General features: G+C 38.1%; 1 protein-coding gene across 5 annotated transcripts; it reads left to right on the forward strand.

Annotated features, from left to right (window-relative positions):
- The first annotated feature begins 10,567 nt into the window (after window positions 1–10,567).
- MBTPS2 (membrane bound transcription factor peptidase, site 2) lies at window positions 10,568–47,181 on the forward strand. Of its 5 annotated transcripts, none has more exons than XM_061999494.1 (12): window positions 10,568–10,778; window positions 16,044–16,192; window positions 17,891–18,029; window positions 21,756–21,859; window positions 22,656–22,783; window positions 26,726–26,844; window positions 27,795–27,975; window positions 30,383–30,477; window positions 32,412–32,607; window positions 32,744–32,804; window positions 39,502–39,573; window positions 40,878–47,181. In XM_061999494.1, the coding sequence occupies exons 1-12, from the start codon at window positions 10,704–10,706 to the stop codon at window positions 41,098–41,100; spliced, it is 1,542 nt and encodes a 513-aa protein (XP_061855478.1). In that variant the 5' UTR covers window positions 10,568–10,703; the 3' UTR covers window positions 41,101–47,181. The 5 variants fall into 5 exon arrangements, with proteins under 5 accessions (XP_061855478.1, XP_061855497.1, XP_061855488.1 ...); XM_061999513.1 differs by having other exon boundaries at window positions 39,498–39,573; window positions 40,878–40,963; XM_061999504.1 differs by lacking the exon at window positions 32,744–32,804 and having other exon boundaries at window positions 39,498–39,573.
- The last annotated feature ends 6,629 nt before the right edge of the window (window positions 47,182–53,810 follow it).

Below are 53,810 nucleotides of genomic sequence, written 5' to 3' on the forward strand. Positions count from 1 at the left end.
GCAATCCTTTTAATGTGTCTGAAATAGCTCCGATGCTTTCAGCCTGGACGGCACTGAGAGCTGCTCCAGGCTGGAGTGGGGCTCAGCTGAGAAGCAAAGTGTAAAAGGGAATTCCTGTCATAGCTTCCAGTTGTTCTTCCTAAATATAGAGTTTGATTCACCCTGTAACTTGGTCCCCTGTGACACTTGACCATCGTAAAACCAGGGCTCGAGTGTCAAGCAGGAGGTGTTGAAGGAACACACCTTTGGGTCCTTTTCCTGCCCTCCCTTCCCCTGTCATCCCGGGCTTTTCACAAATGCCAGGCGTGTCTCCTCCCATGATGTTTGGGGCAGCACGCGCCTCCCTATTGCCACACCGGAGAAGGAAGAAATAATTATGGAGACATAATTATGAAGAACTCACCTCGGAGGAACTAACTAGGGGAGGTGAATCACTGTGTCTCTGCCAGGTTGGGAGTGAACTTGCACAGCATCTGCCTTGAGGTCTCAGTATCTCCCCATGCAGAACAGCCATGCTCACAGGGAGGAGGGCTCCTGGCTGTGAGAAGCCACAGTGGCCAGCTGCTGACACCTAGGGCAACTGAGTGAGGAGAAGCTAAAGGAAGAGCATTGCAGGGAGTTGCTACAGCTCAAGAGGGAAGTGAAACATTATGACAGTCATGCTCGTGCTGCCTGGAGTGCTGCCTTCAATGAAGGCTACTGATGGGGATCTGCCACAACAAGTTGTGTGTGGGACACACACAACTCCCAGCAGCAGTGTGGGACACTTCCATTCCCAGCAGCGACACCTGTGTTCACTGCATCTTCATCACTCCCATGCCATTCCTATTCTACACCTAACACACAACACAAATGGTAACAACAGCAGTTGGGCAACATTGTATTGGCTACTTGCTGCTACCGCTTGCAACTTTCAGAAAATTGACAATTTTCAAAATAGTGCCAAAGGCATTTATAAAAAGTAATGGTTGGGACAGTGATTTCAGAGAGGACTTCCCTTGACTTTAACTTATTTGATCAGTCACTCTTTTCATTTAAAACATCTCAAAGAGAAAGATGACCATCCAGAGCACTTTCCTAAGCCTGTGACTCACTCTCTGCTGCCCTCCTTGCCAAAACTGTTGTGATCTGGAAGCCACTGACAAAGCCGAGAACTTGCTCCAGCGGCTTACAGACTACTCATAGGCACCTCTTTCCCAAGGAGCCATGACGGACACACAGCTAGGCATGCAATGGGCACCTGAACTTGTGTTAGGTCAAGGCTGACTGAGGGATGTCTAGCAAACAGTTTGTTCCAAGGAGACCCATTAAGCCTATTCCCTGAAAGGCTGAGCATGGCTGTTGGCAAATATTTTGGACACAAAAGGACTATTGTACTTGAAAAATGGCAGAGCTTAAAACAGGGCTCACAGATCTGTCTTTTGACTAGGAACAAGGAATTTGCCCTGTTACAGTCTATGGTCCCATCTTCCAGGCAGGTGAGACCACATTAAAGTAAAGCTGGAGTCATATAAGTGGCTATACATACCTCCTTCTGAAGGTTCATATTTGCAACAAAAATGTGAGAACACAATGCAAGTGACAATATATTTTTGGAACATGGCTTTGTACATTCATTTCAGTTTATGTTACAATAGTTACATTACAAACCGGCTCTGCCATACATGGTTCTTTCCTCCATATATCATTAATTTAGCAAAAGTAGACTATTTCTTGCATTTTATAATCCCATCATCTTGCAAATATGCCTAAGAAATACCAGCTCAACACTGCTTCCTTCAACAAATTTTCATAGGAGTGACAAGTAATTTAACAGTCTTAGTGGTCTGTAAACAGGAACAGATTCTACCTCAGTCACATACCTAACACCCATAAACTACCACATAAACTATCACATCTAAACGCAACTGTGTGTGGGGATAAAAGGAGTAAACCCAAGTTTTATCACTAATACCAGAAAATGTAGAACTGAGTAGATTTTAAAGGGAAAATTAAACACTTTTACCATTATTTTGCAGAGTACCATAACCTTTGAATAACCACTGGGAAGCACAGTCCCATGACTTGCAGATTCATCTGTTAAATATGTGCAGTGGATGATTTAGGAAGTAAATAATGAGGCATATGTGCATTTCAGATAATGTATTCAATGCCTGGCAAATTCAGGCGAGGCATATTGACACACAACATAAAATTATGATGTCTCATGTTCAGAGATACAAAAGACACAGTAACAACGTATTTATTTGACGTACAAAAAGTCCCAATATAGTTCAAAATATACTTCTGTCACATTCTTAGAAGGTTGTCTAATCTACGTGCTTCCTGGAACAGCTTATTAGTATTGAAAGCAAAGTTGATGGTTACCAGAAATGTGTGTGTATCTTACTTCTTGACTGAGAAATTTCACTGTATAATGTCAGAACTGTTTCTTTAAGCTGTCACTATTTAATATACTTACTTGAATGTTTTGCTCTTTGAGAAAGCTCACAAGCACAGGCAGAACTTCCGTGAGGCTTCCAAAAGAAAAACTTTTTTTCTATGATAGTTCAAAATGCTTTAGTGTGATGCAAACAATGTAATACAGTTGAAAATATAAGTCAACAAAGGAGCAGCCACAACTTCAGCTCACTTGAAATAAGACTTCTTTAAAAAAAAAAGTTTAAAAATTCATTCCTGGAGTTTTGCTTCAAATTATCCAGTAGTAGCAACATACTATAGATCTTTGACACTGCAAAAGTTCGCTGCCCTATCTTAATTTTAGCTCTATAAAATACAGCTTATTATCAGGGAAGAGTAGTGTGCCACGACCTTCTTCTAAATTGTTTGGTGAAGAACATGAAAATTAAAGTTGCAGTGCAAACAGTGCAACTATCCTCTTCTTTCAACACATCAAAGTTATTGACTAAGATTTAAAATAAGAAACCTGCTACTGGACAGATTTATCACAGGACTAACATAGAGGCTCCCATCAAAAAACCCCACAAAATGTCATCCATTTTCTAACTCACATATTTTATTTGTATTTTTGCGCTCTTTTACTTTAGTAGAGATGTATCTACTCCATGTAACAGTGATTTGGCACATAGGTTTGATGAAGGACAGAGACTTTTAGCAACAGTGCCCAGTCATACGAGGTTGGACAGAACCACAAAAATTTTAAATACAGCGAAGCCGGCGATTACCAGGCCTCGGTGCCCTTTCTTAGTCTTGCTTTAAACTTAAACTGATTTTGAATCCCAGATTGCAGAAAGAATGTCAGACCTCAGCTTCGTTGTCAAAAGAAAAAATCTTGGAGGAAGTATATTCAACTGTTCAGTTGTTTTTCCCAGTTTCCCCAAATCTATATGTTTCTTAACATCAAGAAAAATATCAACCACTTTCTCTTGAGTTTCTACTTGTACAGCTATGCCAACAAGAATAATATCAGGCTATTTAAATAATGAATGACACAAAATAGCATGCAAAAATGTTTGCTATTATCTAGTGGACCAGAAATCAACAAACATTTAAATTAGCTGATTTTGTTTCTGTGACAATTCTGAGCTGCTAAATATGAATTCAACTCCCGCGTGCTTTCTTTCTTTTCCATATAAAAACATGGTGATTATTATCACAGACCGTTCCATCAAGAAATAATTAGCTTTGTACTAAGATGATGGTCTCATTAGAGGCCGTCAGTGACCTTGTTCTAAATTTCAGAGTTCCAGCACCTTTTAATAGCGTTGTCAGCATAATCTGAGAATCGGTATTAAATTCTAAAAACTGTATTATGACTATAACCCACACAAATGCTAGAACATCAGAGCTTTGACGAATGAATTACACAAAAGCCATATTCTCTATTGGTTTGTATTCTGCAAAAGTCTTACTGAACAAAACGTTTTGAGTAACTGAAATGTGACGATGACATACAAGAACAAATCTGTTTCCACTTTTCTCCGGGCAAATTTTATCCACGATACTTGATACCACGCAAGTGAGCAAGGATACTGACACATTTTGAAGGGAATATGAATTTTAAATTATATAATGACTTTGTAAACATCCTATCTGCTATAATGATTCAGCATCATTTGGAAAAGCAACAAAACCTATGACATTGCACCATCAGATATTGTTCTGGACAAAACAGGAACTGACTGAATCATTGGTGAAATTTTGAACAGAAAGACTACTCATGGTTTTCACAAATCAGGATAATTTGAATAGGTTTCTATTATTGTTTTCAGTCCTATTAACAGGCTTCTTTTGATGAAGACCACTACCATCAGATGATTACATCTGATGAACATTATTAGTTCTTGTCTTTAATGGTCAGATCCAGACCACACCTGATGTATAGTTAGGAATTCTGCTATTGTACCCATCTCACCTAGAGACATGGATATATCAGGGGACTTGGGGACCCAGTACCACACAAAGCATCATATTTATCTCTTGTAATAAAGCATGAAACAAAACTGAAGCTGAGTAGATAATCAGCTCACACACAGTATGATCCTGCTGTGAGAGCAATCATCTGAAGTCTAACAAAGGGAACATAGACTAATTTATGATGATTCCTCACCTAAATGGCATATTAACTGGAATGAAGACATGTTTGAGACATGAAAAATCTGCCTGGTAGAAAGATGCATCCAGAATAGGTAGATGAGGCAATGGTTTGGGGAAAGCAAAATATCAAGGACATTATAAGGAAATTAATGCCTTCAGATAACAAAAAGAAAACAAATTCAAGGACAACTGCAGCAACGTGCTGAATCATACATGATTGATCAGTTGCTATCTTTGGTTTGTATCTGCTGAGCAGAAAATAAAAGATGAAGATTGATAAACTGTGGGTGTGAAAATTTCTAAAGTTTGAATCAATATCAGGACACTTATCTTAGTTCCCATGAGTCATAAGAAAAAATCCTTAGCTTCTCAAGTCTCCAACCTTCTGAAAAATAAGACAATTAAGAATGAATGCTCTCCATGGTGAAGACATGAATAAATCTACTCTTCATACCTATCTATCAAGTAGTCAAATGTGATCTATATCAAACCTTATTTTTATTTAATCAGATATACTACAGGAACATTTTTCAGTCATCTGTGGCCTCTTGCCATACAAATATTGTACCATTCAGAGAGAAATTGCCAGAAGAAGTAAGTGTTGGCACAGAAAGACCAGTAATGTCCTCCAGCTGCTAATTTCTAAATGATATTTCTTAATACAATATCAAATCTTAAGTGTTAAAAGTAGTATAATCAGTTTCTCTTAGGAACTTATACAGAGTAGTTTAAAAAATCTTTTCATCTTACTTTACACTCACATGAAGCAGGGTTGTGGACTGGTTATCCAAGGATAACAACAAACCTGAAAGAAATGACAAATATTAAGCTGTTTTGTTCAGTCACACCAGGCTGCGCAACACAGGGGGTAGCCCTTTGAAGTATAGTTCAGTTCTCAAGATCTGAAGCTAAAAGTGGTGCTTAAAAATCATCTGTCCTGGGAAATACTTTTGAGAACTGCAGGCTGCCCTGGGTTTCCTGTGCTCATCAACTATCAGAGAGGTGCTAGGACATAATTTTTATATTCTGACTAGAGTATCCACAAAGATGTTCAAGCTTTATTGCAGTCAGCTTTCAAGGTGATTATTTTTATAAGGAAGAAGGGAAAAATTATTAGCTCAGGTTCTCAACATAAACCGACCTTATGTAAGGCAAAACTGCTGCTTTGTCATGGATAGTTCACAGGTTCTCTAGCTGACAAGCAGCAGAAGGGATTTGTACTGCTGGGACACCAGCCAAGATTACAATTTGTTCACTGCATGGAGGGCTGTCTGACCATGAAGCAACTCCTTACAGCCTGGTTCTTGAGGCAGAACAAAATCTGTGTTGGTTTAACCAAGTGCTATGCTGCATGATGAAGCAACTCGGGAGCTACTTCAACCACCTGTACAGTCCAAGCAGATAGTTATGGTGATATCCTCACCGGTTCATCCTGTTTAAGACATTTGTATTGTTCAAAACAGCTAAAATGCCATATGTATGCACAGGTAAAAATAAATGCTACAGCCTTTAACAGTCTGGTAAATGATAAACTACAAAAACACTTTGTCTTCTCCAAAGTGTTACTTCACTTTGACTTACCCGAGCTAAATGCATTTCCTCCCTTAGGGTTCAAGACTGCCCTATGAGATTTGAGGTTCAAACTTGATAGATCTAATGCTATCATGTGCATTTACTTCAGGTAACAGTAAGCATGAAACAACACTTGTCAGACTGGAATCACTCTATATTTATTTTACATTCTGCAGTAGAATAAGGATCACATACATCAAGACTTCATAGGTAAAGCAAAAAAAAAAAACCACCCCAAAACAAGTGTTGGGCATTAGCTTCCCTTGTGTGCTCTCCTCCTTCACCGACTGAGACTTTTTTATCCTGCAGTTTAGATAAGCCCATTTTCAAGGATACACTTAATGTTGTAAAGAAATCTTAACACAGGAGCTAATGCTAAAAAGCTACTCTGCAGTAGGTACTCCATGCTTTTTCTCACATATAATTTCCAAATGACTGCAGAGAATGCAAAGCCCAACAGGTGAGCAAGCAAAGACTATCAGCTAAAACAAGTGGCTAAAGCCTCAAATGATACTCCTAACAGGACTTTATTCTAGAATAATATTCACGACGCATCTCTCAAGTTTCTCCTTTTCCTTTGTTTTTCTTTACAGTCTGACACTCATTTCTCCTTGGTGTACAACAGCTTTTGGAGGACCTCCTTTTAGATGTAATTCCAGCTGTGATGTGCCTAACAGAATTAGGATAGATGGGTAAATGCTGCGAATGAATAGCAATTACAAAAAAACCTTGTAATTTGTTTTGTTATAGATCAGCATTAGTAATTAACAGCTGGTGAAAAGGCATGTACAACTATTCTTTGTTGCAGGCTAACCTAGTAAAGGCATGTTTCTATGAATGTTTGTGTTTTTCCTTTAGTTACATCATTCATATGACTTAAGAACAAATTTCATTTGTTTTCAGAGTCAAAATCCCACCTTTCCAGAATATATTTTTGGTAACCAGGTTAAATACTGAAAACAAATTCTGAACCTTAACAGAATATTTTGACCTCGTTTCTATTTAAATAAAGCAAGACTGGTTTGTACTGTAATTGGAAGATAAAAAAAAAAAAGCCAAAACACCAAACCAATCTATCAAGAAAACTGTGTAACATTCTGCTCTTTTCTAGGCACAGCATGGATGTAAGGGTTTTTTTCATTTCTTGTTTGGGTTTCAGTTTGATGACACATAGTACATGTCTCCATAATGCCTATTACCTGAATTTCTCCCATACACTGAGATTTTTACATGATAATAGTAGTCCAGTAAACGAAAACATATTTGTCCTTCAAACGTTTACAATCAGTGCTATATAGATCTCTGTAGTGTGCCAGTCTCTGTATCTCTCCTCTTCTGTCTCAGATTTATTTCTTTACTCTGATCTTTTTATTCCCCCCAGAAGCAATCTCCCAACTTGCCTAAGTGCTTAATGGACCGTCTATTTCATCTCTACCCATCTATTTCTTCCTTCATGCATCCTCACCTGTACTTTAAATTCTCAGCTAGACTTAGGCATTCATTCTGAAGACATTCACGTACTCCATGAAAGTATCCTTTCATTTTAAGTTACACTGGCACATAAACCTTTGCAGAATCATGTTTTATTCCAGCCTTCCTTTCCTCTGTTTAACCCAATGCCCAACAATCTAGTGACAAATCCTATTCAGAACATATATACTCTTCACAAGGCTCAAACACTCATCCAACCAAGTCATGCTCTGATTATATTGTCTTCAAATTGCCAAAATTTACAACTTCTCCTTGCCAAAATCCACATCTTAAGATGATTTTAGACCTGAGACAGCAATAAACTGTGATTATGTAGAATTTCCCTGAAGCCTTGCAAACATGAACTTTTGAAAGTGTCGATAAGACAGGCTTTACCATGGCTTTGTAGTGTGTCTTCTATGGCAGTATCTGAATAACCATAACTCTACTTCAATAATAGATCAAAGTTGAAGAGATTAATTATTATATATGTTGATAATTAAAGATAAATGTATTTACTATATCTAGAAAAAATATGCCTACGACAATAAGCTGTTAACTGAATTTGATATTATCTTAATGTATTATTAAGACTTGCTAAATACATTAAATCGGTATTATTATGCTGATGAAATTATTCTTTTTCTCTCTAGAATTTTTGCTGCGACTTAAGACACTCTTCCATGAGTATTGTGTCCAGTTTTGGGCTCCCCAGCTCAAGAGGGACAGGGAACTTCTAAAGAGAGTCCAGTGCAGGGCCACCAAGATGATCACGGGACTGAAGCACCTTCCTTATGAGGAAAGACTGTGGGAACTGGGGCTGTTTAGCTTGGAGAAGAGACTGTGAGGGATCTCACTTTCCTATATAACTGTTAAATATATATATACATAAATATATATATATATAAATACAACTGTTTATAATTTCTTTTAAATGCTGGAGACATCTCAAAGTTGTCTATGTCTTTGCACAAACACAATTTGATTGCATACAGGGTAATTATAGGCACTCCCTATAACTCTTCAGCTTTTTTGTTGGAATTCTTTCCAAAGTTCTCATAAGGCATCAGTTAAAATGAACAGCTCCCACCAAATGGTAAGGGTTTGAGAATGACAGAAAAAGCATCCCTGTCTTAAGATGAAAGATAAAGAAATTCAAACAGAGAACAAGTGAAAGCAGGCATCTATTACCAGTTCTCACTTCTCCCTCTTCCTCCACAATGGCCAATAATGAGAGATTGGCTAGGGCCGTCTCCCCTTACTTGCTTGCTGATCTAACAGTCTCCTGGGGTACATACTTATTGCTCCTCAGTGATACAATGTCTTCAGTGAAAAGAAAGGGAGCTGAAAAGAGCCAATTTGTTCGGAGATAAGTTCTTCCTTCTGGTAGCATAAGGAAAGCTTTCAGCATCAAATTTCAGATGGATGGGATGAAGAAGCGTATATGGAACAATGAAAGAGATGAAAAATCTTAAAATGTGACTGAAAAATAGCATTAAATACTCGCAAAGGGCAGACCTGATGCATTTTTGGATTCAAAGAACAGGCACTAGTATATGTGTTTCTAAAATACTTCTCCAGAGCTTTCTGTGTGGGAAAGGCAGGCTGTGGTTGGTTTCACGAATCTTTTTCCTAATGCTAGTCCCAGCTCTTCTACAGAATGGTCCACAAACCCACTAATTCATCAGAGATGAAAGATGGATGGAATCAACATTTTGAGGAAAGAGATGCCCTTCTGAGCCATTTCTCCCAAACCAAGGCTAACAGAAGTTTACTGGAAAAGGGGGACTGAATGCCACAAACTGCAGAAGGCTCTCCCACTGCTGCTGTCATGGTTCCAAAAAAATCTTTAGGAATAATGAAAAAACGAAGGACATGATAGTGCAACTTCTTCAGAGGGATGACGGGAGGGGTAGGGCAGTTCATTTGCATAGTGTGTGTAGACAAATATTTTCCCTTAACTGTTGCCAAATCTTACACTTGTTTGCTTTAGCATTCAAGCTCCAAAAGTTTTTAAACTAAGAAAGGCTCTGATTAGCAACTTCATGGTATTTCCCACTTCTAGTAACATATTTGCCACTTACAGCAAAAAAACATTCCTGAGTAGGGTGGGAGAGACCAAGAGAAGTACACGATTAAAGAATTAGTGTGACAGTGGGCTGGGAAAGAAACACTTTGGAGAACACCTGCCTGAAAGTAACTCTTACAACAACATGAAATAATTTTGTTGTGTCATAAAACCAGTGCTAAATTTCTAGAAGGATGGAAGGGGCTGCCCAGTGAGGGTGTGGAGTCTCCTCTGGAGGCTTTCAAAAATCCACCCGGATGTATTCCTGTATGACCTGATTGAAATGGATCTGCTTTAGCAGTGTGTTGGACTGGATGATCTTTAGAAGTCCCCCTTCCAATACCCACCATTTTGATTCTGTGTCAGTAGAACCATAGAATGCTAGGGTTGGAAGAGACCTTTAGAGATTATCCATTACTCCCTAATCACTGAAGTGATTCCACAGTTCATCTAATCTCTATTTCCTCCTGTGTTTTCCTGATTATTTCCAGCACAGCCTCAGCAGGTATCCAGCTCTTCCTCCTGCTGCACCACGGCTGCTGCTGGGGCCTAACTGGGAGCAGCTGAGGAGCTCTGCTAAGCAGGGCGTGAGAGAGGGTGGCCTCGCCTGCGACTGCCTTTGTCATTCAACAAGTAGCACAAAAATACTAAGCGTGTACACCGCTACACTTCTTCACGGACACATAACCAGCCCAAGTCAATCTAGTAGCAGGAAGAACAACGGACGCCTCTCAGCAGCCAGCCCCTGCCCTCAGTGCCGAGCCCTGCCCCGTCAGAGCCTGGCTCCGCCTCCTCAGGGACTGGCCCCGCCCCGCGGTACCATGAGGGAGGGAGACAGGGAAAGTTGGGCTGGTGGCGGCGGCGACATCCGTTCCCCTCGCGCTACGCCGTGACGTCACTCCGGCACCTGCCCTAGCTCGACGCGGTTGCCCGGAAGCGTCCGACCGGGGCAATATATCTGATGGAGAAAGGTTCCGGAGCAGATTTAGTTCCGGGGGTTCCCTCCGCCTAAGCCGCGGCCGCCTCGGCTGCAACAATGATCCCGATCTCGGTGGTGGTGTGCGTGCTGGGGGGCTGGTGCGCCATCTACCTGGCGGATACACTGCTCAAGGTGAGGGCTGTGGACGCAGAGCCGGACGGGAGCCTTTGGCCCCCGCGCAGGCCGGGGCAGGAGCGCCGCTCCAACCCTCGCGCCCTGCCGGGTCCGGGAGGAGGGCACTGGCAGCCTTGTCTCCCCCGGGAGGGGTCTAGAGTCGCTACTGAGGAGGGGTCTCCACGCCTCGTCCACCCTCTGAAACACCCGGGTTGGCCACGACCTCCCCCTTCCTTTCCCCCTTCACACTGAGGAGGCGGCGCTGCCGCCCCGCCTGAGACCGCAGGCCCGAGCTGGCACCGCACGGCCTCTCCGCGATCCTCAGGCGACGGCCATCGCGAGCCCCGGGCCGTTGGGGATGCGCGGCCGTAATCCCCACTGCCCAGGTTCGGCAGGTGCCTGGCTCCGCACCTTGGGCGACCTGAACGGCTCAGAAGGGGCTCGGAACGCTGGAGGCAGCCGCCGACCTGCCCTCACTGATGGCTCCGCCGAGCTTGGGGCGGGCGCCTGGCAGCTCCCCGCTCCGCAGATTTGGCAGGGAGCGGTTGTCAGGGGGACAGTGCTTGCCCCTAAACGCCGCGCTGCCTTCCCCCGGGCTGCTGAAGTCATCCTCTCCTCCTCGTCCTGAAAACGGGTCCTTTCAGCCCTGCCAGAAATCTCGGCGGCGGCGCCTGGGAAGGAGGTGTTTTGCTTCCGCCCGTCGCTGAGGTTGAAAACGCCTCCCAGCCGGCTGCAGGGATTTAGGGGCTGTGTTAAAGGACCAAAGCTGTGGAACGTTAGGGAAGGGAGCTTTTAGTCCCTTGTTTAAATAGTTCTGTGTCGCTTTAACGTGTCATCTGCAGTTAAATTATTCTTAGGTTATAAACTTAATTTAGAAGTTTTTAGTATACACTGTGTGTTTCGTAGTGATTACTTTCCCGAAATTACTATATGTAAAAACATAACTAATGCTTTTTTTTTTCTTTTGAACGTCCTTTCTTCTACTGAAAAAAAGGCCCAGAGCTCAATACAAATTATTTTTAAAGAAATAAACTTTAATCCTCAGAGAATAAGACTCATCTTTTTCGTCCTGGTAGAGTGGAGAAGGTTGGAAAAGCTAACGCACCAACCAGACGTCATTCACTGTATCTCTATAGGAATGCATTTGTGTGTGGAACAAGTTTTATTAAGTGGGGTGTTTTTTTTTTTTTAAAGCGCAAGAGGTACGATTTCTAAGAGCTGACTGAAAGTATGTACGCTAGTTAAATGGGGGGGGAATGAAATTAAGCTTGATCTGTAATTCGTTTTTTTCATTAACATTGCAGTCGAGGAACTGTATCTGTTTGTGCAAAGTGCAGATACAGCCTAATGATTTCAAAGTGAAAAAACATTAACTTTGCCACTCAGAAGCAAAGTTAAGGAAGGAAGAAACAGAAGGAAGAAACAGAAGAAATTTTAGGTGATGAGAAAACTTGGAAAAATAAGTAGCTCCCCCTGCTGCTCATTGTTCAAGAGCAAATGTAGCTCAGTAAGTTAGAAGAACTATTAATTACCAAATATTAGTCTGTACATAATGGCAATTAAAGATATAAAAAAGTATAGCAATATAGCATTAAAATGTGCTTCTGAAGGTAGTGAGACCCATTGGAAACCACCAGAAAGGTCAGCCAACAGGCTGGCTTTCTTTTAACTGGAACTTTGTGTCTGATGAAGCCTCTTAAGAATATAAAGCAAGAGCTGAATTCAGGTAGTGGACCTTTTGTGTCATGATGCTGAGATCCAGTGGTATCTCTGAGATTCTGAAGATCTCTTTCAGCATGCAGCCTTAAAATCATTATCTTTTGTAACAAAGAATAGTCACTGCTTTTCTTATCAAAACCTCTGGTAGTACTTAGCAGCTGCCAGGGAGAAAAAAAAAACGAAAACAAACCCACACTGTTTGGGGCCAACTTGGTGCGTGAATTATGTTGAGAAAGAAGGGAGAATGCCTGGAATGCTATAGGAAGCGAGAGTGTCCAGGACTTAAAATTTAATTTTGATCTTTTATCTGAAAGTTGACAAAGGTTATTAATAGTCAGGAAAGATTTGGGAGCTGTTTTGTTTTCGTTAACTTTACTGCTAGACTTCATGTGTGTATATCTCAATTATAAGTTTCACTGTAAGCACCACAGCCAAAATAGAATTTGCATTAAGCAAACAGTTTTATGTAATTGGGAAACTCGGGGTTGGTTATTTTATTGCTGGTACTGTGAATCTCCCACCACATTCATAACCTGAGGCTGCTAGCAATCGTAGCAAAAGGCAATCCCTGCTTAAACCTCAAATTACTTACAGTTTAATTACACCAAAAGAACATACAGAGCATGAATGAGAAATAATACAGGAGTACTTTTCCATCTGTGATCCTGTTTATATTTTTGGCAAGAGAAGGATGTGTGCTGTAACTTGCAGTTGATGTTTATTCTGTGAACTTCTTCAGTGTGCAACATCTCTTGCTCAGTTTGTTCCCTTACTGGTTTTGCTCAGATTTCAAACATTTTATTAGGCAGTTGGATTCTTAGGAAGTCTTCAATGTAGAAAGCAATTTGTGTTTATAAATGCATTCTTGCACAAATAAATTCATATAATATTGCTAGCATTATGTTACAAGGTACATTTGTTTAGCAAACTGAAAAAAATATGCTGAATCAATCTGGGACTTGGAATTTTAAGTCCCTCTTGTTGCCTGCATTGAACCAGTGGCATGAAAGTTTCGATTGAAGCTTGGATCCTACAAAAGGGAATCACTCAGGCAGACTCTTAAATTCCTGCTCCAAAGCATCCCATATTGTCCTATTTCGTTCTGCCTGAAGGATCAGGAATGAACAAAGGACAGGAGGTTGTCTCCTTCAGCTGTAAGAAATAAAGGATGCATTAGATGCATTTAGTCAAGGTTAGCCTCTGGCTTTTAAGGTCAGCAAGCTGAAATGACTCTGAGCACATTTTGTCAGCAAAGAGGAATGTTAAGGACTCCTGCTTGCTGGCAGATATTTATGGAGCTGCTAGAATATTTAGCAGACACTCATTATTTTGAAGATTTGCATAATTAGAAAAGGTTCAGCTTTTACAGCAAACTTAATTAACAAAAATAACTTGCAACTCAAAAGAACCAGAGCCAACGCCTGTATGAAGGAAATTTGAAAGGAAACTTAGGATACCAACATACCTCATACCAGGGCGTGAGGATGCATGTGATGATGTGATGATCCTACTGGGCTCAGGACAGAAGGAACAAAAGTTTTCATAGAGCCTTTTCATATATTTTCAAAAAGATGAAATCATTTACAAGCTGGTGAGGTAAATGCAAAAGGAAAATTAATTTTGATATCTTTTTATTTTTTTCTCCATTTGACAAATCTATGGCCAGTAATCCCATATTTCTCACGGAAAACCTGATATTTATGTATGTTTTGCTAGTACAGTGGGGCTGGGATGTGGTTGGAATTAATTCAAATTGATTTGTGGCATTTCTAGGAAAAAAATGGCTTTTGCATGTGATAAAAGGAAGACCTTTTTAAGTGCCAAATCAATATATCCAGTGAGCATTATTATAGTAATATATAGTCTGCTGGATTTTTTTTTTTTGGTTCCATGTGAATAAATAGGAGATGTATACTTAATTCCCAAAAGACAGTTTCTCATATGAGATGTACTTCACGTCATATGTATCTTTGTTTTAATTATTTGGTAGATTATTTGAGGATGTGTTTTCATTTGGTTCTTTGGCTTATGTATTATTAATTGTACAAATGTAATCATCTTTGTGATCTCTTCTGTTAAAGTTAGTGAATGCTAGGTTAGCAAACGCAGATCTGGTTGTGGACACTAAACTTAGTGTCGTAAGGAGTGACTAGTGTTGATTAGGGAAAATATTTTGATGAAAATTTCTGACTATGCTCTCAACTGAATGAGCAAAAATGTGACTGAATTCAGTAGTATGAAGAAGGAGGAGATGACAATAAGAAATATATAGGAAGAAAGTTTAAATGCTCTGATAGGTTATACATGAAGAGTGACCTGAGTAAATGATCTTGTGTCCTAGGAAAATTATTACTTGAGATACATTTTTATTGTTCAAATTTTAATTAATTCAACAAAGTGAGAAAAGCTATGAATATAGTCCTGCAAGATGAGGTCCTCACTCCATACCACCACTGCAGCAAGACAAGAGGAATGCAAGGAACTTGGCAAGTTCTAAATTTGTTTAAAGAACCACAGACAACAGCCAGAAACTTGCAAAGTTGCTCTTGAGAGAGGAAAAAGAAGTCTGTCATAGACTACACATTCCCAGTGGCTTCAGTAGGTGCTGCTGCTCATAGGGGAACTTGGGAACAATGCTTCAGTTCAGACAGCTCCAAAGACTTGTCTGGATTATGTCAGAGACAATTTTGCCTTGGGAACTGCCCAAAGTCAGAAGACTCAAAGCTCTGGTCTGCTTTTCTCAAGCTACTGAGTTCCTCTTTCATCTCCAAGGAAAACATTCTTTTTGTTGGGTTTCTAATACAAGCTTCCGTGAAGCAGACTGAGTAAAACCTATTAGAAATACATGTGCCAGATAATATAAAGCAGCAGTTGCAAAACTATGTCTATCGGTCTACAGGTAAGTATTAATCATATAGTTTATAGGTCACATATCTTACAAAGAGAGATCTTTGGAACTAATAGGAAGGCATTCTAGTAGCATCTTGAAATGCTGGGAAGTTAGGATAGTGAAATTGCTATTGCAATACTGGTTGATAATTTCAAATTCCTTCAGGCTTTTTGTTAGTATGATCAAATGTTTCAGGATCTCTGTAAACGTAGTCTCTGCATTTGGGAAGCAGACCTCATTTTTACCTTTACTAAAAGGTAGATCCATAGTTCACCATTCTTTATTCAACCAAAGCCAAAAGAAGCATTTTTCATTATTGTAGTTTAAAAAATGTTTACAGGAATATAATTACACATTGGAAAAATACCATAAACAATTAAGTCTTTAGTCTTCCATCCAGACAATTAAAAACTACTGAAAGTAGTAGGAGACAGGATATAAGGTCTTGTTTGTCAAAGATACTTGATCTCTCACAATCCCAGAACTGTTGAAATTTACATGAAAACAGTGGCATAAGTCTTACAATAAATGTCACACCTACCTGTGTGTCAAAATATAATGTGTGAAGCAATGCATCCATTTTTATATAAGCGTATCATATTTTACCATTTGGTCACATAATACAGAATCTTCCAAGAAGTTTTTGGTCAAACGTATTTTGCATTGTTTTGCAGTCATCCAACTCTCTGAAGGCATCTTATGAAGACTGGCTGCTGACATACGGCTTAAGCATCTCTCCTTTTCATATGCGATGGCAAACAGCTCTCTTCAACCGACAGTTCTACAACTGGGGGAGATGGAAACCCAGATTTCTGTATTTATGGTATAAATTCAGGATTTCTTTTTTTCTTCTGTCAAATACAGTCAACAACTTAGCTGTATCTGTGCCTTTCAACCTTAAAAGTGCAATGGATAGACATGGCTATTTCATTAGGGTAATGATAAAACTGAACTATCGTGGTTGCCAGAAGTGTCCTGTGCCCAGTATAAGTCTTTCTCCTCTGCTAAAAATGCATACCTGTAATATAGGTTACATACTGAGATGCTGTAAAACTAGAAAACTGTCAACTGTTTTTATAGTTTGAACTATACATAGTTCTTAAGTGTACAGCTATTACATGTAATACTGCATGTAGAAGCACGTCTGAAAGCAGCTTCTCATATCCTAGATCTGTCCCATCACTGTACACTGATCTCACCTCTCATCACTAGTTTACAAACTATTCCAAAACAGCTGTGTCCCTGTTGTCAGTCATTGCCTAGACATTCAGCACTACACCTGCTCAGAAGCATAGTGCTTCACCTTCTAACTTTTATCTGGCTGCACCTTTCCCTGCTAAGGTTGCACCCACTGCTGGGAATAGATAAATAAGCTGGGTGGTTAGTATGAGTGCTCCTGAACTGGTGTAGAAAATTATTGTTCAATTGCCTCCCTAGCATTACTTTGTATCCGCTATAAAAGTATTAAGTGAACAAGGTTTGAGTTTCTTTCCATTTCCCAAATTGCCATCTTCAGTGAGATGGTACTAAAAGAGAGGTCTGCTTCTTATTAGTTTCTTTCCTGTGTAATGATTTTACTATTTCAATCTGAAATAGTTCTATATCAATCATAATTTTCAATGTATATTATTTATTACAATACAGTTTTTCTACCAGTCTCTTTAACTAACATTACAAGTTGCTTAAAATAAATCTACTAATTCCTAGTGAGCTTCATTAAGGATGGGAACAGAACAGTTCCACTATTGTGACAGGAAGAAAGACTGGTAGTGGATTGAAGTGCTTTAGCTAGAAAATAAACTTCCTCACATCCTTCAACTATTGGACAGTGTAAAATAATAATAATGCTAAAAACAAGAACTGCTAGATGGACTGACATAATAAAAAATTATTTTCAACACTGATTTTAATGAAAAATAAATTAGTGGGAAGAACAATGTGTTTTAAGTAATTAATTTTCATCTGCTCTTGGAGTTGTACATTGTGGTTGTTCTTTTAAAAAAATGAGCCTCCTTTTTTGTTCTTTAACTCTTATTTGTGAGGAAGATGCAAACTTTATTGAAAAAGCTTATCTAAATAATCATGTGTGCTACCCTGCCATTTGATCCAGGCCTCTAAATATGTGATGGTGTGGTGCAACATGATAAATTACACATAGTTCATTATGGTTTTTGTATTACTAGCTAATGGAATGTTACATGTGCTGGGGAACTGAGTAAAATTTGGAATGTGTATAAACATAAAAATATTTTAAAATTAATCAGGATGTGGTTTGGATATAAAACATTAAACAAGGACAATATGTGGTATTAGTCAATGTTATTAGTGTATGTTATTGTTATTACTTTCCTTTAGCTAATATTTTTGTACTGGACTGTTGATACATTAATGGTAGTAGCATCAGATGAGTTTAGCCCTCTGAGTTTTGTGTGCTAATTTGTGCTGGAGCAGTTACAATCCAGAGAATATACCCTATCTTCTTGCAGCCATACATTGCTAAACTATTTGCTTCTCTTTGTAGGTTCAGCATAGGAATGGTGTTTGGTATAGTTGCCATGTTTGGCTCTGTTATTCTTCTTGGAAAGACACTGATGCAAACGCTGTCGCAGATGCTCACTGAGGCACCAAAAGCCCAGAATGATCGTATGCTGCAAGTTGTGGTAAGTGTTTTCCCCTCAGGTCTTTATTTGTGAGTTGTGAATTGGTCTTAAACAGCTTCTCAGGGGGTACATGATGCTTAAATCCTCCCATGCAAGAATCATCTAACTCATTACATAAAAATTTGCTAGTTTGTTATCTGCCTTAAAAATGAAGGGTGGAGGTGGTAGAAGAGGGGAAGACAAATGAAGGTAAACATGTGGAAGAGTTCATATTAAAAATTCTCAGGAGTAGGAATTGGCTAGTAATTTTGAAAATCCCTAAATCATCATTTTATTGAGAATATAAAACAGAGCTAAGGATTTGCCTCTGAGCTGTGCAATGTAGAGACATTCATGGTCTCAAAGTTTGCAGAGTACATCCATAGTCTACAAGAAGAGTTATTTTAATACAATACAAAACGTGAGTGGAAAAGGAAAAACGCATGAAGAGTTTTGTGTGATAGTAAAAGCAAAGATTCATTGGTAGGAAATGACGTATTTTTTGGTTGTTCAAAGACTTATGCCCTAATTTACAGAGTGAAATTGAAAGTGTCTCTGGCAGTATCTAGTCAAAGGCCTAATAACAATATATTTATTTGTTTTGTGGATTTTTGATGCTGGACAATCCATTGTGTAGTTTTAGAAAGGAATATATTTCACAGAATGGGAGAGATTACAAATAGTATATTTTTTTAATCTCTGTGCAAGGCAATAATGAAAAGCTGATACTGCCTTACAAGAGTTTTAATCTGGAAGGATTCCTAGTCACCCTCACTTCCCCAAGAGTGCTATCTTGCCAGAATTTATGGTCCTTTTCCAGAAATGCAGAAAGTCCTATGAGATTGCTTTGCCTTCTGCTGCATGGCTTAGATCAGGTGTGCCCACCCATTTTAGTCTGTGTAGGTACTCAGCTACTCTAGTGAATGGAAGTTGGAAATTCTGCGCTATCATAGTAGGCCTTCCCGTGCTAAACTGGCTGTGTGCATCTACACTTAAAAGATTGCATGAGTGCTGGAAGTCTGGACATTAGCACATGCCATAATCCCAGTGCCTTTGCAATGGTGTGGATCTGTTTCATACGTCCCAGGTGATTATCGCAAATGCAATAAGTATTGGCAAAAATGGTCAACAAGACCTTGGAGAGAACTGCTGGCACTGCCACTGCAGACACTTGGTCCACAGCCTGCTCCTGAATTATCTCCAGAAGCAGAAAGGAGTGGGTAATCTGTGTGTCCCATAAAGCACAAGTTGAACAGGAGACAGAAAAATTTAAATTTACATGCTAACACAGTCTATTGTAAGCATGTATGTCTATTAAATTATGCAATAAGAAAAGCCTCCCTTAAGTCTTCATTTTCTGAGATCATATGGATCTATCCACTTCCGTGACACCAGAGTAAAGTGGTCACTTACAATATATTGTTCTTTGGAAAAAGTAACACAGAAGCAACCAAAGTAAAGATGAACCTTTGGAATTAATCTGATGTGAGCTGAAACTGAGAAAATGTTGACAATTTCAATGTGGAATTGTTTCCTCGGTGATTGTCTACTCACAATATCAGTTCATTCAAACCAAGGACAGACAAACACTGAAAAAGATGCTTTAAATTCTGAATGGTCACAGTTGTATAATTCTGCCTTTAAAGAGTATTCTTTTTGAGGGGAATGTGCTAGCATAAGTTGAGACAAAAAAATGCCCTGTGTGATTGCAAGGTGGTGAAGAACAAGTCAGAAGGGCCTTCTAATTTAAATTAATTATTTGTATTTGATTGCCTCAAGGAGAGTGATTTAGGTTTTTTTTTAAAAAAAAAACCAAAACATCCTTTTTTTAAACTCAGCTTTAGCCTGCAGCATAAATCTATTCAGCCGTTAGCCTTTGGCTATGGAGAGAGGGAGACACAGTTCTGCTTATGTTTTATTGATTAAGATTTTTGTACCCTTCCTCTTTTGTTCAGTCATGTACTTTATTTAAAGTAGCTTTCTATAGGTAACTGGGATAGTTTTCTGCAGCTGCCCCCTCTTGTATTGATTGCCTATTGACAAAAGTGAGGAAGAGGCAAATCAGTTGCTAGTGAAGAATGCTCTTTTACTGAAAGCATTTCCAGAAGACCATAAAATAAGACAATGCTTATTAACAAGATACTGCTATTGATTTAAGAACCCTTCATGAGAGTAGGCTTCTCTTTTAGGTGAATCTTAAACTAGTTTCCTTTTTGTGGTCTGAAAGCATCCCGTGCCGTGTTCTAACAGTGTAGTCATGGTGGTATTAAGATGGCAACTCTTGCTATTGCTCTCTGTCCTCCCATGTGCCCAGAGCAGAGAGCCACTGGCAACACCAGTTAACTGGTGCATTAGTGCCACCAACTGGTGCTGTAATAGAAGCAATGGGTGCTTAGCAAATGAAGAGCAGCTGTCCTCAGACAGTGAGGTACAGTAATAGTGCCAGTTAAATATCTTGGTCGTTATGACTGAATTTTTGAAATTATTCGGTTCAGTATTAATGAAAAAACTCTTTTGGAGGATTTCTTTTAGCTGGATTGTCTCACCAATTTATTGTAGAGCTTGGCTGCATGGGTAGGTGAATGCATACAATTGAGGAATTTGCAGGACTGAATGAAAGTAGAATCAAACAGAATCTGCTCAGTTGGATCTGCAGCCTTTTGTGTCCTACGATTAGTTTTTAGAGAGTGCTATAGACAGGCCAGGAACTTTTGTCCATGGCATCTCATTTCTACCACTGGATTGCAATTCAAGTTGTGTTCATGTCAGCTGTTAGTGACTGTAGTGAAGTGCATCCTGCCTCAAGTTGCGGGGGGGCTGTGGGGCACACAGGAGGACTGTACGAAAGCAAGCAGCACAAGTGGCCTTATCCCACTGCAGCACAGCAGCTGAGTAGGGATAGGAACCCAGCAGGAGGAAAGTCCATCATAAATAAACAGGCTGGTTCCTCATCCTCTGACACCTGACTGCCTCAAAGCCCCTCTGGAAGCAGTTGATGTCTCATGACTAGTGTAGTGAATCACTTGTGGAGTGTTGAAAATCCACAGTAACTGTAGGAACATGAGAGGCCTACATATTATGTCTTACATAAATGAAAATAGCATATTCCTTTCAAGTGGGGAGCTTTTTCAATGTTAAATTGCCATATATGGGCTCCCAAAACTTGAACTATGAAGTGATCCTTTTTTTTGACCTTGTAAATTTGGGATAGTCTTGTGATTTGGATAGGGGGAGAAGGGAGACTGACAGATCCATTTTTAGAAATTTTAGGGCTCATAGTGTTTTAAGTGCCATACAAAGGGTTGTTTTGTTTTGTTTTGTTTTGTTTTGAAGGATGGATCTTCTCTAAAGCCACATGACTGGCTGCAGTAAATTGTGAACTAATGCTCACAGTTGCCAAGCTTCTTTCATTTGAGTGGAACTCTGTGAGCATTTTTACAAACTTCTCCAGCTTAATATAGAATAGGACACTTGCAGTCAGGGCTTTGGGGAATAAGAAGCTTAGGGAGAAGGCTTTTGCACCTGGAGAGTGTTTCAACATTCAGCAAAAGAATGTATATTTAATATATTTTAAAATACATTGAATACATTGGGAGAAGAGGTACAAACTGCATGAGAACAGCCTCTGTTCTGTTGCGGATCTGAAAAAGCTGAGCAAGAGCAAGAAGTTTAGGGGCAGAATGATTTGTGTTTGTACCTCTTGGTTTCCTCCTGTGTTTTGTTTTGTTGTCATGCCCACATCAACAGGTGCCTGGTGTAAATTTGCCTGTCAGCCAGCTGACCTATTTCTTCTCAGCAATCCTCATCAGTGGTGTGATACATGAAATCGGCCATGGGGTGGCAGCCATTCGGTAATACAAATTGCTTTTCTCTTACTATGTGCCGGCAAAGCCTAAAATTCCAGAGCATTTACTTACAGGTGAATGTTGTTAGCACTGTGTCGGATTTTATAGAGTCTCTTTATTCTGTATTTCATGGCTTCCTTAAACTTTAAGTTTGTAAATTATTCCAAAGAGTGGCCTATTATCTCTAAGATGGTGTCAGCTATGAATAAATATATTTAAATAATATTTTAAATAATTTAAAATATTATTTTAACCTCTTGACTTCTTTTTATATTTTTTTCAGATGACATTTCCCTCAGTTTTGTTAGTTTACAACTTGCACTATATTTCATTTAGGAGAAACTGAGAAATTGTAAACTCCAGAAACCTACAAGTGATTCTTTAAAAGAAAAGTGATTGCTTCTTCCAGATAATTTTTCATAGATTAATTTGCAACTGCATCCAACAGGCTGCCTTTTTTTTTTTTTACTTAAAAGAAAAAAATCCCCCAAATGTTAAAATATACGTTGACTTGAAAGTAAGGTTTGGTTGGTTTTTTGAAGCATTTTATGTGCTACTTTTACTAGGAGACAAAAAATAAGTTAAACTTATCCTTTATTTTTTACCAGGCTCACAAATGTATGCTGCTTAAAAATGACAACTACTGCAGAAAACATCCTTTGATTATCTTTCCATTATTCATACAACGAAAAATAAGTCAGCTTTAAAATAATATTTGTCAATATTCTCATCAAAAACATATGTGCTCTGTAGAATCTCTCAGTTTCTCATTTGCAGTAACACCATTTCTCTTCTTTTTAAGAGAACAAGTACGATTTAATGGATTTGGGATTTTTATCTTCATTATCTATCCTGGTGCATTTGTTGACCTCTTCACAACCCACTTGCAACTGATATCACCAGTCCAACAATTAAGAATATTTTGTGCAGGTAACAGTTTGTCTTTTTTTTTAATAAATTTTTTATTTATCACGGTTCTTTATGCTACAGGCATCATTTTGAATCTTTGGTGGAGAGCTGAAGGTTTAAAATGAAGAAACACAAAAGCTTTCCTTTGCCTAAAGTTGATAATTCTGTTCTGAACCTAAATTGTGATTTCAGAAAATTATTTTATTGTTACTGTCCATTTTGTGCTGTTTTCTGGAGGTAAGACCTCAGTTTCTAGGAGCTTAAATGAGTACCAATTTCCTGTCATAAAAAATGTTGTTATATCTTAGATCTGAATCAGGATAGTTGTTCATAAGAGATTCCAGTGGTTGGAGAAAAAAAATGTGGTTTCTGACCTTTCTCATTAGAAAAAGCTCTTAGTCCAGTTCAGGCGCAGAAGTTCCTTTATCTTTTTTTGTCGTTCTTGTTGCATATTGTATGGTCTAAGTTACAAAACCGTGGAGGACTGTTGGAATGAGAACATGACTTTGTCACAGGTGAACACACTTGAGCAATTCACTAGCATTTTCTGTAACAGTAGCAATCTATTATATGATTCTTTTCAGTAGTACACTGAGTGATTTCCTATGATGTGAGAGTTATGTTATTATACAGGTCATTGTGTTTGATGTTGTTATCAGGAGAACTACAGGCTAAAACACAAACATCCAAAGAGAGTCACAGCTTATGGCTTCAAATAACCTCCAAATACTTTTATGTGATGCTTTTTGAAGTCTCTGGTTACTAGGAAGTAGAGCCCTGTTGCTGTAGACAGTTAGACCAAGACTGTGTTATGCTGTCTAAACCACTTCTATTATTGATTTCTAGAGACAAAGCTGTTTCCCAAACTACTGAAATAGAGATAGAAAAGTTAGCATCTTGGTTTATTTCTTGATACTGATGATTTGTTTATTTCAGGAGACAGTAGGATAGCAGACAGCTGGTTGTTTAGATACTACCGTTGTTTCTCAAGTACTGTAACTACAACCTCTTTCCTGTGAGGTGGAGTCTACTTCCCTGAGGTTTTCAAAACCCACCTGGACGTGTTCCTGTGTGACTTGATTGAGGTGGTCTGGCAGGAGGGGTTGGACTAGATGATCTCTAGAGATCCCTTTCAGGCCTTACCCATTCTGTGTTTCTGTGAAAACATTGTATATAGAGTTTTAGGTTGAGCATACAGAAGCTTTTAGCAAAGCGTTTATAAATCAGGTAAGTGTTGATAAATGTTAGGTAAGTAAATATAACTATATTCCAAATACCCTAATGAACCAAAATTGTTCACTGCAATAAGCTGACTTTTATGAAGCTCCATTTCTCAAATTAATGAATTTCCATTTCCAGGTACTATAAACAGAACTGAAAGAGAAGACAAATCAATTTTAAAAATGGGTTGCTTACTTACATTCCTGAGAAATCATCTTGAAAAATATAAGGTGTAATAGAAAATAATTGCTCGCATGTTTTTGGTGACAAGCAAACACCTATAGTAATTTCTTTGATTTCTTGGGAAACCTGAAATAGGGGAGTACAAGGTAGGAACAAGCATATTGCAGGAGTGGTTAGCATCAATGGCTCATTATCACTTAGGTATAACAAATACATGCCTTTTTTTTACAGCTAGCAACGGGTATGTTTCAGAACTAGGATGTTTGTTAATGATAAAATGTGATATTCAGAGTAAATTTGACTCAGTATTTCATAAGTATCAGAGCAGTTGAATTAACTTATTCTCAGTGTTTTGAGGATCTGAATTTACAGAGACATGCTTTCAGATCTTTGTATGGCAGCTAAGTAAAAGAGCTAGAGTAGAGAATGAGACGAGTATTGCTTTTATAGTCCACCTATACTCTGGAAATGAAAGAATATATTTATTGTACAGCAGATGGCATCATGAGTTCAAGAAGACTGCATGAGCACTTGTGTAAGACTTGTGATATTTTTTAGCATTAATTCTATGCCTAGAAAATGAAAAGTGCTCCTGTGCAGCACTTTCCCATAATTAATTCAAATAGTCATAATATTTGTTGAGATCCTTTTTAATATATCATGTTTTGTCCTTAACAGAAAAAAAGAGTTAAAGATTTTTAAAACATTATTTTAAGGTCTTTTAAAGATTGTGTAACATCTCCCTTTTTAAATAGAAGGAATTAGGTATCCAAAGATGAAAGTGTTTTAGCAAAATTAAATGGATGGTGTAATCAGCAACGTGGCTCTACAAGTATTCTCATTTTGAGCCTGTTTATTTTTCTATGAATTGCTTGAGTTGAATTTTAGATTTATCTGCTGTATTCGACACGGCAAACTGTACAAATTTTATGGTATTAAGACCCATATTTTTATGGTGTTTTAAAAGTATTCCTTGTCACTCTCCAGCAGTTCTATGACTTTTTTTTTTTTCCTTTTTTCCAGTTTACGCTCTCTAGCAGCCACACTGTTAGAAAACAATTTTGTCTTTGTCTTAGAATTTGATCCTTTCCTAAGATGGAAAAAGTTTAAGATAAAAAGGTCAAAACCAATTCAGTTAAATATTTACATAATACTTTCGGGTTTATTGCACTTTGTATGTGTGTGTACCCTTATATGTATATATGTGGGATGAAGAGAACTAAACGGTGAAACTTTTCTTCTAAAAACTTAGAGAAATCACTCATTAAGAAGCATCTCTTAGTGGAAATGGCAACAAAAACCCTTAGTTAAAGTACTCAAAAAATGTCTTTCATTTCTGCAGCATCAGAAACATTGTAAAAGCAGATGAGGTGACATGTAGAGATAGGGAAGTAAGAGTTACGACTCCTGTGTTATATACAGTGCAAGAAAGATATATTTAATGTGATTTTAAATATATTTACTTCAATTCCTGTCCTGTAACTGTCTTGTAAATATAGAATGGAATTAAACACCTCCTAACAAGGTGAGGCACTGTAAGAAGGAAATGAAGAGTCTTCAATATTCAAAAGTTTTTCTGCAATGGACATACAAAGTGTTTGTCCAAGAACACAAATGAAATAAGAAAATGTGTATGGTAATGGATGTTGAAGGAAGCCAAGTGTGTCTTATTGTAGTGATTCATTTCTTCCTATGGAGAACAAAACACCATAAATCTTGCAGCTGAAAATATGTTGCCCAAAGTAATGTATCAGGACATGCTGATTGTTTGCAAAGGTTAGTTTTGATGAGGTTTTAGGTCCAGATTTTCTTATAAAAGAAGCCTTTTTTCAAATAATTTGGTAAATTTTTGCACATACACATGTAATTATTTTCATTGAAACAATGGAGATAACCATGAAAAATACTGAATTGTAACTGAATTTCATCCATCTTGTTGACTCGGACAAAGAGTATTTATTCACATATAAGCCCATTGATTAAGATTTTAAAATTAAATAGTTTATTGTGCTAAGTGACAAGTAATATATTTAAGTCAACCATTTTTTTTTATATTTATGCTTGATGACAACTCTATAGATAGAAACTGTACATCAAGAATTGACTCAGAAGCACAGTTTTTCTTCTGGATACTCTGCTCTCTACATACCACATAGAAAAGTAGTGTTATCAGTATAGTAACATCATAGAATCGTAGGGCTAAAGGGACCTTTGAAGATCATCTAGTCCAATCCCCCTGCAGAAGCAGGTCCACCTAGATCAGGTTGCATAGGAACATGTCCAGGTGGGTCTTGAAGACCTCCAAGGAAGGAGACTCCACAACCCCTCTGGGCAGCCTGTTCCACTACTCAGTCACCCTCACAGTAAGAATTGCCACCTTCCCCGTCTTTTCTGCTAGTATCATTGAGAAGTTCAGAGGCATCTCTAAAACTCCTTGACAAAGTGTTATAGAAACTTAAGTTTGTAAGGTAATACATATACTCTATCATACTGATGGTCACAAATTAACTTTTCATCCGTTATTTAAGAAATGTGATTTTTTTTTCTCCTCTTTTTTAGGAGTGTGGCATAATTTTGTTCTTGGTGTTGCAAGTTTCATGGGTTTATTTTTGCTGCCAGCTATTCTTTTCCCTTTCTATTCCACGGGTCTTGGGGCACTTGTCACTGAGGTCGCAGAGGTAAGAAAAAAATTGTTTACTGTTTTCCATATCATGTGCTTTGTGACTTGAAGTGTACCTTTCTCTTAATACTACAGTCAAATTTGGTCGATTCAACACAGTGCAAAATTTAATACATTGCACTTTTGTGTGCTTAAAATTTCCTTAGTCTCTTTTTTTTTAACATTAGTAACATGCTAATGGTACCTGAATGAATATGCAGGAACATGGCATGATTAACTATAGACTGTTGAGTGTACTATAAAACTGTTTAGACATTTAAGATAAGTTTGTATTTTATTTTCACCATTGGCACCCAATAAATCTACTGGAAACTGAATTATCACTCTAGTTATTGCTATCTGGTTTTAATGTTAAAGATTATTTTCATCTGATTTCTTCCTTGTTTGGTCAGCTGGAAGCAAACTAGATAGACCACTGAGGTTCTGGAAAGGACTGATTTTTTTTTTTTTTTCTGACTTAATCAAGTACAGAAGAGTTGAACAGCAGAGCTGAAAGGATTCAGTCTTTCTTGGATCTAAAAGTAAACTGATATATCTCAGGAGACGAGTGACATTTATTATGCTTTGTACCTTCAAAAGTAAAGGTACATCCTGCTTTGTTGAAAGATTCAGAGTATTAGTTTAAGCTTCTTGGACTTAAAATGATAGGAAAACCCACAACATATTAACTTGTATGAAAATAGTTACTCAGCTATCAAGAGGTCTTCTGGAACATTTGAAGACCTTTTCTTTTTCTTCGCAGTAAATAAGCTATTATTTGTACAGGATGTCATTTTTGTAATGCTCTATCATAGGTTGAAATAGTAATTTCTAGTGGAGCCTGAGATTTTCTGTTTCTCTGGAAAGAGTGTGTTCACCACAAGGTTTCAAGGCTAGTCATCAGAACTGTAAACAAATCCTTGTAGTTTTAACTGTAACAACATGACTGAGTCCACTGTCTCTTCTCAGGATTCTCCTGCCAATGGACCAAGAGGTCTTTTTGTAGGAGACCTTGTCACTAACCTACAAGACTGCCCAGTTTATAGTGTGGAAGACTGGAATTCCTGTCTGGGAGACATTTCAGAAAAGTCACAGGTTGGCTACTGTCTGAGTGCAGCTACCCTACAGCAGTTAAGCTTTCCAGCTAGAGGTATGACTTCAGGTGCTCTCTTTATTATTTTATATTGTAATTTATCACGTCTTAAAGACTATTTTGGGTTTAGAATTTGTTGGTGAGGATAGACTTCTCATAAGTCGAGTCTGCTATCCTGTCCTAAGCAGTGACCAATATGCCATTTATTTTTTATGAAATCTGAGTGGCAGACAGGTAGGCAGAAGACAGAAGAATTTCCCTGGTCTTCCAGTCATCCAATACAAATACCCTGTATGATCTGAATAATGAAATTTGCCCCTTCGGGATATTGCATAATTTGGTTATTAGCAGTAATACAGTTATCTCCTCTATTTTTAATTCAGTTATATGGATCAACTCAGTGATCTTTTGCAGATGAAAATTCCACATGTTACCTTACTGCTTTGATCAACATGACATTACAAATTGTATGGCTTAACCCAGTGATGTGCTTTATTATGGTCACCTCTTCTGATGTGTCTCACTATACGGGTTTTATGTTTCATTTGCTTCTTCAACCTCACAATGTCTTTGCCCATAAACTTATTTTTGTCTGGATTTCACATATTGCTTGTAGAAGTCTGTCTGTTTCCTTCTGTTTTCATTTATACGTTAGTGCTTTTTGCTGTGACAGCTTAACCTTGAGAAACAAAAATTAACTAAACTAGAACAATAAACAAAAAATAAGTAGAACAAAAAAGAACAGTCAAGTTAAATTAGCTGAATGTCTTGTGACGTGCCCTAAAGCTGTCTAGAATGGAGACTGAATTCCAAAGGTAGGGGGTTGCTGCTGAGCAAAACATATATAATGCTACTCATCGCTTTAAAATCATCGCTGCCTTTTTCCATCATACTGGAGGTGAACAGGTCAGGCAGCTTGACTGCCCATGTTTTTTGATGCATTATAGTTCCCTCATGAGACCGAAAAGATTATTTTTAATAATTATTATTATTATGTAAGGAAAGTAATCTTACAGCTGGAACTAAGATAAATATGTAAACTGAAAATTAGCAGAGTATAAGTAAGATCTTGCTTTTAGAGACCTAACAGTTTGGATTATCCATCTGAAGAGGAGGGTGACTTTGGCACATGCTTTAAACTAGGCAGGGATGGCAAGTAGTAAGCAATTCTTAAATGCTTTAGGTAGATATACTCAGATTCTGCCACTCTCTGAAATGGAATTCATAGATTCAATGGAGTAATGGATCATAAAACTGCATATTCTGCAACTGAACTAGTCCTATTTAGATTGAAATACTAGAGACTTAATACAACTCAATATTGCTTCTAAGCTCTGTTACTGTGCTGTGTTAGCAGCCCATTGTCCCACTGCTGCATTCTAATCAGACCAGTCTGTCTGCATTTTCGGAGCCATAAGCCTCCAGCAGTGAGAAATATTCCTCTAAAATTAAATGAACTCTGTTCAGTCTCTAGCAGCTGTCATTTGTCAAAATCTTGACAGTTCACAACTTGACATAAATACAGAATATCAATAGAAGTATATCTAGCAAATGGACCTTATCTGCTTGACCATAAAACAAATGGAAAGTAAACTATGAGAGTAAGAAGCTTGACAGAAAACAATGCCTCAAGGACCTTCTTGAATTTTTATTTTTATTTTTGAAGTGTATTCAGTGTAGTTTACATGGAAACTAATTTCATGGTCATTCACCATTAAAAAATATAAATGATTGTTTAGCCTCAGGGTACTTGAAAAAAGGATTGTACAGTACAGTGCTTGTACCTGTAACCCCCAGGTATAAAACTCCGTGTTAGTGGTCTGCATGCAGGTTATGCAGATCAGCCTAAGGAAGGCATTGCAATGTTGCCATGACACAGATTCTTACAATGACTATTCTTTTCTGTTTACTTTAAAGCTACTGACATAGAGTAAGTTAGGTTTAATTCATTGAAAGAACATCTGTAAAAAGGTTCTGTACCAGACTATTTAAATCATGGTTTAAACCAACATTTCTCCACTGCTGCAGCCTTCAAGGCTTGGAAAGCTTTCAAAACCTGAATCTTGTGAAGGCTTTCGTGTTTTAGAGAAGATACTTTCAGTCTTGGTCATTTCAATTGGTACACTAGCAAGTAACAAATTTCTATGCTAAACTTTAATGCAAGCTGGGGACAATGGCAAGTATTTTGTAATTGATAATGCTATGAATATTCCAGTGGTAGATCCCCAGTATCTCAAGAAGATTTATTAAGATTAAAAAACCAGTGTGTGACATGATTGAAATCAGGTGACATTATTTAAGTGGTGCAGCTTAATTTTAGTTGTGACTGAACCAGAGCTAGGCTCTGTGAATTACTGTAATTCTTGACAGCTAGAGAATGATTGGTTTACTTTATTCAGAGACTAATTTCTTTTCAGGAAGTTACTATAATATTGATCATTTGCTCTATGCCTATGTTCTTCAGTCTATAGAAGACTCGATGGCACAGTTGAATGTTGTAGTAACAACAGCCTCACAGACATTTGCTTTTCATATAGCAATAACTTGGACAGCCAACTGGTAAGTTACTTGAACAGCTAATTCTGTTTGGTAAATCTGAAATTGTTTAAATTAAAATAATAATATTTGCTAGCATTTATGTAGCATACTCAAGTACTTAGAATACCCACAGTTTATAACAAACATGTATGTTACTCTCCCCATTGACATCTTAAAAAAAGCAAAGCATTGTATTTTGCACACAATTAACCGGGGAGATGTTGGAAGAACCAGAAAAGATCTTACATCACTCATTCCTTTAGGAATTTCCCATTTTTACCACTGGATGAGAATCTTAGTGAGGAAAAAAGAACAACTTCTGAGAACAGAGTGAAATTGCTTATTTTGATGCTTCAGTCTTTAAAGATAGTGGGCACTACAGGCAAAGCAAAGCTTTGAGCTTATTATTATTTCAGTTATTTTATCTGAAGCCAACAGTGTTGCTCTCTAAGTTACACTAAAAACATGCAAAATAATGTCCTATAGATTGCCCAGTTTCTCAAAATCAGGGCCTTTATTTGATTCCTTTTTCACCATGTTCATTTTCTTGTAACAAGAGGAAACATACAAAGTTTCCCAGACTCAAAGTTTTCCAGTTTCAAAATACTGAGGTGTTTGTTAAAATACATGATCCATATTGACAGTGATACAGAATTTCTAAAATTTCTCTTTACAAGAGCACAAATACCAACTTAGTAAACTTTTCTGCACACACCAGTTTGTGGCTCTTCTATTGTTACATACCTAAAGAACAGAAATAAGTCTTTTCCTGCATCTGCTACATTTATGGTTTTTACAATGGTAAACTTTGCACTTCAGGATATTTTTGTGGTATTTAACCACCAAGAACTGAGCATAGACCAGTGATTCATTTGAAATATGACAGTGGCTAGTAACATCCTGGAGTTCAGCAAGATTTGATAAATCACTACCCCATTGAGCTCTGACATTGATAAGCTCATAGCTGCTACTTAAGAACAGAGAAGAAATAAAAGCATCCAGAAAACCATGACCTTCAAGTATCCTTAGACTGGCTGTGAGGTTTTGAACAATTATTTTAAATAGTCTTTGCAGTGCTATGCAGCAGTATTGGAAAGCGTGCCCTCTGCCCCTCATTAGAATAGAATAGATTTGTATTGAGGTTAATGGAATGTCTGACACTCATACATCTATGGAGAGTGGAACTATCAGGCTAAGAGGCAAGAAAATATATTTTTTTTTTCATAAGGCAAACAGTAGATAAAAAAAACTTTCCTTGCTTGTGTTCAAGAACAAAAGGAAAATTATCACTGAGCTTTTACGAGTGACATGAGGGGGAAAACCAATTTCCTGTTACTTTCTGCTATACCCTCTTTGGCCTCTGGTGAGCAAGAAAGATCTGATCTTTCAGACTGCAGACCAAATGAGGTAGTTATAGGTAGAACTTGAGACAGAGCACTGCATTAAGTCCTGTGTTTGTCTTAGTTGAGCATGGTTTCTTAGCTACCACACAGCTGGTAGATTTGTTGGTTCATTTGCTGAACATAAGGTTTTGTTCAGCCAAATGAGGTTTTAGATCAAAGACGACTAAAACGTCTTAAACAGTTAAGTCCCTACATGTTGATTCAGGCTCTGTTCATTAGAAATCACTGACTTACGTTTAGATATTTTGATGTTTTGTTGTGCACTTGTCTACTTTATTTTTTAAAATATATTTTCTTTTCATACATGCACACACTCTCTCTTCCACATTTTACCAAAAATTGAATGACAGGCTGCATACCTGTCAGGTAGAGATTCTACCAAAAAGATTCTACCAAAAAAAACTCCCAAAAAATCGTATTTCAACTCTTCATGGGCTGGTAATGTATCAGTGAGGCACTTCTTTGCTTTAAAAAAGCATGTATAGTGCCTTTTATTCTGATCTGTTGGAAAATACCTTTCAATTTGATAATCATTTTAAATGCCTTTTGCAGTATGCCTGTCTGCCAGCACGAAAAGTTATTGAGGCCAGCAAAGTTTGTCGAACCAACACGGACTGCCAGAAGGACTTTGTTCCAAGCTTTTGCGTGACTCCTTCTTTAGAGAACCAAACAAGACTAATCAGGGTAAAACATCCACCCCATATTGACATGCTGTACGTAGGACACCCTATGCATCTTCAGTACACAGGTTGGTACTATTTAGTAAAACAGTTAAACAAAAAATATTTCTAATATGGTTTACTTTGCCTGGCTGCTTGAACAAGGTCTTGGAGTGCTTGTCGGTTAACTTGTTTAATGCAGAATCCATTTCTTGTTACAGCCAGTGGAGAGACATGGACTGCTCAGGCCTAAAATGAAATGTGCACAGTGCAATGATTTACAAAGGTAATAGAAACCATATGTGATTGAGATGGCTGTTTTTTCAGAAAAGTATGAAAGGGCTGTTTTTATAACAGATCTCACTCAGGTTAGTCGTGGGAACCAGGCATGTGCATTTTCCTGACATCAACTGAAAATAATATTGTAAAATCTCTAGAGCGTCTTGCTCTAAAATCTCTCCTGGAATATTAGCATGACTGCTTAAAACACACCTAATATCCAAGTAACTGTAACAGATTCTCATGGCTACTAAACCACAAGTACAATCACCACATAGCCTTTTCCTGATTGTTTTTTAATTTATGTGAGTGCCCTAAATTAAGGAACTAAACTGTAACACATTTACCTGGAAGTGGACTGTGGCTCTCCTTTAGGCAAGCTTATATCACAGAATCACAGAATCTTAAGGGTCGGAAGGGACCTCAAAAGATCATGTAGTCCAACCTCACTGCCAAAGCAGGACCACCTAGAGTAGATCACACAGGAACTCATCCAGGTGGGTTTTGAATGTCTCCAGAGAAGGAGACTCAACAACCCATCTGGGCAGCCCCTTCCAGTGCTCCGTCACCCTCACAGTGAAGAAGTTTTCCCTCGTGTTTCTTTGGAACCTCTTATGTTCCAGCTTGTACCCATTGTCCCTTGTCCCATCATTGGACATCATTGAGCCTTTCGTCATGAGAGGGGATGCTCCACTCCCTTCATCATCTTGGTGGCCCTGCGCTGAACTCTCTGCAGCAGCTCCTTGAGCCATGTATACAAGTAGAAAGTAATTCTGCCCTTGTAGCAAATATGGGAAGAATGAACAACCTCATTAATATCCTTACTTAGTAGTGAGTGACATGATGGAAATTAGCTTCATCTGGGCTAAAAAATACATAGTGTTAAACCACCGTCCCTTCCTGTGAAGAACCTCACAGACAGCTGTGCCTTGAAGGGGAGATTTTACTTCAGATATCTTGAATGCATTGTACCTTTTCTGAATAAGCACTGCAGTTAGGCACAAAAGAGTTTTGGAAACAGTGATGAAATCTGGTAGTATAAATCCATTAGCATTCTTGCATAAACATTTAGTTAATCTGTCAGTCTCTATCTTTCTGTGCTAGTCATATTTTGATACTCCATGACAGATTATTCATTTCTACTTGTTTTTATCCTCATTAGCATTTAGGAGGAAAACATTGTTCACCTGACACACAGTTCTGTATTGATGATATCTATTCCAAATGCAGCAACGAATTTTTAAAATAGCATTTGAAAATTATTTTCAGTTCCCTTTCTTGGTCTCTAACAATATAAATTGTAGGTAGTCTAGAACAATTGATATTGTTCTTTTCTCCAAGATGTTGTAGCAAGGGAGTTTTAGTCAGTGTTTCCTACTGAACAGTAATTCTGCAAAACAGTTGAACGCATCAGTCTTTCAGAAGTCAGAAAATAATGCTATTGCATTAGTTCTACTTTAAGAATTTAGTGTGTGAAAATACAATTTATAGTGTGTTTAAAGTAATACAATTGTAAACTGATTTACTGTACCTTGTGAGTTGCATATTGAATGAGTTAATTTGAAAGCTAAAAGCTTTGACTTCATTACAAACTTTGCTGCAAATGCAGCCTATGCTTTATGTTACCCTTGGTAGAATATCAGAACTAAAATTATAGGATCCTGGCTTAGGCAGGAGGTAGCCAAATGTACCATTGTATAGTTTTATGCATTGCAATGAAAAAACTGCTAAATAATTCAGACTTAACTTTGCACTGTACGATACTGACTTGGGGCCAACAGATTTGGTTTGTTTGAGGGTTTTTTTTCCTCCAAATGTAACTGATTAGAATGTGGTAACCATTTTTGTTTTACGGTTAAAAAAGGAAAATAATTTCTTCCTCTACTGTGTGAATTTTGAAATAGAAATATATTTTAGTGAAAGACATTATTCTTTAGTGTGATCTTTCTTTCTGTCTGCAGGTAACATGACTTTTTAGAGGAGTGAGACATTCAAAACACACAACCTGATTCAGGAGTTACACTAGTGTGCAACTACTATGATTTCAGTGACATTTCTAGAGAAAGTAATGTTTGAAAAATGTTCTAAGAATAGGCATGTATTATTTTCTATTTAGCCTTGTATTGTTGTCATGATAGTCCTGATTTATGGAAAAGCAGTAATTATTTCATATTTTATTTTGAAGCTAACCTTCAGATACAATATTCTTTTAAAATTGATATCTGTATTAGCCACTTACAAGAAACAGGCTATACAACTTCTATAAAATGCTTCTGTTTCCTCTAAGTAAAATACCCTAGCAAAATTTTCATTGTTGATATATGTTTCTCTTGTTTCCAGTATTTTAAAAAAAGTGAAAATAAACCTAAAAAACCCACCAAAACCCAAACAACTGTAAAGAATCATAATCCAAAATGAATTATGGTGATGGAGATTTGGCCAAAACTAAACCAGAAGGAATGATTAGGAATGCATGTTTTTATAGGATGGATACACTGATTAATCTTTTTAATTAGCATTCTTTCTTTTTACAGAAAGTATGAATATAAATTCATACTGTGGGTTTAATCCATGTGGCATTAATCAGGACTTTTAGACTTTTCTTACTGCAGGCCAGTTACTCTCCAGAAGCTCTCCCTGTGTTGCAGAGGTGATGTGTTAGGTTGAAATGGGACAGCCCTGTCATTATTGCCATGCAATTTTGCTGTGTTTCTTCATTATTTTGGAGGAGGTTCTTTATGCTTTCATGTCATTTCTAGTATTGCAAAATCTTCCTTTCCTTCTCTGGCCCTTGTTCATTGGGAAGAATCTGGTGATCAACGTTCATATTTGGAATCCACACTGGTCACAGAAGGGAAGATCACAGAAACACAGAACATACCTCTAGAGATCACGTAGTCCAGTCCCCTGCTAAAGCAGGTTCACTTTGATCAGGTCATGCAGGAACATATCCAGGCAGGTTTTGAAAACCTCCAGAGAAGGAGACTCCACACCCTCCCTGGGCAGCCTGTGCCAGGGCTCCCTCAGCAAAAAAGTTTCTTCTCAGGTTCAAGTGGAACTTCTGTTGTTCCAGCTTGTCTGTTACCCCTTGTTCGGTCACTAGGCACTACAGAAAAAAGACTCACCCCATCATCTCAACATACAACATATAGTGATGACTCACCTCATCCTTTTGACACCTACCTTTTATATATTTATAAGTCTTGATAAGATCTCCCCTCAGTCTCCTCTAGGCTGAACAGCCCAGATCCCGCAGCCTTTGCTCATAAGAGAGTTGCTCCAGTCCCCTGATCATCTTGGTAGCCCTGCACTGGACTCTCTCCTGAAATTCTGTCTCTCTTGAGCTGGTGAGCCCAGAACTGGACACAGGACTCCAGATGAGGCCTCACCAGCTCAGAGTAGAGAGGGAGAACTTCCCTCGACCTTCTGGCCACACTCTTCTTGATGCACCACAGGATGCCATTGGCCTTTTTGGCCACGAGGACACACTGAAGTCTCATGCTTAGTTTGCTGTCCACCAGAATTTTCAGGTCCTTCATGGAGCTACTCTCCAGCGGGTCAACCCCCAGCTTGTACTGCTGCATGAAGATCATGTCCCTGAATGGTACTGTATATGTCCTGCCCATCAGGATCAAAAGCTGCAAGATTTCCTTAATGAAAAGAGATGGAAGATGCCAAGAACTTTCCTAGACTGGACCAATCTTCTAAATATCTTCTAAAAAAACCTCACTTGCTAGCTTTGAGGAGTTTTTTTGGGACATAACAGCCGTAATCCCTGGTGAAGGTCTGTCTGGTACAGTCTGTTTTTTCAGGTTTTTTGTGCTTGTTTCCCTTAGTGGTGAGAATACTTCTTTGCTTTCAACCAATATGTAAAAGTATGTATACACTATGTAAATGTAAATGTATATAAGAGTATGTGTGTGTATATATCTATACACATAAGATATGTATAGTTCTGTGTATAGAACTATATGTATGTATAGTTCTTCTGGAGACCACTCAGAAATATCTCATGCCATGCTGTCCATCACTTCCACAGCATACGTGCACTTTCCCCTCATGAAGAGATTTTGAAAAGCTTTTTGGTCAACCTAGGCTCCACTTCTAATTAAAATTGTGTCCATTATCCACTTTTTAGTATTTGCCAACACCATCTAGCATTAGCCAACAAAAGAAATGTTAATTCCAGGTCAAGTAATTGTTTAATTAGAGTGGGAGAACAATGACTATTTTCTCTCACCCAGCTTCATTGCTTTTCACCTCTTCCCAGCAGCATTGCTTGAAGATAAGCCTGGATCCAGAACATGATTTCTGTAATTCTTTTGTTAGTCCTCAAAGAACAGATTTGCCCAATGCTGTTAGGTTTGATCTATTATAGCCACTAATTTCATTGCCTCATATTAGGCAATGTGTTTAGAGTGTCTAGAGCTCAGCCTTACAACTTGCTGAAGAGTTTCTTTATGTTTTGGAGATTGCTTCAGCAGCAAGGTTTGGAGTTTAGGTCCATCTCTGGTGGCTGCCAGGGCCAACAGACAGTTTGTTTGATCCATTCTCATTGTAGGCACAACTCCAGGTTCAGGATGGTGACTTGTTACTGGCCATTAAGTTTTTGTCAGGAGGTAGTCAAGCTTTTGAATTACAATATATTGCAGCATGTGTATTTTGAAACTTTTGAATACACTGACTGCCTCAGCCATTTTGTTATTTTGGCTCACGAACAAGAAGTCTGATTAGATGTTCTGATACCAGCTTGATGTGTTGTTTGCTTTGGATGTCACTTGTCTTGGATATCTCTAATTTTCCAAGCTGGATGGTGTCCAAGATTTCTGTCATATTCTTTACTCAGTAATCCAATAGACTTACTTATTTTCTCTCAGTTCCCCTAAATTAAAGGTCTTTCTTAAGAAAGAACTTGATTTCCAAGCTGTCTTGGCATAGCTATGGCAGTTTTGGTATTGGAAATTTCTCTGCTTGTTGCCACACCATTCTTTCTTTGAAGACTCCTTGCTGTCCAAATCTCTCTATTCTTTCTTAACCTTGCCCATTCTTTCTTTGAGACTCCTTGCTATCCAAATCTCTCTATCCCATGTTAGCGTTGCCGGTTGGACTAATCTCTTCTGACTCATCAGTACGGACCCTATTCACAGAAGAAAATGTGTCTATGTAACTGAGGAGACCAGTTCTCTTACCTCACGTGCCTTGGGAACTACATTCCCCTCATCTTTGTTCTAGTGACTTAGAATTTTTTTATTTAACTTGAAGAGATCTGTCTCTCTCTTAACTAAGATACACTAACCAACACTTTTGGCATGTTATATACCGGTGTTGTGACATTCCTGGTAGTCTCTTAGCCTATGGTTTTTAAATTTCCCATAGGGTGAATTGATTAAACTGTTCCTTTCCCAAGGGATGTTAGCACTAAGTGAGACTGGAACTTTTACTTTCACATACTTCTGTATAAATATTGTATTTCTTATGGCTATAACTTTTCCACAGGTTGGTAGCGAAAATTCAGACCATTGTGGCTGGCCTCAATTTGTGTCCAAAGTTGTTCTTTAGGAACAGAGTGACTGTTGTTGATACTGTGAAAGCTCAGCTTTAAGATGATTTTTTAATTCTGCCTTAATTTAACTAGATCTCTTCCTTCTGGGGATAAGACTGCTGAGTGCTAGTAGGATAGGTGGTTTTTTTCCTTCTGTCACAGAACTAGAGCTTTTAAATGATCCCTGTGGCTGGCAGAGTGCTATTTACTTTGAAAGACTGCGTCAAGACTTCTGATGAGACAACTCAGGTGGAGCATCCCTGTACTAACAAGAGTGCTCTCCGAGAGGTCTCATGCTACCTTGTTTTTTTTGAGGAGTCTCTCATAAACATTTGACATGCAGTCAGCTGAAGCTTCATGTACGCCTTCAAAGAAGTTGCGGTACTAAAGAAGACTTTCAAGCTCATGTGGTATTTGACACTGCAATTTTCCAGTCACTATTTATAAGAAGGATTCTGAGTCCCACCTCTCAGGTTTTGAAGTTGCACTGAGTTGCATCTTGGAGTCGGAGTATTATCTGAAGACAGAAAAAGAAGCTACTTATGTACTGGCTAGCTGGTGCTAAGATGTGTAATGCAGCCGTGCATCAACTCCTAGCCTTTGCTTTCTCAGAGTGACTCCGGAACTCTGCTCTCCATCCGCCCTGCTCCATACACAATGAGCTCAGCCTTAGGTCAGGGGGATCCTTCTGCAAGTACTGCAAGAGAAGAATTTTCTGGTCTTCAGAGAAAGTACATGTGTGGACCCACAGTATGAATGTATACATGTGGACTGCATATGTTGAAAAAATCTGGTAACTTTAATCTCTTTTTATATGTTTTTCTTTGAAAAGGACTTAAATTACACAATGTGGTCTTTATGACTACAGATATCTAGTTACCTCTGAAAATATTTATTTTAGATCTACTTTTATTGAAATCAAACTAATTGTATCTTATGGAGTGACTTTACTATGATGGTGAGCGTGTTTAAGTAAAGATTTACTCGCTGCACTATTCTAAAAACAAAAACCAAGCCAAACTGTATTTAGATTGGTTATTCATCCTTGAAGAAATGTCATTTCAGAGCTGATTTTTCTTGCAAAATTATAATCTGAAATTGATGTTATAATCCAGGAATGACTGTTTGTGTTTTTGTGTTTCTGTATTTTCATTTCAGTAAGTCTCAGCAGCTTTGTACCACGACAAAACTTTCTAAGCATTGATCTGCCAGTGGTGATAGAGACGTTTTGCAAGTATCCTTTGAAGTATTTTTGCTCTTTAAAAGCAAGAATGGAACTGTTTAGAATTTGGTGACCCAGAAAAATTTCAGTTGGATATCATTTTAGACAGGATGCTCTGAAACACTTTTATAGGGTTTTGACATCTTTATCCCATCTCCCTGTTGATTATTGTCCATGTGCCAAGCTCAAAATGAAATCTCTCACTTTCTTGTACATGCAGGATTTTTTTGATCAGTGTGTTTTTTAACTCTTTCTTGAAGAATTGAAAAACTTGAAGAATGAGTCTTAACATGAGAAAGTCAAAGTAAGCCTGGATTCATGGGAGGACAAACAAGATGTTGCTAGCTTTGGTATGTCATTTTTTGAGTCGTTATACTGAACTAAATAACAGTATGGTGGTTGTTTTCTGTTTCAACAGAAAAGAAAACTTAGCAGAATTCAATAAGCAGAATGACATTTCAGTTAAAAAAGCTTATTAATGAACAAGACAATAAATATTACATGTATGTAAAGATCAGTGGGCTTTAATATGGCTAATCTCAGAACCTTCAGCCTTAGAAACAGAAATGTTTATGCATGGCTATAGAACAGTTAAACAGTGTTCAATGTAGTCCTTAGAACCAAAGATGCTACATAAGCACCCTGTTTCTGGGAACACACCAAGGTTCGTGCTGACCCAGCTACTTTGTGAGTCATATGTCTTCTTGTCCAGCCATTATAGGATGGAGGTAGGTATTAGAGTTAGCAAGTCTTTACCAATTGTAAAAATAAATGATCTACCTTTGCCTCATTCTCACATGCACATGCACGTACGATAATCCACTCAACTTTTCTGGCTAATAGGTAAGTAGGAGAGACAGAAAGATTTCCAATTACATTCTAGCCATCTACTTACTCCAGTCAGGGAGTGTTTTGGAAAATATTCCTAATCATTATTTCATACTTAGGTCATAGGTCTAGAATACTTACTTCAGGCATGGTTTCAGAGCTATAACCTTCCTCCAAAACCATATAAAGCAAGGGAAGAAGATGGGCAGTATTAAGTGGGGGTTTGCTGTCTCCTGCTTTCATCTGAGTTGTGAAGAGTGTGCTTAAAAGCAAATGAATCTATAAAGACAATTTTTCTGAGCTGATACGTTATGATGTAAAACTCATTGTATTTGTAATTTCTATGAAACTATGTCAGCTGAAAAATAATAACCCTCATATGTTTCTGTCTGCATGCTAGAAATAACAAATGTGTTGTATTAATTTTATTTTTTTATTTATTACATTTCCTTGGATATTATTTATGAACCTTAACTAACGTCAATCAGGTACCTAATTTCACTATCAGGAGCACTGGCAGTTATCAACGCTGTACCCTGCTTTGCTTTGGATGGTCAGTGGATATTAAATTCATTCCTCGAAGCCACTCTGAGCTCCCTGATTGTAGAAAAACAAAACAGAGAGCTTGTTGGCTTTTTAATTTTGCTTGCTGGTAGTGCACTTTTGGCTGCCAATGTTGCACTGGGACTTTGGATGGTGACAGCACGATAGAACATCGGATATACTTCCATCGGTTCTTAAAGTACACGGAAATAATGAACTTGTTGCGTTTTAAAACTTGTTCAGTACCGAGATTGAAATAATTCCCTTAAAATGACACAGAAAGAACAATCACTGGTGGCTGCTGTTTTAATTTTAAACTGTACAATGTTGTGCCTGTGGTCATAGGAAATCTAATAGAAGGATCTTTTTATAGGCTCTTTAAGCATGGTACTGATTTTGTAGAAATCGCATTGTAAAGTTTCACAGGGAAAAGCCTGAGACTTTATTAATTTAGATCTCTAAAGGAATTATGTGGCCTCAAACCTTTGTAAAATGGGAGAAGAAACCACTTAGGTTTTATTTTATAATTTGAATAATTGTCAGAAAATCTGTGTGGGCTCCGAGCATTTCTCAGTCAGCATAGTCTTGAGTGTCTTGTTTTGGGGGTTTTTTCGATCTGATATTCTACCAAACTGGACTCTAAGAAGACCTAAAGTCAGAATCTCAAAATGTTTACCATGTGTTCATGAGGAGAGAGGCCACATGGGTTAGTATCTTTCCTTTTCAGCTGGCCAAAATGGCTAGAAGCGTGCTTTTCTCAGAATGTAGCTGAGAAGTCCCAGTGTCTGTTTGAGACATGCAGAAGTATAGTAAAGCCCACATCTGTTTCTTACACTTTCAGTTGTGTATCATCATACACAGCTGAAGGTTTTTTAAAGGCAATATTTGTTAGCAATAGCTACAAGAGAACATAAATTTAGTTTCTGTGTGCTGAAGTATGCTGTGCGCAGTTGTTCCCAAGTGATAGGTAATGTTTGTGGTGTTTTACTCAGAAAATAATACTGTACTATACATGTTTACAGTTAAAAGTGAAACCTGTTGTTTTTATGGTGTCTGCCTTCTGATGCTATGCATGTAATACGTACAGTAGCTCACTGATGTTTTTCTGGTTTTCAAAGGGTTGTTTTCTTTTGCTAGGATTCATTCAGTTCAAAGATAGCTATCAAAGACATAAAGCTCAAGCTGGTCTTGGATCAGAATCACTTAGACGGAGGATATGATTGTGAATTGAACTAATTTAAACACTTGGCTTAGCTTTATGAAATGAATACAGACCATATCCTCCTCCTTAAATGGACAGTGGAAAAAAACTCACTGTTTGGCTGACTGAAGTATGTCTGACACACTTTGAAGCTCTTTAAATCTGTAATATTTTATACCCAATAGGATTATATGTTGACTCATCTTCGCGTGACACTGCCTAGCCTATGTAAGTGGGGTTCAGTCAGAGCCCTGCCTCGATATAGGCTGATTTTATTTTATTTTCTTTAAAAAAAAAAAAAAGCAAAAACAAAACAAAAAAACCAAAAAAAAACCAGCAAAAAGGAAGCTCTAGTTTGAGAGTCAAAATATTTGAAACAGGAAATTTTTTAAAAAACACCCTACAACTTCTGGCTCCTGCAGTGTTCCCCATAGGAGCTGCTGCAGCTCACAGTTCCTTTACAGAAACAGGCTTTCCATCAGGAACAGAAGTGGAAGCTAAGCTTACGGATACTGGACTGCTAACAGATTCTCTTGGCACTAGAGGTAAAAGCCCGATTTATTTTAAAAGTGGGATTGAGCCTAATTCCTGGTGCTACTGCATGGATTCATAACCATGATGTTTGCATTTGTCCATTGATGTGTTACTGTATTTTTGCAGAGTAGCGTTCACACTTACTTAAGATGTATTCATTTGTTCAGATGATGCAAGCAGTGAAGAGAGCGCATGCTTGTGTATTTCCTGGTATGTTTACTTACCCCTCCAGTGCTGTCAAAAGCTGGATGGGGCTCTTGAAGTTCACCTCTATGGGGTGGCAGGCCCATGTCTCTCATTTTTAGTCATTTCAACCTAGGCATGTCAGCACAGATACTGGTAAGAGTAAATCCTCCAGTCAGTCCAGCCTGAGTTCTCTTTGGGGACTGTATGATATAAAGTCACACAAAGTGCAAGAAAAAAAAAAGAAAACAATTAGAAACTGCCAGCAGGCATCTGTTTCTTCTGGAGATATACTGAAAGTCTTAACTCATCATCACTCCTGGAAACACATAGAGTTTTCACGGTAGCAGTTCTGATGGGCCACTCTGCCGTCTCTTCAAGGATGGGATGGGTAAGAGCAACCTGATTCTTGCACAAAGCCTGACTGTGAGGCTATGCTCCAGCAGCCTGCTCACTCACCTAAGTGACTACTTACTCATCTGAGCTCTTCCTTTCAGGGGCTCTGTGTCACTTCCCTCTGTATCTGTGTTTTGTCCAATCTACAGTGCACAAAATCAATTTGGACTTGGGCATTTTAATGCAATTTAGTAACACAGGACATATACTTTTCAAAACGGCTACTATTTATGTATCAGAGTTGTAGTTCTGTCTTCTTATCTACAGCAACAGCAAGTGCATCTGTGATGACTTCTAAAATATTCTGTGACAAATATTTCGAGTTTGATACTTTATATATTCATGATGACTACAAGTACTTGGGACAATTGTTTAGCATGGTACCCCTCCTGGGGATGTAGGCAAGAGCTTTAAAGAAACTTTGGTTTTCCATAAGCATACTTGTTACATGTGTTGTAATGAGATTGGCAGGTTGTTCCTGGTTATTTAAGGTGCTACCAAAACATGATGTTTTATCAAAGGAAACTAAATTTGGTTTATTTTATACAGTCACTGAAAGTCACAGTTATACTAAGGAGAACTTCAGTCTGTGTTTGACCTCAGTCAGAAAGTAGAGAAGACATTGGTCATGGTTTTAACAGAACAGACATGCTAATACACTAAAAACCCTGGTTATTTTCTATGGAATGAGACATTTCTAGTACTGTCTCATACATGAGTCCATTTCTCCATGTGCTGGAATTCTACTGAGTAAGGATTGATTTAGGTATGTATAAGTGCTTTGAATCAAGACTTTAAGCAAATGGAGTATGAATGGTGACCCAGCACATCTTAGGTTACCTGTGGGCAAAGTTAATAGTTAAGTTGGACCATTGTCTGAAGAAAAAGTTAAGTGGATCCATTTCAGTCTCCTATACTCCTAACACATGGGTTATATTCTGATAAGCAAGTGTCATACAAACAGTTATTGGGAGGGTTTTGGCTGGGGTTTGTTTGTTTAACAAGCAAACACAGAAGGACACAATGGTTTTTTTTGTGCTGGAGTGTTTGCCTTGTTTTATCTACTTGAGGTTTTGTAAGGAAGCTTTTCCTTAAAAATGAGTCTTTCCACTTCTTGTTCTGATTAGCCCCTCAGAATGTAACATAGTCTTTAATGCAGAATCCATCAATATAATCATAGGGCATATTGACTGGAGTGTAAACCAGAACAGTCTTAAAGATTGGATGGATACTAGTATTTATGTATATACTATGCATATTAAATCTGTATCAGATGGAAAAAAGTAACGTCTTAACTTTGTGAAATGTTATACATAGCTTTTACTTGGAAATTGCCAAAAAAATCCATAATTATAATCAGTCATTGTTCTGATTTGTTTTTATGAGATTTTTTTTTTTAAATCAGCAAAAGCTGCTGTAGCATGTTCTGATAATGCATGATACAACATGAAAATAGCTAACAACTTAGCATGTGGGGATGTTACATGCTTTTTGCTAATTTAGGAAATTAAAACCAGCTTGCTTTTATATTAGTTAAATGAAAGAGACTTCACTAGAAAAAATATAGACAAACTTGCAGATTAGTCAGGCCAAATTTGAGTCGCAGTGGAAAATCTGTTAACTCATCCTTTTTATTTGGAATGAAACGACCAACTGTATCGACAGTTGGGTTTTTTCAGTGATGATAATTCTGCATACATACATATGATAGATACATACACAGCCACAGGCTGTCTTGCAGCTTTGGGGGATAAGTTACAGCAGTCCTCCATACTTTGCAATATAGGCTTTTTTCCTTCTTTATGAATTCTGTAGATTTCTCTGGATTTTAAAATTGCAGGGGAATGGGAAGGACAATCAAAAAAAAGGGAAACTTTTGGGTTGAGATAAGAACAATATCATATGTAAAATAAAATATATCAACAATTATATTTTTTAAATAATGATAATTGTAATGAAAATTAAAGCAACAAATATAGAAATAAAACCCAAGAAAGACAAGCAATGGCTCATCGCCCCCTGACTGCTGCCTGAGCAAGGATCTGCTCCTTCCCACCACCTTCCCCCAGTTTATGTATTGGGGATGATGTTCTGTGGTGTGGAATAACCCTTTGGCCAGTTCAGGTTGGCTGTCCTGCCCATGATCCCTCTTAGTTTCCCTGTGCACCTCCTCACTGGCAGAGCACAGAAAACTGAAAAGTCCATCACTTAGGATAAGTGCCACATAACACTAGCTAAACCATCAGTGTGTTATCAGCATTATTCTCGCTCTAAATCTGAAACACATCCCTGTACCAGCTACCAGGAAGAAAATGAAACCTCTTCCAGCTGAAACAAGGACACTTAAGACAGAAGACAAGTGATGGACATAATGTAGCAGCTGCATAAGTTTTGCTCAGTTGATGCTTAGAAAATGTTTCTTGCGGCATCAGCTACAACCATGTTAAACACAGATTTTTCAGGGCAACTAAAAGAGGTCAACTTTAGAATCCATCGGTCTCTAAATGCGGCTGTTTGTTGTCTCTGAATCATAACTGAGATGAGTGAGACTCTGTAGAATATACTGAGGAAATAATGTTTTCAGGACAGACCTCCCCACAACAGTTAGGGTGTTCTGGCTCTCTTGAAATACGGATATAATTTTGTTCAGTTTAAGACACAAACAATCCCAAGTTTTCCCAATAGTTTCCTGTACATTTTGCATAATGGCGAAGAGTGACCTGTAGCAAATATTTTTTAAATTAAATTCCTTATATCTTCTGTGTAAAAGATCTGAAATTGTATCTGGATATAATTTATGACAAATGAAGAAGGGTTATAAGGGTTGATGTAGCTTAGTCTGTATTTAATTGTTTTTAAAAGATGTGAGTTAGTTATTTGTAAAGTATACATTTTGTAAGCCTGCATTCAGATTAGTTCCCACAACCAGTCTTGCCTCAGCTTTGTTGTTGTGACCTTGTGAGTAAGGAAGCTGAATCTAACTCAGGTGATATCCAATATTTGCAGTGATTTTATACCCTCTTTATCCTGAATTTCATTGAATCATAGAATCATAGAATGGTAGGGTTGGAAGGGACCTTTAGATTAGTTATTTGATGTGGCTGAGTTACTTGGGGTACGTGCACTGTATTAATGCGACATTTGGGAAGCATCGTACTAGGGGCTGCCAGAAAACGGCAGCTCTATGACTCCTGTTCCTTGGGCTCACCCGCTATGATCACGTGAAGAGCAGATGGATGTGTCTGAGGTAGTGAGGAACCTCAGTTTATGGCAGCTTTATGAAACCTTCATGCTGCTGACCCAGTGTGAAAGGACAGGAACAAAGAGCAGGATATGACACTGCAATTCCATTCATTCCATTTACACTGGCATGACACAGGAAAAGAACTTGCAATTAACATTTCAGAGCGTGCAGATATGTTTTCCAGCACTTCATTAAACCATTCCATGTAGCTTATTTAGTAAAATTTATGTGGTTATTTCTCACATCCAGATGTTCATCTTGGGTTGGTTTTTTGCAGCATCATAGTGTAATTGACCTTCATTTGATACTAGTTTGAAAGTTTGGAGGCTATTCCCAAGGCATCGCTAGAGACATCCAATTTCTTCTTTCCCTAGATGTTTGTTAATATTTTAAATTCCTCTTTTCCTTACATGACTTTGCTTTTAGATTTCATATGCTCGGATGATCTTATCTAAAGCCTGTCAATGGAATATGCATTGTTTTGAAACTCACTGTGGGCTTTTTTTCCCTCTACATAGCCTTATTTTTCACACTGACTCACAGCTGTGGAATGTTAGATTTCTAGACCCTTTGTTCCCACTATGCATTGTTCGTGATCATGTTTTTTAGAAAGAAAAAGCTTCATTTTGAAAATGTCAGCTAACAAATATATGGAAGACTTTGAATAATGTATTGTGGTTTTGTTTTGCTTTTTTTCTCCATTTAATCAACCAAACAATAAGTATTGTTTTCTATGTATGATAAATGTATCCTGCAAATAAATTCATTGTTTGATTGTTAATGTGCTTAAATCTGTTTTTAAGAATAAGGTGAGTGACATAACTCCTTATTTGTGGCAATTACCATATTCTCTCATATTCTCATACACTTCATATGTGATTTATATTCTCCCTAGGTACCAAGAGGGGGCTACCACTTTCTTTTTCAGTATCTGACCACCTCATAAAATTAATAACTATCCCTTTAATTTCCCTATCTACGAACTTATCAAAGTCATAGTTGTGGTAGAAGGGCATCCAGACAGACTTGATGGCCTTATAGGAGCAAATGTCTTTCTCTTAGCTTAGTTCCTGTGTTAATTCTTCTCTTACAGAGTGACAGACTTCTGTTAAATTGGTTTGTAGTGAAATGTTTGGCACAGGATGCTATAGTCAAGGTAAGTGAAACCACCTCTGTGGGTGTTAAGACCAGTCCCATGTGAAGAACTTAAAAAGTCACATCTTTGAATGACTTTAAGGTGATGTTATGTATCACAACCTTTGATTGATATGTATATACAGGCCAGCCCAGAGCTGGGCACATATCCTGGCTGGTTCTGAACAAGTTGACTTAGGTGTCCTGATGCAATCTGGGGCTGTGTTAGCATGGTGTAACCAGGGTGTTCAGCTTTATTTAAGAGTGAAGCTTTATTGCTCTGTTTCTTGAGCAAGCTCATCGAGTTAGTCATGTTATCTGTACTGAGAACTAAATTGTCCTTTGTTGCTTATTGGACAAGCTGTTACTTTATACAAGCAGAGCTGTTTCAGCAAGCATGGCTTTGTTCCCAGATGAAAGATTACCGTGAGAAATGGTCACAAAGTGCAGATCAGACACATTGGTAGCATTTTTGCAGATAGGTTGCTACACAACTTTCTGAATACTTGTGTGAGGAGATGGAGGGTTTTTTTCTCTTACTCATGTTAAAGTATTTCTGAAGCATTTAAGCTTATAAGGAGGGTTATGAGGTTTTTCAGTTTATTTTCAGAATGTTATCCCTTATTCTGATTATATCTGTTTTGTAGTATAGAGTAAGATCCGTGATGTCTTATGTCATCTGGAGGAGTGTTGCCTTAATCACTAGTATGGTTTCAGGATAATATTTAAAAATAAATACTGTATCTGAGAATCTTACTGCTGGTAGCTTTATAAAGAAGGCTTAATAGAATTCTTCTTCTGATCATACCTTGAATCACTAAGCAGAAGCATTCTTAAACATCTTTAGTAGATCTGTATGCATTGAACTCACTTAAATATTTGTAAAGAGTTTTATGAGCTTTTGATGTGAACTACCCAATGAACTACAACTTAAAGTTTGACTTTTATCTTACGGTGGCAAGCTAGGCGAACCCACAACATTCATGAGGTCTAAGCAGCAGTCACTCAAGCATCTAGTTTTTTCCCTTTTTTTAATCTCAGACAGATGTGGGTCTTGGTGTTTACTTTGATGCTTTTAAGGTTCCAGTGTTGTTGAAATAGAACTGGATGTTTTTACCAATTATATATCTTATTCTCCAAGTTCCTCATAAATTCTACCTCTTTTAGTTCTTTGCAAGTATAGTAGTGCTTGAATACTAAGTAACCACTTCATAGCACTTCTGACAGTCTTGAAAACACATGATCATGCATCCTTTTTCATTTCCCCTGAAAGGAATCTTTTAAACTGAAAAGAAATACTTTTTTTAAGTATCTGTGCTTGCTATGATACTATTAAAGTCTCTGTATCTTTTTCCCTTTCACAGCTCTGGAGATCTCTGAAAATACTGCCAGATACTTTTTTTTAAAGTGTGAATTCCCTTAAGTCTATTGAATTTCATTCAATTACCCACATAGGCATCTGGTGTGGTTTGAGATATCCTAAGGTGTTCATAGGTTAATAACCTGACTTGGAACAACATTTTGAAACTCATCCCCCACTTGCCTTTTTTCGTCTCCTGTTGGTTTATGTATTAGGGTTTCTAAAACTAATGCATGGGGTTGGCAGATGTGGGTGAGGCCCTATAGGAGATCAAAGACATTCTGGACTAGCAGCTGGATACTAGGAGGGGTACCTGAGGGCCAGAAACACGTATGTGGGCAACAAATCAGGCTAGGCTTGACTCCTTTCTTGCATTTTTCTTTTTGATTCATGAATTCAAGTGGAGCATGAGGCTTTCTGAGTGAGTTTTATTTAACATAAAAATGTACCTAAGCTTTTATAGTACTATACAGGCTATTTGTAATAGGCTTACGTGCATTCTCCTCCTGTTCTGGACCTTAGGTCTGGAAGCAGCAGAAGTTATTGTTGCTGCCTTACCTTACAACAATAAAAAAGGAAGGTTTATTTTATAAAGAAAATGCTATCTATTTCCAGATGTAGAATAGTGGTGGCACCAGTGTACAGATTTGGCGGAAGCAATGAAAAGGCACCAGGTGGAGATGGCTGTGTCAGGGGACTATGGTCATCTTGGCCAACTGCCACAATTGTGTTCTCCTTGCAGGAGAAAAGAAATGGTGAGACTTAGTTAAGAACGGGATAATATCAGGGAAGGGATGTGATAGAAAGGGGTGGTTTGTTCACTTGCAGAATCTTTAAATCAGAAAGAGAGCATGCATACTGTACGAGTGGAGAGAGAGAAGTGCTCATTAATAACTCCACAATAAGAATTTTTACTAAATCTTTTTTTTCCTTGGAGCATTTATTGAGCTGACCTGCAAATAAAAGTAACAAACTTCCATCGTTGTTGGAAACAGCCACTCTAGTAAGATCAAAGATGCAATAACAGCCTGTCCCAGGCAGGAGTTCAGGGCATTTAGACCAGAGTCGTGTCCTTCTTGTTTAGGGATTGGGCCCTTTGTTAGTCTGCAACAGTCAGAACTTCTCCCCAGTTTCCATATTCCCTCTTTAGCATGGTTGACCTCACAGATGCAATTATTAAGAAAAATTAATCCATCCATTTTTATAATGTTTTTCCCCTTGGCTTTGTTTTCATTCCTGCAGCTATTTGAATAACTAGCAGAAACTAGGCCAAACCACCTGTATCTCTATCATCACTGCAAAATCAACAAAGACAGATTATGAATGTGAATTACAAACCACAAATTTTTTGGTACTTACCACTAGCTATGCCACCTTTTTTTTTTTTCCCCTCACTGCAACTGTTTTCTGCTTTTTATTAGATTTGTTCCCTGGAAATGTTCTGTGAGGCGTTTGCAACATTCAACGCACTGCGATGCTGAAGGAAAAAGTGGTCAAAACAAATATATATAGTAGTGTATGCTTTTTACAACTAGACAAAATTCACTGTTTCACTCTTTGGACTGGTGTGGATAACATTATTTGGTCATGTATGGAGGCCTTGATTATTTTTCCAGTGTTTATCTTCAAAGTTACTCCTAAGATGAGCACTTCAGTACTTAACTGGTCTCTGCAATACCACTTTAACTGCAATAAATGTAACTGAACCAGAAGTTAAAATATTACTGAAATAGTTTTGAAAACTTAAGCATGTGAAAACTTAACACAAAGAAACCTATTGCTCACTTAACACTTTACCTTACCAGGAACTGCACAATTTTTTAACCTTTATTTTTTTTGTCTTGACTTTAAAACACCAAAAGCAATTCTGAAGTAAACATTCCCCTTTTACTTGCAAGGGTTAGTTAGAGAGGCTCGCTTTTAGCGTGTGCAAACGATGGCATAAAAATTATGCTAACATTTAATAACATATGAAACGTGATACTAAAGGTGATAAATCACCCTGTTCTCATCTCTGTGATTCTCCAATTTGTTTCTCATACTGTATACTAAGTAAAATGCAAGATTACCTACATAATCTTTTATAGCTGTACAGTGTACCTGAAGATATTAAGGTTGCCCCCAAATCAGCAGTCCAGGTTTGGTGCACTTAGTTCACCACAGTAACAAGGAAAAAAGAAAAATCTAGATAGTGAACAGTCATGAAACCAAGCTTGTCATTCTCTGATGTAAGTCAGCAAAAAGAATAAAAAAAATTAATGGTTGTGTGGGTTTAAAATAATCATGATTTTATTAATTACAAATAAATAAGTAAATAACTTGAAAAATGCATTTTCAATGAAACCACTGTGCTAGATCAAAAGAGTGCTTTGAAATGCAAAATAAACCTCTTTTCTTCTGCCACCTCTTGGTGTATACACACAGATGCTAATTTCAGAAGCACTTGGCTAACTTCCTCTGACCTGAACTATCATCAAGTTTAGATAAAAAGAATAATTTTTAGTGGCCTTAGAAAGCTGTGAAACACACAGGCTGTAACTGCAGTGAACGAAACTGAGAGAGCATTGTCATATCCATAAACCAAAGCTTGCAGTGAAGAAAACTGGTTCAGACTGTCTGTATTAGTCTGGGATGTGAGACCACCCAGCAGGACAGGTAGCCTTCCCCGTGAGACGCATGGCCACTCTGAGGGCCAGGCTCAGGAAGGGACCTGCAGTCCTAAGGAGGGACTTAGGCCAGTGGAACTCACTAAGCACTCTAGTTAGGACCTTGTTTATCCAATGGGCCTCCAGAACTAGCTCAAATTTTTACTCAAAACAGCCCTGAGGGCATCTTCTGCACATCCCTGTGCTGCTGCAGCTGAAGAGCTCATGCCCAACATTCAGGTTGGGATCTGTCTGTTCCACTGGCAGGAGAGGCTCAGTCAAGCACTTGGTCTCCACGTGGAAGTTTTAAATCAAGCATCTCACAAAGCACAGCAGGGGTTAGTTCTGCCTTTGAAAATTATGTGAGCAGGAGTGGGAGCAGGATGCAGCAGATGGGAAACGTTCTGGGTACAATCCAATGTATGCTTAGTGAACCACTGTCCAGACTGTTTATATAATACTATAGGTGAATGCAAGGTCGTGGCCAGGACCTACTTGCAGTCTCCAGGACAGAGTCATTATGTTTCCAGGAATGTTTTAAATTGTGGTGTTTAGTTATTGGAGGGATTTTAATCTTTGCTGTATTTATTTTGGAGAGTAAGGAGATTGGTGCCCAGGGCCATTAATATCATGCAGCAGTCTGTGAGGGGATGATTCCTCTAAAGATGCATGCAAACCACATAAGGAGGAGGTGGTTTTCTTTTGGAATGTTAGATACTGTCAATTTCAAGCTTTGGGGGAAAACTGTTACTTTAATAAAAGTGCAGCATTAAATACCTATTCTGCTTTTACACAGTATTTGCTGAAACACCTTTTCTATGTTTCAGAAGGATAAATCTAGCTTTCTTCACAGCCTAGGAAGTGCACAACTTTGGCCATGGAAACTTATAAACAAAGGAGATTTGAAATGGGCTGCCTCCTTTTCAAATGCTTCAAACATTTGACCTTGATATATCGAGAAGAAACTGTGACAAGCTTGGTGCTGATAAAAGCTTGCTGTTCTGCAGCTGTAAGGGAATTCATCTGTCCTATGAACAGCTTAAATTATTAGCCAGTCAGGCATCTGGAATTAGAAATTTCTGCTGATCTGTCCCAGGCTTTGGAATGCTAACACTGCAGTGAGACAATTAGACCTGATATCAGGAAATCATAGGCCCAAATTAAACAGAGTCCACGAAGTAGGCCCTGAATATGCTAGTCACCTGATAACAGAGTCAAGCTATGCATGAGTATTAAAGTGTTATCAATATGAAAATAAAAGACTCTTTTCTGATGTCAGTGGGAAACATCCTGCCCCTATGTGGTGCAGAATATCAAGTGGTAAAGAAACACTAGAATCAGGTGACAAAGCCAAAAGAACAGTGATAGAGCTAAATTTGCTGAGGTAGGAAAAGTTTCTTCAATCTATAGAAGGAGGCAAGGGGTTTCCCTTGTTACAGTTAACACACCTTGCAAGGCTTCTTACTTGTATAAGACATAAGCCTATTCTTCTCAGCATATCTTGTAAAAGTTATTTTGTCTTGAAGAGTAAGGATGTAGCAATCAAATGGAATTTGGACGTTTTCTCTGCTTTGGACTGTAACAAGCTTTCAAGGCTGCTGGTCGATTCAACAGGGCGCTGTTATGAGGGGAGGAATTCAGCAATTTCACTCCACCTAGCTTGAGTCATGTGCTTTAGGCATTTGGATAGTCATGTTTTCCTCGCTCTTCAGTCAATAAAGAAAGAGATACCACCACAGATAGCCATCTGAGGAGTGATCACACTCTGAGGCTGCTTCTCACCCAACATACTACAGATGTAGCCTAGGTACAGGCTGTTCCACAGACACGTTGGAATTGATATTAACAGGATTGCTCAGAGCACCTAGGCAGCCAGCATGTAGTGTAACAGGATAAAACACCATCCCACAAAAAACATAAGTAACTTAAAACCAATGAGTATCATACTGCCTTATTTCTTCTTTCTTTCTTTGGTTCATAACGTATTTCTGAGTAGAAAGCTTTGCATGCTTCTCAGTTATATGTGTGGCTGTAAATGGCCCCTTTCCACCTTCCACGCTGTACATCTCTGCTGTAGTTGGAAGTAATTATATTTTTACCTATAGAATTCCTCACTGGCCTTTTCTCTGTCTTTCTGCTGAGATTAATACTAAAAATTGGAAAGCCAGTTAGAAATACATC

The sequence above is a fragment of the Colius striatus genome, chromosome 1, assembly GCF_028858725.1.
Source record: "Colius striatus isolate bColStr4 chromosome 1, bColStr4.1.hap1, whole genome shotgun sequence".
Lineage (NCBI taxonomy): Eukaryota > Metazoa > Chordata > Aves > Coliiformes > Coliidae > Colius > Colius striatus.

Bases quoted from the DNA above. Each gene is read 5' to 3' on its own strand.
- MBTPS2 (XM_061999494.1), top strand. From the start codon at position 10,704: ATGATCCCGATCTCGGTGGTGGTGTGCGTGCTGGGGGGCTGGTGCGCC. The intron at 32,608-32,743 runs GTTGGTACTATT...TGTTACAGCCAG, and splicing joins TATGCATCTTCAGTACACAG to TGGAGAGACATGGACTGCTC. The intron at 32,805-39,501 runs GTAATAGAAACC...CATTTCAGTAAG, and splicing joins CAGTGCAATGATTTACAAAG to TCTCAGCAGCTTTGTACCAC.